Source organism: Siphateles boraxobius, unplaced genomic scaffold (assembly GCF_051911475.1).
Source record: "Siphateles boraxobius isolate OS27281-9 unplaced genomic scaffold, OSU_SipBor_1 6, whole genome shotgun sequence".
NCBI lineage: Eukaryota > Metazoa > Chordata > Actinopteri > Cypriniformes > Leuciscidae > Siphateles > Siphateles boraxobius.
The window spans coordinates 3,425,059-3,496,482 of record NW_027509186.1 but is presented as its reverse complement, the minus strand read 5'-3'; the positions used below and the strand labels follow the sequence as shown (position 1 = coordinate 3,496,482).

General features: G+C 43.1%; 1 protein-coding gene, 1 long non-coding RNA gene and 13 other non-coding genes across 15 annotated transcripts; 2 read left to right on the top strand and 13 right to left on the bottom strand.

Annotated features, from left to right (window-relative positions):
- Positions 1-28,200: 28,200 nt before the first annotated feature.
- On the top strand, positions 28,201-28,303 carry LOC143716806 (U6 spliceosomal RNA). The gene has a single exon (XR_013196261.1). It is a non-coding gene; the product is annotated as a U6 spliceosomal RNA (small nuclear RNA).
- Positions 28,304-30,786: 2,483 nt separating this feature from the next.
- Positions 30,787-30,868, bottom strand: trnas-aga (transfer RNA serine (anticodon AGA)). The gene has a single exon. It is a non-coding gene; the product is annotated as a tRNA-Ser (tRNA).
- A 688-nt stretch (positions 30,869-31,556) lies between these two features.
- On the bottom strand, positions 31,557-31,638 carry trnas-aga (transfer RNA serine (anticodon AGA)). The gene has a single exon. It is a non-coding gene; the product is annotated as a tRNA-Ser (tRNA).
- Positions 31,639-31,758: 120 nt separating this feature from the next.
- trnak-uuu (transfer RNA lysine (anticodon UUU)) lies at positions 31,759-31,831 on the bottom strand. Its single transcript has one exon. It is a non-coding gene; the product is annotated as a tRNA-Lys (tRNA).
- A 1,164-nt stretch (positions 31,832-32,995) lies between these two features.
- trnak-uuu (transfer RNA lysine (anticodon UUU)) lies at positions 32,996-33,068 on the bottom strand. The gene has a single exon. It is a non-coding gene; the product is annotated as a tRNA-Lys (tRNA).
- A 640-nt stretch (positions 33,069-33,708) lies between these two features.
- On the bottom strand, positions 33,709-33,780 carry trnah-gug (transfer RNA histidin (anticodon GUG)). Its single transcript has one exon. It is a non-coding gene; the product is annotated as a tRNA-His (tRNA).
- A 190-nt stretch (positions 33,781-33,970) lies between these two features.
- Positions 33,971-34,052, bottom strand: trnas-aga (transfer RNA serine (anticodon AGA)). Its single transcript has one exon. It is a non-coding gene; the product is annotated as a tRNA-Ser (tRNA).
- Positions 34,053-34,172: 120 nt separating this feature from the next.
- trnak-uuu (transfer RNA lysine (anticodon UUU)) lies at positions 34,173-34,245 on the bottom strand. Its single transcript has one exon. It is a non-coding gene; the product is annotated as a tRNA-Lys (tRNA).
- A 5,615-nt stretch (positions 34,246-39,860) lies between these two features.
- On the bottom strand, positions 39,861-39,942 carry trnas-aga (transfer RNA serine (anticodon AGA)). Its single transcript has one exon. It is a non-coding gene; the product is annotated as a tRNA-Ser (tRNA).
- A 122-nt stretch (positions 39,943-40,064) lies between these two features.
- On the bottom strand, positions 40,065-40,137 carry trnak-uuu (transfer RNA lysine (anticodon UUU)). Its single transcript has one exon. It is a non-coding gene; the product is annotated as a tRNA-Lys (tRNA).
- A 638-nt stretch (positions 40,138-40,775) lies between these two features.
- On the bottom strand, positions 40,776-40,857 carry trnas-aga (transfer RNA serine (anticodon AGA)). Its single transcript has one exon. It is a non-coding gene; the product is annotated as a tRNA-Ser (tRNA).
- A 120-nt stretch (positions 40,858-40,977) lies between these two features.
- Positions 40,978-41,050, bottom strand: trnak-uuu (transfer RNA lysine (anticodon UUU)). The gene has a single exon. It is a non-coding gene; the product is annotated as a tRNA-Lys (tRNA).
- Positions 41,051-45,816: 4,766 nt separating this feature from the next.
- On the bottom strand, positions 45,817-50,658 carry LOC143715516 (uncharacterized). Its single transcript, XM_077207328.1, has 5 exons — positions 50,415-50,658; positions 49,617-49,762; positions 47,068-47,212; positions 46,652-46,726; positions 45,817-46,094 (listed from the first exon to the last, which is right to left on the bottom strand). The coding sequence occupies exons 1-5, from the start codon at positions 50,620-50,622 to the stop codon at positions 45,991-45,993; spliced, it is 678 nt and encodes a 225-aa protein (XP_077063443.1). The 5' UTR covers positions 50,623-50,658; the 3' UTR covers positions 45,817-45,990.
- A 9,890-nt stretch (positions 50,659-60,548) lies between these two features.
- LOC143715655 (uncharacterized) lies at positions 60,549-65,367 on the top strand. The gene is made up of 3 exons (XR_013195849.1): positions 60,549-60,617; positions 65,110-65,187; positions 65,276-65,367. It is a non-coding gene; the product is annotated as an uncharacterized LOC143715655 (long non-coding RNA).
- A 5,329-nt stretch (positions 65,368-70,696) lies between these two features.
- On the bottom strand, positions 70,697-70,803 carry LOC143716802 (U6 spliceosomal RNA). Its single transcript, XR_013196257.1, has one exon. It is a non-coding gene; the product is annotated as a U6 spliceosomal RNA (small nuclear RNA).
- Between the last annotated feature and the right edge of the window lie 621 nt (positions 70,804-71,424).

Below are 71,424 nucleotides of genomic sequence, written 5' to 3'. Positions count from 1 at the left end.
AGAGAGAGAGAGAGACAAACACACAGAGAGAGAGACAGACAGACAGACACACACACATACACACAGAGAGAGAGAGAGAGAGAGAGAGAGAGAGTGAGAGAGAGAGAGCGAGAGAGAGAGCGAGAGAGAGAGAGAGAGAGAGAGAGAGAGAGGGAGAGAGAGAGAGAGAGAGAGAGAGACAGACAGACAAACAAACAAACACACACACACACACACACACACACACACACACAGCGACAGACAGACGGACACACACGGGTTAATATTTGGGTGTACTCCCCTCATTACTGTCATTACGTTAGTTAACTCACTCTCATTACTGCAAAAAGATAAAACTGAATACAGCGCGCTATTTCCTTCATGCAAATGTAGCAGGTGTGCTTTAAGTATTTATTTTGTGATTCCACTTGTCATGACCATTTTTGGGTCTTCCTTATTCTTTCCGTCCGCCATGCTGATTTTGGGGGGTGACGCACTTTGTTTCTCCCCAGTCTGCATGAGCATTCAAAGTGCGCGTCGTGTATTGCTGACGCACGCTGCTCTAAGTGCTGCACGAGTCCTCATAATCTGTTTGTTACTCCAGATCAAATAAAAGAGGATTGATGGGACGGATTGCTGCCTTCAAGAATGATTTTTAGTCGACACACAACGCAGATAACACACCGCTACAACTGGTGCCGTGATCGTTGCTTCACTCTTCGTGGGACCCAGGCCGTTGCACGCGAGTGAAGGAGTTGCCGGGGTGATAGGCGAATGAGCGCGCCGCTGCAACGTGACTGAGTAGATGAGAGGTTCGCCATTTGCATATGAGATGTGAATTGAAAGATCTCCGATTACAGGAAACTTCCGAAGTGTTAAAGGGACTGAAATATTTTGATAATTGAAGTTAATAATATTGTGAAAAAAAAAAAAAAAAAAAAAAAAAAAGAAGATATTTACTGAAAAAAAGAAACAAATCAGAAGTGGTATTTTAATTTGAATGTCAGATACTGATATGGAGAGTTTTAATGGTCAGATGAACATGGGAAGAGGGAGGGGTGTACTGAGGTTCATCCAAGCACATCAGACAGGTGGGGCTGATCAAGTTAGTCCACTTTCCTCAACCCCTATACAAACAAGACATGCTAATGTGCCGACTACCGCGGTGTCTCAGTCTTGTGCTGTTTCTGATGATTCTGTGCAATTCTCTGACTTAAATTCTGTCCCAGTGACTCTGATAACTGACATAGTGAAACAGATAGGCAGCAGCATTGGCCAGAACATCATTACCTGTCTTGAATCTGGGGGTTTTAGCCAAAACAGGCAAAGTGATTCAACTATTACTATGAGTGATTTGTCAAAAGTCAGCTTAGTTGTTAAGCAAGATGTTAACGAGCCCCCATTCTTCAGAGGTGATGGGGAAGAGAAAATTTGTGTTGACGAGTGGGTGGAGACAGTAAAAGTGTGCTTGAGGAAACGTGAAGTGCCCTTGAAAGACCAAGCCGATGAAGTACTGACAAAGTTAAAAGGAAAAGCGCGTGATGTAGTGAAGGTTGGACTGAGAAGTAACCCACTGATTGACCTCAGTGATGGTCCAAAGCCAATTTTTGACCTGCTCAAACAACACTGCAGTGATACTGTGTATTCGTGCATGCCTTTGGCAGATTTCTACGCCACTTTGCCTTTGAAAAATGAAAGACCATTTGATTACTGGATTAGGCTGCACAATGCTATTGACATTGCTGGGGAAGGACTGAAGAGACAAAAAAAAACTCTTGATGACCCTTTGCGTGAGGTCACTGTAATGTTTATTCGGAACTGCCCTGATACAGAGCTGGCTCTAATATTTAAGTGTAAGCCACTGGATGAATGGACTGCAGCGGATGTGCAGATTAGACTGGATGAGTATCAGAGGGAGAAGAAACTCCTACAACGCAAGGCTAATGTACATGTGAGTGGCATTGCGTGTCATGCCCAGTCAACAGACATTTTGTGTGCTCAAGGTATGGAGAAAAATGCAGCAGTAGCGCCACCTCAAGATACTGAGCGCTGTACTCAGGATCAATCTTTGAGTCACATGATCAGGCTTTTGGAACGAGTTTTGGATCAGGGTTCTTGCCAGCAGGCAACAAGAGTGAACAGACCTCAACATAAAGTACGGAGTGGTGTAACCAAACAAAATGTTGCATACGAAGTATGTGGAGATGCAGGTCATGATACTTTTTCACACTGTCGAATTAACCGCTTGTGCTTTAACTGTCATGCCCCTGGCCACAGAGCATCAGCTTGTTCTGCCGGGACCGACCCTAAACCAAAAGTTCAACAGAGCGGTCCCGACTCTGGTCAGTTGGGAAACTAGATGGCCCACATGAGGAGGGGACTAGTGGTGGGCCATGCATAATGTCCCCTGGTATTGAGGATATCGATTTGGCATCTGTATATTCCGAGTTTTGCAGTACTGTTGACGACAAGACAAAAGTGATTTTTCAAAACGTTCAGAGACTTAACACAAATGATGATCTGTTCTTTACTGATGTTTTGGTTCAGGATGTTGTTTTGCTTCGAGCCATGCTTGACAGTGGGTCTATGGCCTGCACTATGAGTACACAAGCTCTGTCCAAACTCATAGAAGCAAAAGTTCTTACCTCAAATGACATATCGCCGACACTGCTCACACTGATTGGCTGTGGTGGTCAGAAAACGAGCCCACTGGGAGTGTGTGACGTACAAATGAAAGTATTTGACTGCTCCTTCTCTGTACCTGCTTTGATTGTTGAGGGGCAAAATGCTGACCTAATTTTGGGGAGTAATGTCATAAAACATATTATTCATGACATGAAAATATCAAGTGATTTCTGGGGGAGGGTATCTGACTCACAGGGCAAAGATTCTGATACCAAAGATTTGTTTCAACTTTTGTGCAATGTTGAGTCATGGAAAGGGACGGAGCCAACTAATAAAGTTGGAACTGTAAAGCTGAAACACGCTGTCACTCTGGAGCCCATGAAAGAACATATAGTGTGGGGAAAGTTAGTTAGTGACAAGATCCTATCGGCAGGCAGTACGGTTGTTGTGGAGCCCAGCACAGCGCGCACTGCACCGAGAAATGTGTTGGTGGGTAGGATAGTTGTGTCCTTATGGGGGGATGGCAGTACGCCAGTTAAAGTTATCAACCCATCGAACAAACCTGTCTGTCTAAAACGCAACTGCAAGCTGGCTGATGTGTACACCTGCATGGCTCTTGAGGACTTTGATGTTGATTGTCTTGGCATGTCTTATCAACCGATGAAAGATTTGAAGTGTAATGAATTGGAGACTGAGAGCCAGACAAAATGCAGTAATAAGAAGTTTGAGACTGGGAGTCAACACTGTGAGCCACATGGTCTGGCTGGCCCAACGCTGTCTAGCCTGGGACTCAATGATGTCGATATAAGTTCAAATTCTTTGTCACCTTACTGGAGAGCGAGGTTGGCTGAACTGTTGATCAAGTATGAGTCGATATTTTCGCTTCATGGACTGGACTGTGGTAGGGCCAAAGGCTTTGTTCATAGAATCTGTCTAAGTGATACTAAACCTTTCAGGCTTCCTTACAGAAGGTTGTCACCGTCTCACTATGAGAAGCTGCGAGAGGCCTTGGACGACATGGAGGAGCGTGATATAATCAGAAAGTCAATGAGTGATTATGCATCGCCTTTGGTGTTAGTCTGGAAAAGGAATGGTGATCTGAGACTGTGTACAGACTTTCGCTGGCTGAATGCGCGTACCGTTAAAGATGCACATCCTCTTCCGCATCAAGCGGATGCACTAGCGGCTCTAGGTGGTAACGCGTTCTTTTCCACAATGGACTTAACATCTGGCTATTATAATGTGGAAGTGCACGAGAGTGACAGAAAATTCACAGCATTCACTACTCCATTTGGTCTTTATGAATATAACAGGCTTCCGCAGGGCCTATGCAATAGTCCTGCGACATTCATGAGGATGATGATGAACATATTTGGTGATCAGAACTTCATGAGCATGTTGTGCTATCTCGATGACATCCTCGTGTTTGCTCCTGATGAACAGCTTGCTTCGGAACGACTAGAGATGGTGTTCCACAGACTTCAAACTCACAATCTGAAGCTGTCTCAGAAGAAGTGTCATTTCATGAAGCCTTCCGTTAAGTTTCTTGGTCACATTGTGAGTAGTGAAGGCGTGACTACAGATCCTGAAAAGGTCAAAGCTATTGTTGACATCACAGAACTGGATCTTATGGAAGATGGCACTGACATTCCATCACAAACAAAAATAAGGTCATTCCTGGGTATGGTAGTTTTCTACCAGCAATATATCGAAGGCTGTTCTCGCATTGGTAGACCCCTCTTTGCATTGACATCAGGCTTGAGAAAACCGAGGCACACCAAAGGACGGAAACGTGTAATGGCAGGCAGAAAACTTACCTCTTCTGACTGGACCCAGGAATGTCGAGATGCGTTTAGTTCGCTGAAACAAGGTTTACTCAACAGAGTTACTTTGGCTCACCCGGATTTTAGTAGACCTTTCTTGCTGTCTGTCGATGCATCCGGTAATGGGCTTGGTGCAGTCCTTTCTCAGGTGGTGGCGGGTGGGGATGTTGCTCGTCCCATAGCCTTTGCTAGCAAGTCACTTAGTTATGCTCAATCAAAATATCCAGCACACAGGCTAGAGTTTTTTGCTCTCAAATGGGCAGTCTGTGACAAATTTAGTCACTGGCTCAAGGGTCAGCAGTTCTCCGTGTGGACAGACAACAACCCACTGACCTACATTCTTACTAAACCCAAGTTGGATGCTTGCGAGCAAAGATGGGTCGCAAAGCTCGCACCGTATAATTTCAACATCAAATACATTCCTGGGCCTAAGAATGTAGTTGCAGACGCCCTCAGCCGTGAACCGTTTGTGCGACCCAGTGTGTTCCACCGACTTACCAGAGTGCCCTACGGTGCTCTCTTGGAGGAGTCTCGGGCTGTGAATGCAGAGAATATCCAAGATGTGTTCCGCTGGTCGTGTCATCCTTTTGAGAAGCAAGTACAAGACAAGCCCTGTTCAGATATTGAATTGAATAATGCTGCTTTATCAAGGCAGTCTGGTATTTCTCAGGAGGAAATTTCTGCAATTCTGCACTGCGGTAAACGACAGGAAAATCATGTTCAGCCGTATGCTTACCTGCTTCCACAGCTACTTGAGGCAATTATTCCATCTCGGTTGTCTGACGATCCGGTACTGTCAAAACAGGAGCTGACAGATTTACAACATGCTGATCCTGACCTGAACAGAGTGCTTTTCTTTGTGGAGCGCAAACGTAGGCCGTCTAGGAGAGAGAGGAACAAGGAATCACCTTGTGTTCTTCGGTTTTTGAGAAACTGGAACAAACTGTCAATAAGAACAGGTTTATTATATCGAGTCTCCAAAGATGTCATCACAAGGAAGAAGACTTTTCAGTTTATTGTGCCTGCTGCTCTCCGTGATGTAGTCCTCAAGGGAGTTCATGATGAAGCTGGACACCAGGGGCAACACAGAACTCTCTACCTAACCAGACGTCGGTTCTACTGGCAAGGGTTGGAAAGGGATGTAAAAGAGTATGTGAGATGCTGCAGAAGATGCGTTGTCAGCAAGTCGCCAGAGCCAGAGGCCAGAGCTCCGCTTGAAAGTGTCAGGACATCAAGACCACTTGAGCTGGTTTGTGTGGATTTTTGGTCAGCTGAAGACTCGTCTAATAAGTCTCTGGATGTATTAGTCTTGACAGACCATTTTACGAAGCTAGCACAGGCTTACCTTTGTCCTAATCAATCCGCGAAGGTAGTTGCGAAGCAGCTATGGGACAACTTTTTCTGTATCTATGGCTTTCCTGAACGAATACATTCAGATCAGGGAGCCAGTTTTGAAAGCAGCTTGATTTCTGAAATGCTTCAGCTTGCTGGTGTTCAGAAATCCCATACGACTCCTTACCACCCAATGGGAAACGGGACTGTTGAGAGATTCAACCGAACATTGGGGAACATGATTCGTGCCTTACCACCTAAAGCGAAGCATAGATGGCCTCAAATGTTGAAGTCTCTCACTTTTTGCTATAATGCAACAATACATGAGACAACCAGTTTCCCTCCTTTCCAGTTGATGTTTGGTAGAACTCCCAGGTTGCCCGTCGACATGATGTTTGATTCTGTGCTGCTTGATGACCAGGTGGTCGACTATAACCAGTATGTGCAGTCTTTCCGGAACGATCTTGCACAAGCGATGAAAGTGGCCCAATGTTCAGCTTCAAAACAACAGCAGAGGCAAGCAAATCTCTACAACAAAAAGCAGAAAGGTGCTCCAGTGAACATCGGCGATAGAGTGCTGCTGGCCAATAAGGGCGAGCGTGGCAAGAGGAAATCTGCTGATAGATGGGAGAGTCACATCTACATAGTGACAGGAATGAACGATGAGGTCCACACATTCCGTATCAGAAATTGTGTGACTGGAACTGAGAAAGTTGTTCATAGAAATGTCATCATGCCAGTTAACTTCCTACCTCTGCAGAACGATATTTCAGAAAATGATTCTTCCTGGAGTGTTGCCTCGAGTGAGTCAAGTCTGTCTGTGAGCGAAAATGCAGAGTTGAGATTGCCCGTCAATGAATCCGATGAGAGAACTGTGGCGTGGGTGTCGGAACTCCCAGTTTCCGAAGTTGATCTTTCTGAGGGCCATTCTGTCCAGTTTATTGCAGATGACCGCTCTGCTGCCCTGTCTGCACCTCATTCTACAAGCCTCAATGGTCAGAGGGAATGCAGATCTTTGACATGCGAACCTGATGTTGATAGGAGCATTAATCAGACTGATGCGGATGTATATGCTGATAATGTAGCCACTGACCATTTACGGCATTGTTCCAGAGCGCCTTCAACTCAGGGTGGGTCATTAACTGTTAAAACCAGATGTGGGAGGGTGGTTAAACCAGTCATTAGACTGATCCAGAATATGCACCAGAAGGTTATGTCTGGGTTGTAGTTTTTTTGTTTTTTTCTCTTTTGTTTGTAGAGGTATCATATATGAGGATGATTAAATACTGTGGTTAAAATGTGCATATCTGTGTTTGTAGTACCTTTACGAGGTGTAGGGACTAAAAGTAGATACGATTTTATGTAATGCTGTGCAAAAATGACCACTAGATGTATGTAATATGTAACAGGCATGTTATTCCTTTGAGTGTTAGGAGGCTTTGCAACCCTCTTACTTTTCTAATTCTGAAAAGAATAGTCTTATGACTGGCATTTAGTGTGTCACTTGATTTACAGTATTTTCTCTTGGTACTGTGAAACAGATTTTGTTTATCATACTGTCCTCTATTATGTGGTTATATGTACCTGTTTTGTTTTGGGTGACCTTGTAGCATTTTGACATGTTATGTTTGTGTTCCTTTGTTTTGTCATGTACAAGTGGAAGTCAGCAGGGGGGAATGTAGCAGGTGTGCTTTAAGTATTTATTTTGTGATTCTACTTGTCATGACCATTTTTGGGTCTTCCTTATTCTTTCCGTCCGCCATGCTGATTTTGGGGGGTGACGCACTTTGTTTCTCCCCAGTCTGCATGAGCATTCAAAGTGCGCGTCGTGTATTGCTGACGCACGCTGCTCTAAGTGCTGCACGAGTCCTCATAATCTGTTTGTTACTCCAGATCAAATAAAAGAGGATTGATGGGACGGATTGCTGCCTTCAAGAATGATTTTTAGTCGACACACAACGCAGATAACACACCGCTACACAAATTTCATATCCGTTTTCAACTGCTTTGTTTGTTTACATCGGTAGAATGACTGTAACATTAAGTCTCTCACAGTGAAACTCCTACCTGCTTCGCGCGCGTCTGGAGTAAACGCGTTTACTCTCGTTCACTTCTGCAGGACTTCAGTCAGAGTTTCAGCGACTGAAGAGAAAAACATTCACAATGTACTTTGGATTTTCGCTTACGGCGCTCGAGCGTGACCAAAAAGTACGACCGCGCGAGACTCAATAGCATTCGTGCCGAGGTCATTATGGGATAGTTAGAATAAAACCCTTTCAAATGGTTAATGCAGGAATCCTGCAAGACAGAATGAAAATCCTACAGAACAGGATATTGCTGAGCAGGGGCGTTGCTAGGGTCTTGATACATTGGGGGCTTAGCCCAGTCCGCACCACCCACCCCCGCTTTTGGTAACTACTACTTCTACTCAGAGGCACATAATAATAAGCAATAATATCATCAATGGAGGGTCTGGGGGACCTCCCCCAGGGAACGTTGGGCATTAAACACTTCATTTCCTGCATTCAGGTGCATTTTTTGTAGCATTTTAAATGATAGGTAAAAAGATAGAATGCTTTATTTGTAGAACTGTAACAGCTATTCACAGAAACACAAATAAATAATACATGAATATGAAATAATATTTTAAAAAAATGAATATAAAACTATATATATATATATATATATATATATATATATATATATATATATATACTGTGTATATAGATATTTATCTATCTATATTTATATATATCTATACACACACACATGACTCCAACAGTCTGCTTGTATAAGTCTGGAAAAGGAACTATAGCAGGCATGAAAACGGGCCAGGGGTGAAAAAGGTGAGAAGGATATTACCCCTCTAGGGGGGTTCGGGGGCACGCTCCCCCGTAAGAAAAATTAAAATATTCCATATTTTAAACCATCAATCTGATGCATTTTGAGATGCATTTTTGCCAACCTGGGGAGAGCTGGAGAAACTTAACTTCAGCCATGAGTCAAAAATATTATGGCCTCTGTAGCGTTAGCTAATAATTTTCCACTGGAGCTTTAGCTAGCTGGCTAACGTTGCGTTCTCTCCTGCTGTGTTCAACGACTCGATTCATCAAGCTAAGCCTATGTGAACAAAGCTCCTGGGTAACTTAGATATAGCCTACCAGAAATTATTAGGGATGTCCCGATACCATTTTTTCTGAACCGATCCAATCCGATACCAAAAATTTTGAGTATCGACCGATACCGATCGGATACCAGCGCAGTTTTTTTTTTAAATCAAGTAGAATTTCTATAACTCTGTGTGTTGAACTGATAATCACTCTTTTGTGTTAAACACCATCCACTTAATACAGACAACTTCATTATAAATAAAAACAACAAATCAAAAAAATATGATCATTACCTTTGACAAAAATTATATTATAAACTAGATTAGTGGATAACTCAGTAAAATTTAGTCTAGAAAAAACAATAATTGTATAAAATATGAACATTTAGTGAAAAACATTATTTAGTGGGGAACAAAGAGACAATAAGTGTAGCACTAAATCTGGTAAAACGTTACACATTGCTCTTTGTATTGTTGTAAAATACATTCATGAAAAACAAGATAAAAATCAGAAAGATCAATTATTATATATAGTCTACTATAAAATTAAGACATTATTTAAATGTATAGCACAGCTGTTTAATGAGGCAGCAACATATGATAGATAGGACAGAACAGAACAAAAAAGGCTATTAATAATCTTTCATTGCCCAAAAGTATGATATGATTATGAAAGACTCCAATACAGTGCGGCACACAGCGTTTATGCGCATCCCGCAACCAACAACCGCTGCGTCACGAACCACCGCAAACATCCAATAGAAAAATTCAACTGCAGTAGCCACCGTTCAACCTGAAGAGGGCAGCACTCAGACGTTTCTACACCATATATGGTAGAATTAAAACACTTTAAACCAAAATGTCAAAAAATGTACTGGAATCAATGAACAGCATTTATGAAGCTCCATTCTTACAGATCATTAACTTTAAAAAGTTGTTTTAGTGTTTAGTTACCCTTTAACCAATGGCTTTTTCAGGCTCTCTCTCTCTCTCTCTCCTCTGGTGCGCACTGCACTCTAAGTGCAAGCATATTATTGTAACCACAGTAACTTTGATCTGCTTGAACACATTTTAATCGTCTTTAATACATGATTCCGAAGGATAGATTAAAAGACCTGTTCATTTTTTTAAATAAATACAAATTTATTAAAAAAAAAAAAAAAAAAATTATCAATAAATTAATTTTTTTGAGATCCGGGGCTATAAAAAAAACATCCGGGACTGAAGCCCCGAATGCCCATGTCTAAGACGCGCCTGTTGCTGAGTCCTGTAGGTTTGTCCACATACTGTCCTGTAGGATTGATAACATCCTACAGAAATTATAAGCCCTGCAAGATTCAGAATGTAGATTGATTTATTGATTGGTTGGTTGATTAAATAAATAAACTAATCACAAACTTAAGGATATACAACATTTATTACCTAACTACACTAACTTACTAGCTAGCTATCATATATCCCAGCTAACACAGTTACGTTGTGAAGACGTAACAGGACCGGCCCATATTCGTCTCAATGTCTCAATGACCTAACTGGTATGTTCTGAGGAGGTAACATCAAAGGACCGTTTTAGTCGTAACAACGACCAAAATACCACGTAAAAACAACAACAAAAAACACTGCATACATTTAATCAGCATTTATTCAGTGTTACCTGTACTATTGTGTGTATGCACCGCATGCATCAATGTGTCACACACATGTGTGCCTCAAGAATCAATCAACTAGAAAACATTTATATCATTTAATAATCAGCAGTTAGTTAATGACATTCTCCACCTCAAGATAATAAATAATTAACATATAATTTTTAACATATATATATATATATATATATATATATATCATTTAATAATCATTATAACTATCATATGTTGCTGCCTATATATATATATATATATATATATATATATATATATATATATATATATTAAAAGTTAACAAGTTATTGAGAAGTGAAAATTTGGCATATACATTGATTTTAATTAATTTGATCTTACTTTAAGGAAAAAAATATGAAAATTTCAACAATAAAAAAATCAAAAAGTCTTATTTGTTTTCCAAAAGTAGGAGTGTTTCATCATCTTCATCATGTTGCTGCACACCTTTTCTCTGGTCTTGCTGCTGCAAAATGAAAAGTAGCCTATTTCAGTTTTATACAATTAATTGCACATAATTTTTTCATTTGACTTTTACGTTTGTTGAAATTAAATGTTAGATTCAGCTGGTCAATATAATTTATTTAAAATATGATGGTTTCATTGTATTAATCATGTAAGATAACTATAAATATACTATAAATCCAGTAATTGTATTTACTAAATGGTTAAAATGCAGGAAACAAATAAATTAGGATTAGTGGATTACAAAATCGGATATAGGGATTACGTGAGAACCAGTTCTCTTCACACTTCATGACAGTAGGTGGCGACATGCACCTATTGATGTTGGTTCGCAACCCGCCATTACACCAAATGAAGAAGGACGGTTGTTCGGCAGTTGTTGAACGATATAAGAAAAAACTCCAGCTGCGCTCTATGTGAGTAACCATGAATTATATTTTTCATTTTAATATTTTATTTGTTGTTAGGATTGTCATATGTCAACTATATGTAAATTATGACGAGGTGAGATGCGCTAATCATGTTAGCTTATAGCACGAGATCCAAACTTTTGTTTTACCTAAATTACCGTTAATTAGATTCGAATGAGCGGAATTGGAATAATTAAAATTCAAACCTACCCCAAGCCTAACTGACCTAAACGACAGACTGTCAGATGTTCTTTGTTTGTGCAACTTTAAGTAAATCAAACCAGTGACTAAACGGTCAACTTCACATTGTTTCTACTTCTAGTAAAAGAAAAGTACTAAGTGAACTGAACATGTAATCTCCCTTTTTTTTTAAATTATGTAATTAGAATATAATAACTATTTTACAGAAAACTGCACCAAAGGAGCTTACATTCTGACAGCTTGCTGGAGCTTAAGTGTGTCTGCCACAATGTCCTCCACTGTTGCTTGCTGGATTCTAGGATTGGACATCATCACTGCCTCTGTAATATTAAATTCCTTAACTATGCAGCAATGGTTAAAAAAGTACTGGTAATACAGGTTTTTTGTGTCACTAACATATAGGACTTACTCTTCCCTTTCTTCCCCTTCAGACTAAACTCCTTCCACACACTGTAGGAGGCCAGTGCCCGCATCACCCGCCGGGTTTTTCCCCAGGGTTTGGACCTCCAACAAGACTTAAATGGTGTGTCTACAAGATGGAATACATTTTCAAAATGGTAATAACTTTTGTTATTTAACTTAATACTAACACTTTTTTGGCATTTCACGGATAGTTCACTATTAGCACACTATTCCGAAATGTCTCCTCTTCATTTTTTCTTTGAGAGAGAGAGGAGTTCCTCCATAGTGCCACACACATCAAGGCTCATCTCCTCCACTCGCTGACTAGTCCCATCACCCAGGGCACGAGCACAGTTCATACAGGGCTGCTGTTGAGCTCCTCATCGCCTTCATCTCACTCTCAATGCTGATGATTCTCTGAGTGAGTAACTCAGAAGTTGATCTGGGAGAATCAAGATTGATTCATTCAAATAAAGGTAAAAACTAAATTTCAAATTATGTTTTGCATTTACCATTCTTCTGGATGTCTCTAGGAGGCGCTGGTCTTAATGATGCATCAAGAATGGTATAATCTTCAGGTCTTGCTGGTGTTAGTGTGGTTTGTTTGTTGGGTTTAAATGCTCGGGGAAATGGCAGCTGAGGTTCCACTGTAAATTAGAAGGTAATTACTAAAAAATAGGAACAAACGAAAAACGATGAAATGTACTGGTATTGGTATCAATCAACTAATGAAATTTTGGTATTCTGAAAACCCCCAAACACTTTTTAATATGAAATTGTGCACAAGTGGTAAAGTAAAATAATTAAAACTAAGAAAGGCCTACCAGTTGATGTACAGTTCACCCGGCTCTTCTTGTTGGGGTGAGGTACTGAAGAAGTATCTTTTAAAAAAATGAATAAAAATGATTTTAGAATTACTTTAATTGTTTACTTGTAAACTTATTTCACATGCTCAGGTTCATACCTTCATCAGAGCTGCTGAGACACACTGGTCGTTTTTTTCTCTTGGGAACGTCATCAGAGCTCTCCACAGAAGACTGCACAGCTGCTCTTTTGGACCACTTCTTTGCAGTTTCATAGTCACCTGAAGTAAAAATACAGTGAGTATAATGTAGCATTCCTTAACAGAGTTGCACTAACATTTTGTTTGAATGATCCTTTAAAGTAAAATGAAATACCTGTTTTTGCAAACACTCTGACCCTGTGCCTGGTCCATTTTTTTTTATTCAATTCAATTCAAATTTATTTGTATAGCGCTTTTCACAATACACATTGTCTCAAAGCAGCTTTACATAAAGTACATTTCGGAAATGTACATAGAAAAATACAGTTAGTTAATCATGTATTAATTTATGGCATAACATATCGCCGGCTTTGAGTCGTCTCTTCACAGGCGTCGAGTCGTCTCTTCACAGGCGTCGAGTCGTCTCTTCACAGGCGTTGGGGCATCTAAAGTCTCCGTGAGAGGCTGGATACAAACTGGAGCTGACGAACGCTATTTACCTCGGGACTAGCGTCCCGAGATAACAGCAGAAAGGCAGATGGGAAATAATTAGCATAGCTGATGTTCATAATGTTAATGCATTCGAACTGATTCAGCAGTAGTATTAAAGGTTAAGCATTAAGTGAATGCTTGGTTAAAGAGATGCGTCTTTAATCTAGTTTTAAACTGGGACAGCGAGTCTGAGTCTCATACAATATCAGGAAGGCTATTCCAGAGTTTAGGAGCTAAATGCGAGAACGCCCTCCCTCCTTTAGTGGACTTAGATATCCTAGGAATGACCAGAAGCCTCGAATTTAGTGATCTTAAAGAGCGCGATGGATTGTATGGCGATAGAAGGTCTGTTAAATACACAGGAGCTAAACCATTTAGGGCTTTATAGGTCAGTAGGAATACTTTGTAATTGATACGTAACTTAATAGGTAACCAGTGTAGAGATGATAAAATAGGTGTTATATGATCATATTTTCTTGATCTAGTAAGAACTCTAGCGGCTGCATTTTGCACTAACTGTAGCTTGTTTATTGAGGATGCAGGACAACCAGCTTATAAAGCATTACAGTAATCTAGTCTCGAGGTCATGAATGCATGAACTAACTTTTCTGCATCAGAAACAGACAGCATGTTACGTAGCTTAGCAATGTTTCTAAGGTGGAAAAGGCTGTTCTTGTAATATATGAAATATGATTTTCGAAAGTCAAGTTGCGGTCTAGTATAACACCCAGGTCTTTTACTGTAGTGGATAAAGTAACAGGACATCCTTCTAAATTAAAGTTGTATTGTAAGGGATTTTGTGGGTAGTTTTTTGGACCAATAAGTAGTACCTCTGTACCGTTTTATCTGAATTTAATAGCAGGAAATTACACGTCATCCAGCATTTTATATCATTTAGACACTCTGTCAATTTAGATAAGTTAGTGTTTTCATCTGGTCGTGATGAGATATATAATTGAGTGTCATCAGCATAACAGTGGAAATTAATTCCATGTTTTCTTATAATATTACCAAGTGGCAGCATATATATTGAGAATAGCAGAGGGCCTAACACCGATCCTTGCGGCACTCCATAGTCTACTGACGTTATCTTTGATTTTTCCCCATTTAAACAGACAAAATGGTAACGGTCTGATAAGTACGATCTAAACCCGCTTAATGCCTGTCCCTGAACACCAGTGTAGTTTTGTAGTCGATCCAAGAGTATTTTATGATCGATAGTGTCGAACGCAGCGCTAAGATCGAGTAGAACTAGTATTGAGATACAGCCTTGGTCAGAAGCTAAAAGTAAATCATTTGTAATTTTAACTAGCGCAGTTTCTTTGCTATGATGCGGTCTGAATCCCGACTGGAATTTTTCATAGATATCATTTTCTTGTAAGAAAGAGCATATTATGCCTATTTCATGTGTATACATAAAAGTAACATGCTGTGTATTATTTGTTTCACCTTTTATTCAAATCTGTTGTGTTAAACATTATATTGTATTTATATTGTGTCACCTTATTAAAATGTATGTTAAATAATATATTGTATTCACATTGTTTCCCCTTTCTATATTGTTTCACCCTTTTCTTCATAGGTATATTGTATTTATATTGTTTCACTTTTTTCTGCATATATATTACAATTTTTTATGTTAAACATTATATTACATTTATATTATGTCAATAATTTTATTTCGATGTATAAATAAAAGTTACATGCCGTGTATTATTCGTTTCACCTTTTTCTTCAGTAAAAAAAATATCAATTAAATATCTGTTGTTGTTGTTGTTGTTGTTGTTGTTGATGATGATGTATAGATGCAGAAAACACCAAACACAGCAGCAGTAGACAGTGTGCAATAGATTATTTATTTCAAACTACAATACAATAAAACATGATGATGATGATGATGATGATTTTGATGATGATGATGATAGTAATAATAATAATAAAAATAGAGTGACCACATTATTGAACATACCCACATGTCCAAAAGGCCTATATAACTTGTCAACGCATAAAATCAGAAGAGCACAAATGCATGACAATGTGTTATACAGGTGTGAATGTGTTATACAGGTGTAAATGGGACAGACAATGTTTTCTTTTCTTTTTCTTAAGCCATATGATAGGCAGCAGACACACACAGTATAGGCCCGTATAACTTGTCAGTGTAAAGAATCAGAATAGTACAAAGGCATGGCAATGTTGTACAGGTGTGAATGGGATACACAATGTTTTTTTTTTGCGGTAGAAAAGTTGTGGCAGGTGTGGACCGGTGTTTGTAGGAAGCCTCCACACCGCGGCAAGGTCCTGGTCCTTGTGGAGGGTAAAGTCAATGTCTTTAAAAAACAAACAAACACTGAAACAACTATATACACCTGCCCTAGCCAGAATGCGAAATCAGTCCGGGGCTCGACCCTGGTCCTTCATCTCCCTCAGCCAGTCCTCCACACTCTTACCCGCCGCGGCGGCAGAGCAAAAATGTACATTGCCGTAGCGGGTGTGTCCGGTCTCCCTCCGCTTTGGCTGGCCGCATCTCCTGCACTTTTGTTCTTGTGGCACGCCGGCCCGGGCAGCGACGACTGCTCCTGCCGCTGCCCTCTGCTCAGCCCTCTTCCTCCTCAGCCATTCAGTTTTGTAAGCAGAGCGAGGCTGAGGAGGGGGAGCAGGAGGTGGTGCAGGCAGCCGAGGGCCGGCGTGATGTGCGGCGGCCAGCGGCAGAGAGAGGACGTGTGGGGCTGGCGTTGTCCGAGGGAGCGTTGGGATGGGGAGCACCCTCACACTCTGCTGGGGCAGTGAGAGGTCCAGAAAGAGAGGCTGTGTTGCCGGAAAAGGTCCTGTTGCAGCTGCAGCAGCCGGTGGTATGGCCAGGACAACAGCTGAGGGGGCAGGCGGTAAAGGCGCCAGTGGGCGCACTGGCGCTGGCAGAACAGGCACCGGTGCTGCCACAGCCGGTGCTGCTGCCAGAGGTCCCGCCGCCCTTGGCGCTGCCGTCCTCGCCTGTCCTGTTGCTGCTGCCAGAGAACGATCCACCGCTGTTGCTGGGCACGGCGCCGAACCCGCTGCCGCTGCCGCTGGTGGTCGTCCCTCTGCTGCAACGCCTGAAGCCAGCACAGTCCTCTCCTTCTCCCGCTGCATCCTGGTGAACCTGAAAACGGATTTCAACGTAGTGTTTTAGTTACATATACAATTTTGAGAGCATGCCATTCAAGCATGTCATTACCATAACATCAAAAGCATCAAACATACCACAGCGAGAGGGTCCTGGCGTTCAGCTCAAAGAGCTGTATGGGCGCCCGAGCCATCAGCCTCTGGTGGCCCAGCACAAGGTCCCGGATGTGCTGGTACCGAAGCAGTATGCTGTCCCACCGCGACCTCCGGGCACCGCGCGCACGGCTGCCCGAGGGGATCAAGCGGCAGAGCTGGGTGCATACTGCCTCTACCAGCCGGCTTGCGCTGGGACTGCTGGCAGGTCCAGAGGTCTCTCCGACCAGGCAGCTGTGGACAATGGACAAAAACAATGACAGATATGAGCATGATAATGGGCAACATTGCATAAAGCAGCTTGTTTGTACAACAGGGAAATGTATGATGGAAGCGTAGCCTTACCGTCTCAAGCTTTCCACACCAGGTATACTGGTGCGGCTTGGCTTGGCTGCCATGAAGCGCCCCTGAGCTGGCCTGTCCCTGTAGCGGGGAGGGTAAACTACTCGGGCCCTGTCGTACGGTGACAGGGCCTCGTAGAGCCTGATAAGCTCGTCTACCCTCCCCTCGGACAAGGCCGGGTCGTGACGCAACCCCACCAAGGCCGTGGCCAACTGGACCACGGCCAGGTACCCCGGCTGGTCATCCGGTCCTCTGTAGTCCTGCAGACACACAAGAAGAGATGGAAAACAATAAGTCAGTTGGATGGAACAGAGCGAGCGCAGTTTTTGGTGATGCGAGATGCACTGCAGTCGCAGACCACAAAGAGGTGGCGTGCTTACCTCAGCAGCCTGCTGAGGCTCTGGCGAGGACCGGCCGGGGGAGTGGGGTGCGGGCTCGGGGGCACCGGTCGGACTGGATGGCTCGGGCGCGGGTGCGTCAGCCGGTCGCCCTGACCGCGGGTCCGTCTGAGGAGCTGGGAACTCGCCAGGCACGTGCAGGGTGAGGTCCTCCACCTCCTGCGGGCCGTCGGCGAGCTCATCATCCTCGACGAGTTGGGGAACGTCCCCCCCCGCGTCCGGAATGTCAGGGTCCAAGCTGACGTCCTGCAGCACTCTGCCCGTCTGGGAGTACAGGTACTCGATGCTGATGAGTTCCCCTGAAGTACAACAACACAAATCGCATCAGTCAGTCTGGTACAAATATCATTCAGTGTGGACACGTGTAAGCGCGGTGGCTATTGTGTTCTTACCCGTGTACTCCCTGGGCTTGGTGTAATCGTTGACCATACTCGTGCCAAGCACCCTTTGGCTGAGCTGGTCAAGGGAGTGCTGCAGGGGGCCATTGTAGGAGCGGAGCAGCGGCCGTCCCTCCTGTGCCATGGACGCCGCCCTGTCGGCGTTCCACCGCGTCAACCCCTCCAGGAGAAATGCCTGGAAGTGCCAGGGATTGGCACTTTCTCCTGAGGAGGAACACAGATCTGTTTAGCAGTTTATTCAGTGAACACAATGTGAATGACAGCGAGTCGATGACAGTGAAAGATTGACATGACAGTGAAGCATGTGAAACATACCTGGAATCCCCATGGTATCTCGTCCGTTGGCACCGCCGAAGGTTTCCAGGAGGTCACCGATCAGCCGCTCCGTCTCCGCCGCTCCACGCGTGCGGCGACGGCAATGGAGAGCCATATTCTTGCGGCTGACGTGCCTCCACACTCCGGCGTCGGACGAGAGAATCATCCCCTGCGCCTCAAGCATCCTCTTCTTCGCCTTGAGCAACCGGGCTGCGTCCTCTGGGTCCCACAGGAAGATGCACGAAGACAGCTGCTCCAGGAAGGGTTTATACAGCTGGTGGCTCTCGGTGGTGACACCTGTTATGGAAAAATGCATGTTATATCAAGTTATGGAACCATGATGTCTCTTACTGTGATGCTGTTTGTTTAATTATTGTTTTTGCCACAACGCACCTGACGCGAACCGCCGCATCAGGTGCCAGATGTCCAGCCGGACCACCAGCTTGTCCCACTTCCCGAACATGTCAGCTGTCTTGGATCCCCCGTGGGACGAACAACAGTCCCGGTCGACGTAGAGGAGCTGAGGCGGCTCCACCCCAGCGTCCCGATACCGCCGCATTAACCCCGCAGCCATGGGCAACAGGCCGGCACCCTCGGCGTCCGTGAGCACGGACATGAGCACCTGTCCGTGCTCGTTGCCGACGTTCGTTGCCCACGCTGCGGTCTGGGCGGCAGCACCGGCGAGCTTCCGGGTCACCTGTTTGAAAGAATAAAGCATCTCAGTAAGGCTGCACGCACATAGCAAGAGCGTGATACTCCGCACCACATTTATATACATATATATTTATAAATACATAGCACCACATTTACCTTCTTGGTCGAATCCATCTTCAAAACCGTTCCAAAGACGGAGGTGACCCGGGCCTTCACGTCCTCCAGGGCGGGAGAGGATGTCGTGGCAGTACACCATTAACAGCCACGCGTACTGGGGCACGGGTGGCGGTTTTGGTGGTGGGGTGCACATGCGCACGACACCTCGCGACGTGAAGGGCTCCATGACGCTGAGGTAGTGTATGGACCGCCGCATCCAGGCCTCTGTGTGTGCCTCACAGAGTTTTTTGTACAGCTGCGTGGCGCTGTTCCCCCCAGTACGCTCACGCAGCTGAATGATTACCCGCCGGTCGCAGGCAAGCCTACAGAGAGGAGCACATCATGTGTTACAGAAGAGCCACACACAGACACACTGTGACAGTGTTCAGACAGGTACTTACTTGTAGGTGAGGATTGCCGGCAAGAGGGCGCCACACACAGACACACTGTGACAGTGTTCAGACAGCTACTTACTTGTAGGTGAGGATTGCCGGGAAGAGGGCGCCACAAACAGACATACTGTGACAGTGTTCAGACAGCTACTTACTTGTAGGTGAGGATTGCCGGGAAGAGGGCGCGATGCCCCTCTCCCAGCTGACCCACGACCTCCTGCGACCAGGCAGCTACCTTCCTCTTACACTGACGGCACTCCGGGTACTCGGTGGCCATCAAGTACCAGCCGTCGATGTCCAGGACCCTCCGCATGGTCCTGTAGAGCCCACACTTGGTGAGGGCCCTATTACAGCATGTCGGCCGGACGCCCCACAGACGCAAGGGCGTCCAGAGGAACAGCCGACACGCGAAGAAGGCAGCTGGTGAGGCGGGTGGCTGAGTGTAACTCGGCCGGGGCTGAGGGGGGTCCCACCACAGCTTGAGGTCTGTGGTGAGTTTGGTCCTCCCCTCGCTGTCTGTCTTGAACAGCTCCCGGGCCGATCCACTCCTGCTCTTCCACGGTGAGAGCTGTCCGCCAGCTCTCAGGCAACCGGGACTGTGAGGGAAAAAAACAACACAAACAAACACACCTTAAGGAGGCTGAGAGGAGGTGCTACATGCAGTTTGACAGTCAACTTCACTGAGTTGTGCCGTCCATGAGTACGGGCACGGTGTGTGTGTGTGTGTTTGTGTGTCTGTGTTTGTACCTCAGCCGAAGCAGGAGTGGGCGTTGCGGGCTGCTCCACTTTCCTCTCCTTCCTCTTCCTCTTCGCCGGCGCTGGTGCCAGGGTGGCCTCCCCAGATGGCGTCTCCTCCACGGAGACGCGACGGGGCTCCTCCCTGGTCAACGCCGGAGCCCGAGCCGGAACCGCGAGCGTAGGTGGAGCAGACGCAACTCGAGGTGGTGGCGGTGGGGGAGGGATGGAGGACAATGCCGGAGGAGGTGGAGATGGAGGCCTCACCATCAGCGGGAGAGTCTGAAGGACCTGTACGTGAGCTTCAGACACATTCATACACAACAAAATGGCATCAGCACAATGATAGTCATGGGGCAACACACAGGCAGGCAAGACTAAGTGAGTCTGAGTGTTAATGACGTGCAGCATGCCAGTGATTAGATGACGTACAGCATGCCAGTGATAGGGCAGATGGTTTAGTGCTACAAGGTGAATGTCAAGAGATGCAGCAGGGCCAAGGGAAGTAGACATGTGAAGGTGGTTAAGCAAATCTACATTGCCACTACGTTCTACACATCTACCACCGACAAAGACGGCTACATTACCTGCCAAACCTACCTTTGGTCTTCAAGCATCAGCTGTAGAGACCAGTAAATGAAACTATTACAGTTAATACAAAAATACCGCCAGAAGAATATATATTGAGGGGCAAATGTTACAGTGCGACACGTCCAGTGTGGTGCCAGTTACCCGTTTCTAAGTCAGTGGCCATCTGGACCAGTTCCTCGTCCGTCACCTCTGTGGGGTGGGGGGGGCGGCGGCGGAACCGAGGGGCGCTGGTCTCTGACGGATGTAGACACCGCTGTGGGGTGGGAGGGCAATGGTTAGTCAATCCTGTACACTGAACCTCTGTTGTGTTAAAGAGAAAGAAAGAGATCTACCTGGAACTGCAGGCCGTGCTGGTGTGGTCATCAGCTTCCTGACCTTGGCCTGCAGCTCACCTGGGGCCATTGGACGCCTTCCCTGTAGGGCTGAGAACATGGGAGCGATCGGCTTGCGAGGCGGCAGCGTTGTGGAGGCAGCGGCCTTGCTGGGGCCACTGCTGGTGGTGGTGGGGGTGCTGCTGCTGCTGCTGGTGGGAGGTGGCGGGGTAGCAGTCACCTCTGCCGACCGCTCCATGTCTCGGTCCAGGATGTACTTCCTGGCGGCCTCCATCGAGGTCCCAGGCTGCGGTGTCTTCCGCCGTAGCCACTTGACAAAGCTGCAAGACAGTGATCAAAGATTAGCCTGAGGGTTACGGTCTGGAACAAGGCGCCGACTACGTGTCCGTGACCCCAGCCCCCCTCTTCAATGACGGTGCCCGCTAGTGAACTGCTGATTCCCGCGAGTCTACCCTCTGGTGGCCCGCGTGTTTCAGTTGAAGCTACAGAGGAAGATGCCATGTCTGTTGCAGCATCACTAGGTGGGCTTGAGTCTTCTGGAAGTGAGGGCTCGTCACAGCTGCCACCTTCTGGTGTGCATATGGCTGTGCCTGAGTCTGATCCGGAGATGACGGCCATGCTTTCCTGGGACGATTGGTTTTGGGTAAGGCCGCCGACCCTCGTCCGTGGCAAACCCCAATACCTCTCTTCCCGGACGTGCATGATGAGATCTCGAAGTCCTAGAAGACCCCCTTGTCTTCTCAGGACCGCTCGTTTATCTCATCCGCCTTTCCTCCCCTCGATGGGGCCGCTGCCCTTGGGTACACTGGGGTTCCCCCGGCTGAACGCTCTGTTGCGATGCTATGTGTCCTCAGAGTGCTTCTTCTCGGCGCAATCCTAAGCACCCGCCCGTGGCCTGTAGTTTTTCGTCTACGCTTGTGGCGAGATCCTATAGCGCCACGGGACTGGCAGCCGCCTCACTGCATGCCATGGTCATTCTGCTGGTCCACCTGACCCAGATGCTCATGGACCTGCACGAGGGCGGGACTGACCCAGGGCTCTTCACTGAGCTGCGCGCCGCCACTGACCTTGCTCTCTGAGCGACGAAAGTGGCCGTACGCTCCCTGGGTCAGGTGATGCTCACCAGTCTGTGGCTGAACCTGTCTGATGTGCTGGATGTCGCGCGGACCCGTCTGTCCGACATTCCCATATCCCAGGTCGGCCTCTTCGGCGGTGCGGTTGAGGGCTTGCCCAACAGCTCTCAGCCGCCCATGAGCAGAGTGAGGTTGATTCTGTCCCGACGGCCCCGCCGTCCGCTCAGATCCCTCGTCTGCCCACCGCCGAAGGCGCCCTCCCGCGGCTCCCACCCCGCCCGTTCACGGGCCGGCTCTGGGGGCCGCGGGCGGACGCCACAGCCCTCTCCAGCCCCGCCCCCCGCTACACGCCGGGTTAAGCGGCGCTCGTGAGACGGGCACCTCGGCGATGGAGCAGACTGAGGTTGATTCTGTCCCGACGGCCCCGCCGTCCGCTCAGATCCCTCGGTCTGCCCACTGCCGAGGGCGCCCCCCCGCGGCTCCCACCCCGCCCGTTCACCCGGGTCGGCTCTGGAGGCCGCGGCTGGACGCCACAGTCCTCTCCAGCCCCGCACCCCGCTACACGCCGGGTTAAGCGGCGCTCTTGAGTTGGGCTCCTCAGAGATGGGACTCAGTTCTTTCCAGGAGTTGGTAGCAGGACCACTCCTTTCCCCGGGGAGGGCCGGGGAAGAATCCTTATTCTCCAAAGAGCTGATTCTCCCGTCTCTGAGCACAGAGTTCTCGGACGTCACAGAGCGCCGCCCACAAGCTGGCTCTCCTCGTCCCCCTCTGTCCCAGAGGTGGTTGACATGGCGTGCCGTCCACGGACCGCTTCGCCCCTGTCCCCCTCTGTCGCCAGACCCCTGGCAGAGCAGGCCCCCGCGGGACGACCAGCCTGGTCCTCCCCTGGCCCCTCTGCCAGGGCGCGGTTGCTAACTGTGCCCCCACATCGGGCCGCTATGCCGTCCACGTCTGGGCCAGTTACTCCGCTTCGCTGCCCCTCCGGGGGGACGCCTGTGGTCGCATGATCCCGCTGGTTCAGTTCCTGGGAGCCTGGTTAGAGCTTCCCCGTCTGGCCCGCTGGGTCGTGCGGACCATCAGGCTCGGCTATGCGATTCAGTTCGCACGGTCTCCTCCCCACTTGGGGAGTCCGCTCCACTTTTGTCGGTGGCTATGCCCCCATCAGGAGAGCAGAGATTGCCACCCTGCTGGCGAAGGGCGCAATCGAGACTGTCCCTCCAGCCGAGATGAGGTCCAGCCGGCTTCTCAGCCCCTACTTCATTGTCCCCAATAAAACCGGTGGGTTACGGCCAATCCTGGACTTGCGCGTGCTGAACCGCTCCCTTCACAGGATGCCGTTCAAGATGCTCAAACGCGTTTTCGAATGCATACGGCCCAGGATTGGTTTGCAGCGATCGACCTGAAGGATGCCTACTTCATGTCTCTATTCTCCTTGACACAGACCATTCCTTCGGTTTTCTTTCAGGGGCAGGCATCCAGTACGCGGTTTTCCCTTTCGGGCTAGCCCTGTCTCCTCGCATCTTCACGAAGGTCGTCGAGGCTGCCCTTGTTCCCCTTCGGGAACACGGGGTTCGCATCCTGAGTTATATCGACGACTGGCTGATCATAGCTCACTCTCGAGTTCAGGTTGCGAACACAGGGACCTAGTGCTTCGGCACCTAGCTCGTCTGGGCCTTCGGGTCAACTGGGAGAAGAGCAAACTTTGCCCCGTGCAGAGGATCTCTTTTCTCGGTATGGATATCGACTCGGTCGCCATGTCCGCGCAGCTTACGAGCTAGCGCGCGCGCAGTCACTGCTGACTTGCCTGAGACAGTTCGAGGGCAAGAGTGCGGTTCCACTGAAACTTTTTCAGAGGCTCCTGGGCATATGGCTTCTGCAGCCGCGGCAACGCCGCTCGGATTGCTTCATATGAGACCGCTTCAGCTTTGGCTTCGCGACCGAGTCCCGAGGTGGGCATGGCAACACGGCACCCTCCGAGTAACAGTTACTCCGACCTGCCGTCAGACCTTCACCCCGTGGTCGAACCTCAGTTTTCTACGGGCCGGAGTGCCCCTGGAACGAGCTTCGCGGCATGTTGTTGTAACGACAGATGCCTCCTCCACGGGCTGGGGTGCCATGTGCAATGGACGTGCTGCCGCGGGCTCCTGGACAGGACCCCGCCGCCTCTGGCACATCAATTCCCTCGAGTTGCTGGCCGTACGTCTTGCTCTGCGCCGCTTCCGGGCCGTGCTCAAGAACCAACACGTACTAGTCCGTTCAGACAATACCGCCACTGTAGCGTACATCAACCATCAAGGTGGTCTACGCTCCCGCCGTATGTCGCAACTCGCCCGCCACCTCCTCATATGGAGTCAGAAGCATCTGAGGTCGCTTCATGCCATTTACATCCCCGGAGCCCTGAACTGTGCAGCCGACGAGCTCTCACGGCTTCAGCCCCTCCCGGGAGATTGGCGACTCCATCCCCAGTCGGTTCAGCTGATTTGGGACCAGTTCGGGGACGCACAGATAGATCTGTTTGCCTCTCACGACTCGACCCATTGCGCCCTGTACTATTCCCTGACCGAGGGCACGCTCGGCACGGATGCACTGGCGCACAGCTGGCCGCGGGGCCGCAAATATGCGTTTCCCCCAGTGAGCCTTCTTGCGCAGACCCTGCGCAAGGTCAGGGAGGACGAGGAGCAGGTCATTCTGGTCGCGCCATACTGGCCCGCCCGGACCTGGTTCTCCGAACTAGTACTCCTCGCGACAGCACCTCCCTGGCCGATTCCCCTGAGGAAGGACCTCCTTTCTCAGGGACGGGGCACCCTATGGCACCCTCGTCCCGATCTTTGGAACCTCCACGTGTGGCTCCTGGACGGGACGAAGCAGGTTTGAGTACCCTTCCACCTACGGTGGCGGCTACCATCACTTCCGCTAGAGCGTCGTCCACGAGACACGTCTACGCGTTGAAGTGGAACCTCTTCGTCAACTGGTGCTCTTCTCTTCAAGAAGACCCCCGGAGATGTTCGATTAGTGTCGTGCTTTCCTTCCTTCAAGATAGGCTGGAGCGAAGGCTGTCTCCCTCCACCCTGAAAGTCTATGTTGCCGCCATTGCCGCACACCATGACCCAGTCGAAGGTAAGTCTGTTGGAAGGCACGACCTGATCATCAGGTTCCTGAGAGGAGCGAGGAGACTGAATCCTCCTCGTCCTCCTCTCGTTCCCTCTTGGGACCTCTCAGTGGTTCTAACTGCCCTGCGGAGTGCTCCCTTTGAGCCTTTGCAATCAGTGGAGCTTAAGTTCCTGTCTATGAAGACAGCGCTCCTGGTTGCATTGGCCTCCATCAAGAGGGTGGGGGACTTGCATGCATTCTCCGTTGACGAAGCGTGCCTGGAGTTTGGGCCGGCTTACTCTCACGTGATCCTGAGACCCCGGCCTGGATATGTGCCCAAGGTTCCTACCACTCCCTTCCGGGACCAGGTGGTGAACCTGCAAGCGCTGCCCCCGGAGGAGGCAGACCCAGCCTTGGCACTGCTCTGTCCAGTACGCGCCCTCCGCGCCTATGTAGACAGGACGCAGTGTTTCAGGACCTCAGACCAGCTCTTTGTCTGTTATGGTGGGAAGCTGAAGGGAAAGGCTCTCTCCAAGCAAAGGTTGTCTCACTGGATAGTGGACGCCATTGCCTTGGCATACCAGCAGCAAGGTCGACCGTGCCCCCTTGGTGTGACCGCCCACTCCACCCGGAGTGTGGCATCCTCTTGGGCTCTAGCGCATGGCGCCTCGCTAACAGACATCTGCAGAGCTGCAGGCTGGGCGACACCTAACACATTCGCCAGATTCTACAATCTCCGAGTGGAGCCAGTGTCCTCTCATGTACTCGCTTCAACCAGCTAGTACTGGACCCGCTCAGGTGTCTTCGCTTGCTCGCTATTCCACTCCACGGACTGGATACGTGCGATATTCTCCTCAGGTGAGCTTCCCCGAAAAGCCCTGAGTTCCTCCAGCACTCCTGACGTTGGCGCCAGTGTCTATTGCCTGTGCGTCGGCTAGGTGCCTCCCGTGTGCATGGTCCCTCCTCTGAGCGACCCCCACATGTGTATTTCCACTGTAAGCCTCTCTGAGCGTGTGTCTTTCGCTTGGCAAGCCACCTTGCCACCCCTGGGGTTGAAATATTCCACCTGCGGCTGGACACCCCAGCGTTCTCCATATGTCTCCTTCGGGTCATATGTGTATTCTCTAAGTCCCCCCCCTCTGGGTTGGCAGTAATTGCATATTTCCCCTAAACTTTGGGATATGCTCCCCAGTGTACCTTGGTATTCCTGTGCTAAATAGGAGTCCTTCGTCCGTGCCAGTCTCACGACAGGGATCTCAGATTTACGCAGGGCACTGGAAGACAGCTGAGAAGGTGGCGTGATTAGACTGGTAACCCCATTCGTCGTCATCCGACGTAACTCGGAGTGACAACGAAAGGGAACGTCTCGGTTACGTATGTAACCCTCGTTCCCTGAGTAGGGAACGGAGACGTTACGTCTGCCTGCCACTTTCCGCTGTACCGCGGGGATCGCCTGAGCTCAGTCTTGGCTCCTCAGCGAAGAAACATATCTGCCTGTTGTGGGGCGGAGTTACGCCATGCAAATTCCGCAGACCCATGGCATTTCCTTGCCATTGGCTCGTTTTGTAATACTCGAAGTCGATAGGTGTTCTAAGCGAAACCCCATTCGTCGTCATCCGACGTAACGTCTCCGTTCCCTACTCAGGGAACGAGGGTTACATACGTAACCGAGACGTTTTCCTGCCAACTCTTTTTTTTAATGCTTGTACTCTGGGGCCATCGACGAGTGTGTCCACTCCCTTTCTTCAGCAGATGCCGTAGAGGAACAGGGTTTGACCACAAAGGCAATATCTCCAATGTCTATAGCGCACTCTCAGTTTTCCTGCCAACTCTTTTTTTTTATGCTTGTACTCTGAGGCCATCGACAAGTTTGTCCACTCCCTTTCTTCAGCAGATGCCTTTGGGGAACAGGGTTTGAACACAAAGGCAATATCTTTTCCCTTCAAGGTTGAGTCACAGAACACCACTGAAACAGAACAATACATTCAAACAGAGCAAACTTGAGCTAAAATAGACTTCTACTTATGATGTTTTCACATTTTTATCATACAGTGACCAGCGGTGCTGTAAACACCTAAAGAGTTACATATGCCAAGTAGGAATACGTGTAAATGTGGAAAAACATACACGTGGTGTGATTGAACTTCAAGACCCTAGGCACAGTTGTCTATAAATGCAGCAATCATGAGAACAGCTAAATGAAAATACACAACAGCAACCCATCAAAGTTTACAACTCTTGATTAGTTTGAATGCATGAAAGCCCAGTGAATGAATTACAAAGTGTGTGAATATGTATCCTCTGGAAGGCAGGCTACACTAATAAACAAGGTTTTTTTAAAGTGGTGAAATGGCTCGCTGGGCTCTACCACCTTGGTGAGGACTTGCTGGGCCCCCAGGTCTGAATATGCCTCAAATTATCTGTGCCTTTTTGCTTGTTAAGGCAGCGCCTATGCTGAAAGGAGACCGATTTAGAGAAAAAATCAAAGAATAAATCAAATAAAAAAATCTGTGAAGTCCTTCAAGGTTTTGTTTCCAACCTGTGTCAGAGGGCCTCTACCTCAAAGTCTCCAGAGGATTAATTCCTCCTGCTGTGTTTCGTGTCCAGTTACATCGAGTGCATGCAACGGTGGCGCAAACGGCTATGCACTTTCCGTTTTTCTGCCAACTCGATTTTTCTCGAAAACCTGGAGGACACAGCCCATTCAGAGCTTGTATTTTGGTACCATCCATAAGTCTGCCCACCCCATTCTTTCAGTAGATGCTCTCTTACATCATGGTGGAATTGGCCATTTATGAACCCTAAAGCTTTAAGATGTCCTATTCCTAAACTGATTGAGCTTTTGCATCAATCATTGTGTCAAGCAAAGGTATGCAGAGGCGAGATGGCTCGCTGGGCCATACCACCTTGGTGATAGCTCGCTGGAACCCGAGGTGTAAATATGCATTGAGCTGGGCACCAAACCTTTACTTGCTAAGGCAGCACATATACTAAGATTGGATCGATACAGAGAAGATTAGCATGGCCCCTGCGAAAGGATGACACGCAAATCCGTGAAGCGCTCCATATTTTTGCAGCTGTGATCAAAGCCTGCATCACTGGACTTGATTCATCCCCTCCTGCCACTCTTTGTTTTCATTCTTGTTCTCTTGTGTCAAGAACTGGTGCATCTCCAATGTCTATAGCGCACTCTCAGTTTTCCTGCCAACTCTTTTTTTTAATGCTTGTACTCTGGGGCCATCGACGAGTGTGTCCACTCCCTTTCTTCAGCAGATGCCGTTGAGGAACAGGGTTTGACCACAAAGGCAATATCTCCAACCATATACACGCACCATATTCTCTCTGAAGCAAGATTCTTCCGAAATAAATAGGAGCGTTTCGTTTTCAGTCTTTTCTCTAAGGGTTCGAACCTGAGAGCTTGTGCTTTCAAAGAAGGTCCCAGTTTCAATTCACTCGAACATCCAGAGCACATCAAGGGCACGCGCTGTGCACAAAAAGACAAGTCTGAAGGACGGGGTGAGGAGAGGTGGTGACATGGAGCTCAATTTCAATGGCACCCAGAAAATCTTGCCGTGACCCGGATTCCAACCAGGGTTGCTGCGGCCACAACGCAGAGTACTAACCACTATACGATCACAGCGAGCTACCGGTCTACCCGACGTGTCCCTGAATACAAAGGGGCGTTGTCATCTTTAGCTTGCAGACAAAACTGTTTCTTACCAACATAAGTCTTTTCAAGGGTAATCATGTAACAGTGACTTTTTTTCCTTTTTATGGGGCGGTTTCCCGGACAGACATTAAGCCTAGTGCTAGACTAAAATGGCCCTTTAAACCAGTTTAACAGAAATCTGCTTTCTCTGTCATGGCTTTAAATAGTCCTAGATTTAGTTTAGTCCAGAGTTTAATAAACTGATTTCCTGGAGGAAGATTAGAGTTACCCCAAGACTAAATTGAGTCTTAAATTAAACCTACCAGGAGGCAGGTTTAACTTCAGATTAACAATGTGTTTCAAAGAAGACACATGTATTACTAGTATATATATACAGTTGTGGTCAGAATTAATGGCACCCCTGGTAAATATGATCAAAAATTTTCTTTTGATCTTCCATTTAAAACAAATTGCAAAAATCTAACCTTTCATTGAAGTAAAATAATTGAAAGTGGGGGGGAAATCGCATTATGAAATAAATGTTTTTCTCCAAAGCACGTTGGCCACAATTATTGGCACCCCTAGAATTTTTTTACGAGTGAAATATTTCTGAAGTATATTTCCATTAATATTTACCATTTTTTTAGCACACCAGGGTGACTAGGAACATAAAAATGTCTTCTTGACTTTTCAAGAATGACTTCTTGTTTCACAGGAGTTTAAATATGAGGAAACACAAAGGCCAAATTCCCTCAATCATCCACCACAATGAGTGAAACCAAAGAATATAGTTCTGATGTGCATTAAAAGATTGTTGAGCATCACAAAATGGAAAGTGGCTTTAAGAAAATAGCTAAAGAATTGAAAATCCCCATTTTGACCATCAGGGCAATAATTATGAAGTTCCAATCAACTAAAGATGTTACGAATCTTTCAAGTGACAAGTTTCGCACGCTCTCCCTTTTGCACCATATATCTCGTTAAATGTGGAGCAAAACTGACTTGTGCATCTGTAGAGGCAGTGGGCGGAGCCTACATGAATATTCATGAGTTTCCCGGGCATGCGCGTGGAACTGCTCGTTTTAGTTCACTCAGAGGTTCCCTCCTCGTTTCTCAGCAGGTTTAATGGGTTATATATATATATTATAAGGTAAATATAGTTTCAGCGCGAACTTAAACTACAATTGTGTATCGTTTCGTAATGTTCATAATGTTTTTATTAATTTGCACATTTTGTGCATTCGTCAATGACTGAATGATTGCAGGCATTCACTTCGTGTAGGCCTATATAAAGTATTTAGATTCTTGTGTGAGTTTGGGAGATCTCACCACGAGTGGGAGGGAGTGGGGGTCGAGGGAAAGCACGAGAGTGAGTTCAAATGGTTCAATTTCAAAAGAAATGCCTGGAAGTCTGTTTGTAATTAATTGTATATATATATAATTAATTACAAACAGACTTCCAGGCATTTCTTTTCTTTTCTTCCATAGCTGATGTGTGCTGTTCCATATCTGATGTTTATTTAGCTTGCTTAAAAATAATTTTATCTTGTTTAGTAAAAAAATGTTTCTGATGCCATTTTTTCCTTGTATTTGCTTCTCAGTTCCATGCAATTTTTAGCTTTTCTTGGTTCATTCCATGTTTTATAGGCTACCTCTGTCATGCTAATTCAGATTAGTACAGTTGGTTTTAAATTAATCTGGTTTATTTTAGTTCAGGGCTCCATAGTCCAGGTGTAACTAATCTGTACTTAATCTGTGTTACAGAAAGCCATTTTTTAAGACACGATTAACTATTCTAGATTAAGGCCTACTCCAGGCTTAATTTAAACCCTGTCCGGGAAACCGCCCCATAAAGTTTAAGCTAGGCCTCCAGAAGGTTACAAACTAAAGCTGGCGCATTCTGTCAACGTAGTCAGCAGCATTCGAACCTACGCGGGGAGACCCCAATGGATTTCTAGTCCATCGCCTTAACCACTCGGCCACGACTACAAGCTGGCTGAAAGGGGCACGTCGTTTGTGGATTGGTGGCTTGCAGCGTTGCTGCCCGAGGCCAGTGTAGATCAGCAAGAACTCAACAACAAAACGTTGTGTCAAAGGCGCAGTTGTTTGTAGCAAATAGCAAGCCCGCGGCACTCTAGGTAACAGCCAGCGAGTGTACTGACACCTAGCGATTAGAAAATATACACGCACCATATTCTCTCTGAAGCAAGATTCTTCCGAAATAAATAGGAGCGTTTCGTTTCCAGTCTTTTCTCTAAGGGTTCGAACCTGAGAACTCGTGCTTTCAAAGAAGGTCCCAGTTTCAATTCACTCGAAGATCCAGAGCACATCAAGGGCACGCGACGTGCACAAACAGAGAAGTCCTAAGGACGGGGTGAGGAGAGGTGGTGACATGGAGCTCAATTTCAATGGCACCCAGAAAATATTGCCGTGACCCGGATTCGCTGCGGCCACAACGCAGAGTACTAACCACTATACGATCACGGCGAGCTACAGGACTACCCGACGTGTCCCTGAATACAAAGGGGCCTTGTCATATTTAGCTTGCAGACAAAACTGTTTCTTACCAACATGACTCTTTTCAAGGGTAATCCTGTAACAGTGACTTTTTTTCCTTTTATAAAGTTTAAGCTAGGCCTCCAGAAGGTTACAAACTAAAGCAGGCGCATGCTGTCAACGTAGTCGGCAGGATTCGAACCTGCGCGGGGAGACCCCAATGGATTTCTAGTCCATCGCCTTAACCACTCGGCCACGACTACAAGCTGGCTGAAAGGGGCATGTCGTTTGCCTTGGTGCCTTGTAGCGTCGCTGCCCGAGGCCAGTGTAGATCAGCATGAACTCAACAACAAAACGTACCGCTCCATAAAAACAGGCTCGTTCGCCCGAACAGGGACTTGAACCCTGGACCCTCAGATTAAAAGTCTGATGCTCTACCGACTGAGCTATCCGGGCTCTTGCTGGGCAGGCGTGCGTGCTGCGTCGGAACGCACAGCAAAATGAATCGTATTGGCGCAGAAAAAAGAGTGTCCTCCAATGCATTGCGTTTCCTTCTTCGAAGATTCAGAACGTCCCAATTGCTTTGAATGGGGAACGTTTTGTGAACAGGGAACAGAGTTAATGGACTGGCAACAATCTCCATAGAACATGAATTGGCACAGAGAATCGAAATAGAGGATGCAGTTAAGACCTTTGCTGCGATGAAGGCCTGCCGTGCGCGTTTCTGAAATGTAAGTTAAGCTTCATTTGCTCTTTAGTCGTTATTTAAGATGGTGAACCTACTGATGATATAATGTGCTTGCGGACATTTCATTTGTGTCTGTATACGCACATAAGAAAGTGGTGTAAAGAGATTTGCAACAGTAATTTGAGGAGGTGAAATGTGATTATTTGGAAAATTCCTGTCATGACTGCTTAAAGAAAAATGCCAGCAGGCATTTGCCTCCTGCATAAACTTTAAAATTGATGACATTTTGGGCACACGAGCGTTGCGCACTATTTGCGTTATATGTAGGCCTATGGCTTATTGGTCTTTGTGTGTTGTTGCTGGTTTTGCATTATATGTATATGGCATATTGGTCTTTGTGTGTTGTTGCTGGTTTTGCGTTATATGTATATGGCATATTGGTCTTTGTGTGTTGTTGCTGGTTTTGCGTTATATGTAGGCTATATGGCATATTGGTATTTGTGTGTTGTTGCTGGTACGTTGCAAATAGAGGGGCAACCCAATTGTTTTTCGCCTAGTGCGGCAGAAGTGCACTCATTCGAAGTGCAAAAAAAGCTGTAAAGCACAGGAGGGAGCTTCACAGGGGGTATGGCTTATCTAAATGAGATATATATGAGCCCTATTGTCACTCCCAGCAGCAGAGACAGGTGAGAACTGCACAATCTTTAGAGGTCGTTTTCTCATCTTTGAGCTTTTTTAAGTGCCTACCTTCAAATGGCGACAACTTCTCCAAATATGATCAGATTTCCACATGTTACATGTTACACATGTTTCAGCTGGCTGAAAGGGGCATGTCGTTTGGCTTGGTGCCTTGTAGCGTCGCTGCCCGAGGCCAGTGTAGATCAGCAAGAACTCAACAACAAAACGTACCGCTCCACAAAAAGAGGCTCATTCACCCGAACAGGGACTTGAACCCTGGATCCTCAGATTAAAAGTCTGATGCTCTACCGACTGAGCTATCCGGGCTCTTGCTCGAGAAGCGTGCGTGCTGCGTAGGAACGCACAGCAAAATGAATCGTATTGGCGCAGAAAAAAGAGTGTCCTCCAATGCGTTGCGTTTCCTTCTTCGAAGATTCAGAATGGCCGTCAAAACGTCTGCTATGTCAAAATATATTTGCTAATTAGTGGGAATGCAGCCTAGTAGACTGATGATAATAGTAATTAAAGGAAAATAATGTTAGGAAAAAGAACAAAAACTCACTGCTACTTGTCTGGAAAGCCTCTTCACACGCTTCAATGCTGTTGACTTGCCGCGCTCTTATCGTTATTGTAAACTTGTGTCAAAGGCGCAGTTGTTTGTAGCAAATAGCAAGCCCGCGGCACTCTAGGTAACAGTCAGCGAGTGTACTGACACCTAGCGATTAGAAAATATACACGCACCATATTCTCTCTGAAGCAAGATTCTTCCGAAATAAATAGGAGCGTTTCGTTTTCAGTCTTTTCTCAAAGGGTTCGAACCTGAGAGCTCGTGCTTTCAAAGAATGTCCCAGTTTCAATTCACTCGAACATCCAGAGCACATCAAGGGCACGCGCCGTGCACAAAAAGAGAAGTCTGAAGGACGGGGTGGTGACATGGAGCTCAATTTCAATGGCACCCAGAAAACCTTGCCGTGACCCGGATTCGAACCGGGGTTGCTGCGGCCACAACGCAGAGTACTAACCACTATACGATCACGGCGAGCTACAGGACTACCCGACGTGTCCCTGAATACAAAGGGGCCTTGTCATCTTTAGCTTGCAGACAAAACTGTTTCTTACCAACATGACTCTTTTCAAGGGTAATCCTGTAACAGTGACTTTTTTTCCTTTTATAAAGTTTAAGCTAGGCCTCCAGAAGGTTACAAACTAAAGCAGGCGCATGCTGTTAACGTAGTCGGCACGATTCGAACCTGCGCGGGGAGACCCCAATGGATTTCTAGTCCATCGCCTTAACCACTCGGCCACGACTAGAAGCTGTCTGAAAGGGGCATGTCGTTTGGCTTGGTGCCTTGCAGCGTCGCTGCCCAAGGCCAGGGTAGATCAGCAAGAGCTCAACAACAAAACGTACCGCTCCACAAAAAGAGGCTCATTCACCCGAACAGGGACTTGAACCCTGGACCCTCAGATTAAAAGTCTGATGCTCTACCGACTGAGCTATCCGGGCTCTTGCTCGAGAAGCGAGCGTGCTGCGTGGGAACGCACAGCAAAATGAATCGTATTGGCGCAGAAAAAAGAGTGTCCTCCAATGCATTGCGTTTCCTTCTTCGAAGATTCAGAACGTCCCAATTGCTTTGAATGGGGAACGTTTTGTGAACAGGGAACAGAGTTAATGGACTGGCAACAATCTCCATAGAACATGAATTGGCACAGAGAATCGAAATAGAGGATGCAGTTAATACCTTTGCTGCGATGAAGGCCTGCCGTGCGCGTTTCTGAAATGTAAGTTAAGCTTCATTTGCTCTTTAGTCGTTATTTAAGATGGTGAACCTACTGATGATATAATGTGCTTGCGGACATTTCATTTGTGTGTGTATGTGCACATAAGAAAGTGGTGTAAAGAGATTTGCAACAGTAATTTGAGGAGGTGAAATGTGATTATTTGGAAAATTCCTGTCATGACTGCTTAAAGAAAAATGCCAGCAGGCATTTGCCTCCTGCATAAACTTTAAAATTGTTGACATTTTGGGCTCACGAGCGTTGCGCACTATTTGCGTTATATGTAGGCCTATGGTCTTTGTGTGTTGTTGCTGGTTTTGCATTATATGTATATGGCATATTGGTCTTTGTGTGTTGTTGCTGGTTTTGCGTTATATGTATATGGCATATTGGTCTTTGTGTGTTGTTGCTGGTTTTGCGTTATATGTAGGCTATATGGCATATTGGTATTTGTGTGTTGTTGCTGGTACGTTGCAAATAGAGGGGCAGCACAATTGTTTTTCGCCTAGTGCGGCAGAAGTGCACTCATTCGAAGTGCAAAAAAAGCTGTAAAGCACAGGGGGGAGCTTCACAGGGGGTATGGCTTATCTAAATGAGATGTATATGAGCCCTATTGTCACTCCCAGCAGCAGAGATAGGTGAGAACTGCACAATCTTTAGAGGTCGTTTTCTCATCTTTGAGCTTTTTTAAGTGCCTACCTTCAAATGGCCACAACTTCTCCAAATATAATCAGATTTCCACATGTTACATGTTGCACATGTTTCAGCTGGCTGAAAGGGGCATGTCGTTTGGCTTGGTGCTGTTGTGGCTTTTTTTATCATCAAACAAACATCATCACTGAGTAAGAGACACTCTGAGTCCAAATTGATAGTTTATAAAGTATTTATTCTCTTGCAAGAGAGATCCTCGTCACCAATACACATTTGTGAGTCAGTGAGGAGAGATAAGGAGAAGCAGTGTCTGTCTTTTTTATATCTCATGTTCTCCAAGGCCTTATTTCTGCCCTCCCCTCAGGGAGAGAGGTATACTTTGTATTCTCTCTTCCTCCCTGGCCCTGAGAGGTAAATGCCCCCTTAACCCTTTAGGCTATAAAGTACAAACGCACTCAAGATGACCCCTTGACCATCTGCTTTTCCTTACCTCCACTGACCACCAACCACAGTAAATTATCACACAAGCCCCCCTCTCACTACAAGTGAGAAAACAGATGAGACCATAATTAGGAATCACTGAAAGAAGGGTAATAGATGGAAAATTCCATAACAACTCCTCTCTGTTTATCATACTATGATAACTGATTAATCAAACATTGCAATAATAGTAATAATAAATGCAAATTCAAGTCACATTGTGTGTGTTACAAGTGACACACCTTTTGCAAAAATTTTCAGCAAAGGCTGTAAATCCTTTAGTATACCATAAATCTTTCATCTGCATTACCATACTCCCCTTGGACACGTGGTCTAACCCATGTGTCAACTTAGCGTAATGCTGAAAGAAGTGTTTGGGTAAACAAGGAATGCCATCACTCATCCATACACCCCCCTGGAGGCTGCAGCCAGACGACCTCCATTTCTGTTTTTCTGCTCCTGTGGAAAAAGTCTGCATGCTTTCTAAACAAGGAGAAATGTCAGGGTTAGGCACAGATACCAAAGTACACGTCGTTTCTTTTGTCTCCTGCGCTGCCGCGGCCTTCGCTGCCGCGTCGGCTCTCGCGTTTCCTGTGGAAATAAAGCTTTTATCGTTAGAGTGCGCTTCGCATTTACAGACTGCAACCTTGTCTGGCAAAAGAATGGCCTCCAAAAGCTTAGAGACCAGTGAAGCGTTCAATATCGGATGTCCATCCGACTTCAAAAAATTCCTGTGCTTCCAAATTGCTCCGAAATCATGTGTAATCCCGAAAGCATAACGCGAGTCTGTGTAAATCGTCACACATTTGTCTGCCATTAATTTACACGCTTATGTCAGTGCAACCAATTCAGCTGCCTGAGCTGAATAAGTTGATGGCAATTTGCCAGATTTTACAACTTCAAATTCAGTGGTCACCGCAAAACCAACCTTATTCAGGCCTGTTTGTGGATCTTTGGATGCCGATCCATCCACAAAGAGGACATTATCACAATTCTCCAAAGGTGTGTCCAACAGGTCTGGACGTGGAGTACACACCTGCTCCAAAACAGAAAGACAACAGTGATGTTCCTCCCCATCATCTTCTGTTGGCAGATGTGTGGCAGGATTCAAAGTTGTGCATCTTTTCACAGTTATGTTCGGCATATCGAGCAAAATTGTATGGTATCTCAACCATCTGGCTGAAGATAAGTGTGATGTTTTCTGTTCTTGCAAAATCATGGTAACTGCGTGTGGGACCATCATAGTCAAATCAGAATACCCCACAAATTCTCTTGAAGCCAGCACAGCCAGCTCAGCAGCTGCCACAGCCCTCAGGCAGAGTGGCAGACCTGCTGCAACTGCATCAAGTTTCATTGAAAAATATGCTACTGGTCTTAGTCTGTCACCATGGATTTGCAAGAGCACTGAACTCATAAAGCCGTATTTTTCATCTACCATCTGTATAAATGGTTTGTCAACTGCTGGAAGGCCCAACGCTGGAGCCTGAGCCAATTGCATTTTCAAAGTTTCAAAAGCTTCCTGTGCTTCTGCTGGCCAATCAATCTTGTCACATGATCTCAGCCCTTTCCCTGCTGTCAGGGCTCTCAAGGGCTTTTCCAACAGTGCATAATTTGGAATACACGTTCGACAATATGCACACATTCCCAAAAATGACAACAATTGTTTCTTTGTTACTGATCTTGGTACATCTTTGATCGCTTTAACTCGTTTTTCAGAGAGAGCTTTACTGTTTGGTGTGATCGTGTGACCCAAAAAAGTTATTTTCTGCTTCACAAACTGCAGCTTAGCCAGACTGACCTTGTGCCCCTCCCTTTCCAAATGCTTCAGGAGAGACACACTGTCAGCCACACACACAGCCTCATCTCGTGCACAAATCAACAGATCGTCCACATATTGTAACAGCGCTGTTCCGTTCGACAAAATTAACGGTTCGAGGCTTCGTTTGAGAGCCTCATTATAAATAGTTGGGGACTCAGAAAAACCTTGGCACAAACGGGTGAAAGTATACGGTTTGTTGTCAAAATCAAACGCAAACCAGAACTGACTTTCTTTTGCCACTGGGACGCTAAAAAATCAACCACAGTGAAGTATGTTGCATCTTGCGGAATCTGTGACAAAATCGTGTACGGGTTCGGGACCCGTGGCGCTCTCGCGATAACAGCTTCATTAACTGAAATTAAATCCTGCACAAAACGCCACTGAACCATGTCATTCTGATTAGCTGTTGCCTTTTTTACTGGGAAAATGGGTGTTCGTACTGGAGAATCATGACACGGGATGATGACTTTCTCTTTCAGGAGAGATTCAAAAACTGGCCGGATCCCTCGCAATGCCTCCTTTTTCAGGGGACATTGCGGTTGACACGGCCTGTAATCAGACTTTGGGGTGATTACCACTGGTTCACAATTTTTAATCAATCCAACATCATACTTGTGTTTCGCCCACAATGCTGAAGGTATTTCTGCCAGGATAGGATGAATATCTGTGGCAGAAATAGCTCCGTGATCATACTTCTCCATTACACTCTGAACAATAGCAGTCACAGCTCTGTGTACATCAACCTCAAAATCACATGGCAGCATGAATGCCCCTACACTGTCACTCTTCTGCACCCCGTCTCCCTTTTCAGCCCAATCTGTGCCCTTGGTTACTGATAAGTGAGGCGCCGACATTCCTGTTATCAAATACAACTTCATTTGTTTTTCTGACAGGCAAGCTGAAAGCGCACACACATTCTCATTCCAGAACATTTTATCAAACTTCATTTTCTCATCTTCTGTCTCGTTAAACCACTCTTCCTCAAACTGAGGTTCACGCTCAAAGACAACATGTGACGTGCAATGCAATTTGTCAGGCATCATATTTTCTGTGTTATCTGATACTGTTCGATCTTTTGCCATGTTCAAAATCATTTTTGCCCAATCAGAATCTTTTACCTGCCACTCGTATGCCCATTGTGGCTCAAATTTTGCACAACACATATGCTGTTCTTCCTCAATAACAATACCCATCGGGCCCGCAGTGAGTTTCAAATTTAATTCACACATTAAATCTCTTGCCAACAATGGAGCCGGACAGGTTTCAGAGCACAAAAACTCATGTTTCAATGCTTTGCCCCCCTCCGTCTCGCATTGTAACGGCACAGTGAAATTTTCTGAAATTTCATGCCCTGACGCTGACGTGCTTTCCAACACCACATCGTTAAATCTTGGTTTGCATGGCAAGTCATATGGCCTTATTGTGGACCGGGCTACACCCGAGTCCACGAGAAACTCTATCATTGTACCGTCAACTAACAGTGGATATCTCGGTAGTCTTAAAAATCCTGAACCTTTATACATTCTCAGACATTCAGCAGAAACAGCGTTATTCAAATTTTCATCACTCACACATTAAGGTTTGCTAGCATTTTCTTCGTTGCAAGAAGCATTATGTACATCAGTGTATGTGTGCGTGTTGTGTGTGTGTGTTAAAAAATTTTCACTTCCCTTTCTCGCAGTCGGTTGAATGCCTGTCGCTCGCCCTCCCCTCTCCTGTTCTCCGTTCCTCTGTAGTCAATCCGCCTTCCGCGCCTCCGGACAATCCTTCGCCCAGTGTCCATCGCCCTTGCATACTCTGCACTTCGTGCATCTGACAAAGTCATGTTCGTTGCTTTCGCACAGTCCACATTTCCACTTTCCCTGATACACTTTCTTCTTCTTGTTGGCCCAGTTCTGCCGCGCTGGTGGTGCGCTCGTGCTAGCTTTGATCTGTGATAAATAGGAGCGTTTCGTTTTCAGTCTTTTCTCTAAGGGTTCGAACCTGAGAGCTCGTGCTTTCAAAGAAGGTCCCAGTTTCAATTCACTCGAACATCCAGAGCACATCAAGGGCACGCGCCGTGCACAAAAAGAGAAGTCTGAAGGACGGGGTGGTGACATGGAGCTCAATTTCAATGGCACCCAGAAAATCTTGCCGTGACCCGGATTCGAACCGGGGTTGCTGCGGCCACAACGCAGAGTACTAACCACTATACAATCGCGGCGAGCTACCGGTCTACCTGACGTGTCCCTGAATACAAAGGGGCCTTGTCATCTTTAGCTTGCAGACAAAACTGTTTCTTACCAACATGACTCTATTCAAGGGTAATACTGTAACAGTGACTTTTTTTCCTTTTATAAAGTTTAAGCTAGGCCTCCAGAAGGTTACAAACTAAAGCAGGCTCATGCTGTCAACGTAGTCGGCAGGATTCGAACCTGTGCGGGGAGACCCCAATGGATTTCTAGTCCATCGCCTTAACCACTCGGCCACGACTACAGGCTGGCTGAAAGGGGCACGTCGTTTGTGGATTGGTGCCTTGCAGCGTCGCTGCCCGAGGCCAGTGTAGATCAGCAAGAACTCAACAACAAAACGTACCGCTCCACAAAATGAGGCTTGTTCGCCTGAACAGGGACTTGAACCCTGGACCCTCAGATTAAAAGTCTGATGCTCTACCGACTGAGCTATCCGGGCTCTTGCTCGAGAAGCGAGCGTGCTGCGTGGGAACGCACAGCAAAATGAATCGTATTGGCGCAGAAAAAAGAGTGTCCTCCAATGCGTTGCGTTTCCTTCTTCGAAGATTCAGAATGGCCGTCAAAACGTCTGCTATGTCAAAATATATTTGCTAATTAGTGGGAATGCAGCCTAGTAGACTGATGATAATAGTAATTAAAGGAAAATAATGCTAGGAAAAAGAACAAAAACTCACTGCTACTTGTCTGGAAAGCCTCTTCACACGCTTCAATGCTGTTGACTTGCCGCGCTCCTATCGTTATTGTAAACTTGTGTCAAAGGCGCAGTTGTTTGTAGCAAATAGCAAGCCCGCGGCACTCTAGGTAACAGCCAGCGAGTGTACTGACACCTAGCGATTAGAAAATATACACGCACCATATTCTCTCTGAAGCAAGATTCTTCCGAAATAAATAGGAGCGTTTCGTTTTCAGGCCCCTGAATACAAAGGGGCCTTGTCATCTTTAGCTTGCAGACAAAACTGTTTCTTACCAACATGACTCTTTTCAAGGGTAATCCTGTAACAGTGACTTTTTTTCCTTTTATAAAGTTTAAGCTAGGCCTCCAGAAGGTTACAAACTAAAGCAGGCGCATGCTGTTAACGTAGTCGGCACGATTCGAACCTGCGCGGGGAGACCCCAATGGATTTCTAGTCCATCGCCTTAACCACTCGGCCACGACTAGAAGCTGTCTGAAAGGGGCATGTCGTTTGGCTTGGTGCCTTGCAGCGTCGCTGCCCAAGGCCAGGGTAGATCAGCATGAACTCAACAACAAAACGTACCGCTCCACAAAAAGAGGCTCGTTCGCCCGAACAGGGACTTGAACCCTGGACCCTCAGATTAAAAGTCTGATGCTCTACCGACTGAGCTATCCGGGCTCTTGCTGGGGAAGTGTGCGTGCTGCGTGGGAACCCACAGCAAAATGAATCGTATTGGCGCAGAAAAAAGAGTGTCCTCCAATGCATTGCGTTTCCTTCTTCGAAGATTCAGAACGTCCCAATTGCTTTGAATGGGGAACGTTTTGTGAACAGGGAACAGAGTTAATGGACTGGCAACAATCTCCATAGAACATGAATTGGCACAGAGAATCGAAATAGAGGATGCCGTTAATACCTTTGCTGCGATGAAGGCCTGCCGTGCGCGTTTCTGAAATGTAAGTTAAGCTTCATTTGCTCTTTAGTCGTTATTTAAGATGGTGAACCTGCTGATGATATAATGTGCTTGCGGACATTTCATTTGTGTGTGTATACGCACATAAGAAAGTGGTGTAAAGAGATTTGCAACAGTAATTTGAGGAGGTGAAATGTGATTATTTGGAAAATTCCTGTCATGACTGCTTAAAGAAAAATGCCAGCATGCATTTGCCTCCTGCGTAAACTTTAAAATTGTTGACATTTTGGGCACACGAGCGTTGCACACTATTTGCGTTACATGTAGGCCTATGGCTTATTGTTCTTTGTGTGTTGTTGCTGGTTTTGCATTATATGTATATGGCATATTGGTCTTTGTGTGTTGTTGCTGGTTTTGCATTATATGTATATGGCATATTGGTCTTTGTGTGTTGTTGCTGGTTTTGCGTTATATGTAGGCTATATGGCATATTGGTATTTGTGTGTTGTTGCTGGTACGTTGCAAATAGAGGGGCAGCAAAATTGTTTTTCGCCTAGTGCGGCAGAAGTGCACTCATTCGAAGTGCAAAAAAAGCTGTAAAGCACAGGGGGGAGCTTCACAGGGGGTATGGCTTATCTAAATGAGATGTATATGAGCCCTATTGTCACTCCCAGCAGCAGAGACAGGTGAGAACTGCACAATCTTTAGAGGTCGTTTTCTCATCTTTGAGCTTTTTTAAGTGCCTACCTTCAAATGGCCACAACTTCTCCAAATATGATCAGATTTCCATATGTTACATGTTACACATGTTTCAGCTGGCTGAAAGGGGCATGTCGTTTGGCTTGGTGCCTTGTAGCGTCGCTGCCCGAGGCCAGTGTAGATCAGCAAGAACTCAACAACAAAACGTACCGCTCCACAAAAAGAGGCTGTGGTGGCAATTTTAATGATATTCATTGATCTTTAGTAAAATATAGATGATTCAAATAATGTCACATGTGTGTCTCTCACTTGTAGTGAGAGAAGATTCTGTTTATGTACCTGGGGAGGCAGAAGGGGGAGACACTCCAGAGAACAGACGAACAAGGACCTCTGACCTAGATGTCAGAAGGCCATTTGGTGCAGGGGAGCTTAGTGGGCCAACTAGTGACGTCTATGGAAAACTACTGGGAGGAAGGCTCTGGGGGGAAGAAGGCCTTGAAACTAAGATAAAAGCTAGTTCAGTCTGTCTGGGGGTGTGTCACTCTTCTGCACAGGGTAACAACTGTGTATTAGACTGCTCCTATTCTTGCAAGAATAAATACTTCTATTTTATATAATTTGACTCTGAGTGTCTCTTACGCAGTGATGTTTGTTTAAGATGAATTTTTGCCACAACAATTTTGGTGTCAGAGTGGGATTCCTTGGAAGTGCCTTCTGGACCTGAGAGCGGACGGTGTTTGGCCACCTGGACTGAGCAGTTCCAGCTCTACCTCGTAAATTTCAGAGAGAGGGGCCGACCGCTATCAGGGCCAGGAGAAACTCCACTGGAATCAATTGAAAGAACCCGGTGGCAACAGAAGCATCTCTGGTAAGAGACAGTTCAATTTATTTTCTTTTGGGTAAGTTAATTAAATTCAGTTTAATTGGGGAGAAGAGTGAAATTGAACCATATTGGCTGAAGGCTGTTTCTGTGGTACGTAATCTGAGATTAATTGAGATCTATATAGATCAAGAAATTTCAAACAGATACGAGGGAAAATGATCTGAGATTAATTGAGGTCTGTAACAGAACAAGAAATTTCAAGCAGATAAATAATCTGGGATTAAGTGAGAACTGTAACAGATCAAGAGATTTCAAACAGATAGGTACCCTGAAAATTAGTTGTTCCACGACGGAGCAAATTGTTTTTAGGTACTGAGGCTAATTAGGGGGAACCAGAACAGTTTTTGGTAAACCTTAATTAGGAGGGCACTAATAGTGCAACCCGACCGATTTGGGTTAAAAGAAAGAATCGGGTCTGTTGGGGACGCCTAAACAGATTAGAGAAAACGCGCGTTGAAGAGAAATCCACAGGGAACAGAAAACAGCCAGTATGGGAAAATCTCAGAGTAAGCATGCCAAATTTGATACACCGGTTTTCTGTAGAACTAGGATGAAATAGAGGGAACTGTAAGTGAGACTTGGTGGAAGAGGGAAGTGAAAAAACAAATCTGATGTGTGTGTGGGGATTGTGCAAACAATCATGTACTGGTTAGATAATGAAGGAACTGGCATGTTTGAGAAAAGAAAGGAGAAGATAATGAAGGAACTGGCATGTTTGAGAAAAGAAAGGAGAGGATAATGAAGGAACTGGCATGTAGGGAAAAGAAAGGAGAAATATAGTAGAAAACTATATGTGATGAAAATAGACATGGTCTGACAGAATTTATGGAAGTCAAATTAACTGTTTAAATGATATGAAAAGTTTTAGAATAAAATAAGGCATTGTATGATTGACAGGGATTAACATGATATGAAGAATGTTTTAGGCAGAATGGGGAACAATTCTAGATTTTGATAAAATAATGATTGAAATGATGATATATCTGCTTTATTTTATTAATGTTAAGAAAATAAGGGTATTGAAGCAAGTAGCTATAATGGTTGTCTGTGTAATTTACGGACTGAGTAATATAATCTGTTTTGGAGAAACAGTAGAGATAAGACTGAGACAATAATGATAATATTAAGTTGAATCTGCAGACTGACCATGTGATGGAAGGGAAAAGGCTTCAAACCAGTTGTAATGAAAATAATGATGTACAAATTGTTACACTTTATGAAGAGTAACTGAACAGTCCGGGAAAATAAATAAATAAATAAATAGTGAGGCAGAAGAGAGCAAATGCTGTAAACAGCTCTGCTCTGAAGATCTCATTTTGAAGAGATTTGCAGATGATGTTTTGTAAAAGATAAGCTGGGATAACAGCAACAGTACTTGTAATTAGTGTTGTTGATGATAATACCAAATTAGTAAGGTAAAGACAGAAAACAAATTCGAATATTTTGAGCATTCTCTGTGCTGCTCATGAAATTATGTTCTGCCAATAATAATGATGAAGAGTATGAGTTGGCTATTGTGATTGAATCCGCCATTGGTGGATGGTCAAAGGAATACAGAGAACTGCTTATCAGTGGGTCTGTTTACATTCCTGAATGGGACACACACTGCTTCAAGGGTGTGCAGTTAAGTTGAAGCCCTTTGGAAACTCACAGTGATCAAACTGCAAGGTGTCTGATGCTGTAGTTGAGGCTGACACACGAACCAACCAGATGACAGAGAGTGTCTTGATTGTGGTCAGCAGGACCATTTAACACGTGACACATTTCTGATAATAATGTGGGGTTGAAAATAGATCAGTGTTTAAATGACGACAGTGACAATTTTTGGTCTGAGAAATAAGAGAAAAAAAAACAAGGTCAAAAGATTGAAGTCTTAAAGTGAATCCTTTTGTGACTCCAACAAATGTGAGTTGCAAAATATGTAAAGGTAATATAGAGAGACAGATCTCAAAGATGATTTATAATAACTGCACAAGATGCAGAGAAGCCTTGTCAAAATTAGTGTGAATCCTAATTGGAGATTGATAAACTCCAAGAGAAAACTTAAGTCAAATATTAAACTATGGTTGAGAACTTGACAATTAAAATTGAGATTGAGAAATGTGAAACGTTATTGAGAACTAGAATAATTATTTTTATGTAAGAACAAATAAGCAGAAGCAGTAGGCTACTGAATTAACAGTTGCTAAATGTAAAATGTGTTGAAAGGCATCTGATTAAACAAACAGCTTGAAAAGTTGACCATGAAAGAACTAGAAGCTGATGTTTTCCCATACGGAAATGTAATATATGTACATATATGAAATATGCATATATTAAATATATGCACATAGACAGTGAAAACATATATGTACATATATATCTGCCCATATATAAAACGTATTCGAAAATGGAACAATTTCATATATTGACATATAAAACTAGCCCATATATTTTATGTATGTATAATAGTATCTATATATATATGTCACATATATAATTATCAATATACATGACATATATTTCTTTGTATGTATGTTCAATATACAAACTACACATATATGCATAGCATATTGCTTACATATATGTGACATATATATATGCCCCTCATATGTTTTTATATAGTCTTAGTATATATTTTTCATATAATTTGAAATATATATATATAATATATTTTTGATACATGTATGTGGAATATATAAATGGCATATATAAAAACATTGTGTGAGCACATATATTTTGAATATATGTTATGTTCTTATATTATCTATATTAATTGCAAAATATTTTAATGCATGATGTAAACTAAACAAATGTAAAAAAAAATTGCTTTCATTAACTTCATACATTATTTTTAAATATAGGTTATGGACGTGTGCTTGTACTTACACACTTGTAATGAACATGACATGCCTAGCCTTAAATGTTAAATGGTGCAGTTAGCAAAAAATAAGTAATACAGTAAAACAGCTCAAACATTACAATTTTATTCAAAAACAGTTTTAATTCAAAAATAAAAATTAAGCTGTGCAAAATTTGAAAACTTCTGAACACTCAACACACAACTTTATCAATATTTCTCCAAAACATAAAACAAGACAAGAACAAGAATATCCACCAACAGGTACGATACAGACTGTTATTTATTTAAGTTTGGGTCTTCTTGGATGTCCGCAGCTCAGTGACCTTCTGATTGATAGCCACCCCTAGTTGGCCCCTGGTGGTTCCAGGAAATTTCTGGATCACTGCATCTGTATAAAAGACAATGAAAAGCATTTTAGTTTTATAACATTTATCTAAAGACAGGCAAATTATAATCACCTCAAACACTAAATTAACACAGGACATACAGGTGAAACGCGAAAAATTTTAAAATCATGCAAAACTTAATGTATTTCAGTAATTCAAATTAAAAGGTGAAACTAATATATTTAGTATATATAACTATATACATATGCATGATTATATCTTCAGAGGGACGACATTTCTGTATTTAAAATCCTTTTTTTTTATTGATTTCATGTAATATTCTAATTTTCTGAGATTTTGAATTTGGGGTTTTCATAAGCTGTGAGCCATAATCATCAAAATTATAACTTTTGCACAATATTTTAATTTTTATAAGTTTCACCTGCACATTGTTTGGTAGATAACAAACTTAATGTTCCTGAAATTCAAGCATTATTCAGAACCCAGTGTAAGTGTCATCACACTGAAACACCAAGCTGAAACTGATCAATTCTGATGGTTATACTGACACATTTGGTTTTAAACAATTCAAGCCCAATTCACCAAGTAATATACATACTCATTATTGCATCAATTTTTATTCTGTCCAATGGCTCTTTTGATTCCCCAGGGCTTGCATTTTTGGACTTGCCACCTAAGAAAGAGCAACATAATAGAGATTAGAACGAAATCTGAATTAACTCCACTCCTATCTAACTACTCAACCATACATCACATTTTTCATTCTGCTTCAGTAAAATGGGGATAATGTAAATAGTCAAATTTTATATTTATAAAGCATCATATTTCAATGTAAATGTGAATGAGTGTACATATGTCTGTAAATATGCAAGAATTACTATAATAGAGCAGTTTTTTTTTTGTTTACTTTAACCCCTTACCCAAAGACTTCAGATATGATGTTCAATCTACAGAATTATCAAAAAATTATAATAATTATACAGACACTTGAAGACACTATGTCCCATTAACTACCTCTGAGATTGCTCTTAAGAAGTGTATCAATATCAAAAATTCCAAGGAGAAGCATCCGTGCCATGGTAGTGGGGCTGTTTGCATGGCTAGCTGACCACAATACATTTTTTGGTACATAAACTCCTGAGCCCGGGTGAATTTCAATCTGTGGGGAGAGGACAAACATGCATTAATATTAGTGTTATATTACAAAATAAAACATTGCTTTAACAAAAAAGTTTTTAGGGGGCCTGATTAAATGTAGCTTTGCATCGCATACTTTCTATAACATTATTGATTATCGAGTGTAAAGAGTTTTATCTCTAAAAACAGTTAACTTATAACGCTAGTATATGGGGCATATAATAAGTAAATCGCTAGTTAATACCACTAACTAGGCTCAAAATAGCCCCACACTAACACAGTAGTATAGTGAAGCTGGTCGAGGCTGTTTCCCAAAGATGGCTCCGCGATGGTACTGTCTTTATAAAGTATATTATTATTAAACTGTCTATACACTTACAAAGTTCTCAGTGCTTCGGTTTGTATGTAGAGACCCTCATTAAGCTACTGTGTTAGTGTGGGGCTATTTTGAGCCTTGTTAGTGGTATTAACTAGTGATTTACTTTTACTTATTATATGCCTCCATATACTAGCGTTTTAAGCTAAACAGTTTTTAGAGATACAACTCTTTACATTTGATTATCATGAAAACAGATCCCAGAGAACAGTCGACTCGGTACCAATGTGTTATTACACCCCAGGTTCATTTTGTGCCGGAGTTCTCCTTTAACAAGGGCAGAGTACGTACTACAGTTCGGGGCAATGTCAAGCTGTATAATTATTCAAAATCATTATTACTTATAACTTTGCAAATGAATAACTACATTTGGAAATTAAATACTTGTATTAATGCTGTACAAATACAGAAAGTCTTTTTTATACAAGTATGTAAGCTTTACCATAAATAAAAACAGGCAGAGCAACATAAACAACTCTGACAGACTGCTTGTACTTGGGTGTAAAAAATGACTAATCCTGTCAAGATCTAGGGAACATTTGAGTATTAGGTACTCCTAACTTTGAATGATTCATTTTCAGTAATTAATTTCTAAATGTAGTGATTCATTTGCAAAGTTATAAGTAGTGCTGGGCAAAAAAAGATTTTTCGATTAATCGTTTTTTAAAATGTGGTCGATCCAAAATCGATTCTCAACGGCCATGAATCGATTTTTTTCATATTCAGTGCTCGCGGTGCTGCGTCTTCTCTCTCTGCACAAGGGAGCGCTGCAGGCGTCGAAACACACTCGCTTTTAGGAGTGGGGACATGACGGAATATTCACTTGCACAATCGGGCCAGCATTGCATCGTAACTAACATTTATAATTTTCACGTCTTTTTAAGCTTTACCAGTTTAAACATTCAATCAATGTTAAACTATCCCGTGCTCGCGCCCTCTCAGAGATGCTTTTCACTGCGTGCACATAATACAGTAGATAGTACATAGTACTACAGCCTAAATCCGCCTCACAAACAGCTCGCCAGTAACAGAAGTTATTTTTGGTGGATGATATCGCTTTAACAGTTAAAAACACGCAAAATGATGTCAAAACTCTGGTCTTGGTGAGTAACCTCGTAAAGATTATCATAAAGATACCGTCGGTTATGTCTTAAATAAACATAAAACGCGTGTGACAGACAGCATAATGAAACTAATGGATTTGTGCACTATAGTTCTTAAAGTGAACGCAGCCATTAGTGTCTTTCATTAATTTTGTTGTCATAACAACATAATATAGCATTAATTGTACGCAATCATAATTAATAGCCTATGTATTAAATTCAGTAAGGAGTAAAAGACTATCCTGGGTTATTTTACATTGGATTACTTTATTCAGTTTCTGTAGTATTTCTGATCAAAAAACTTTTTTATTTTTATGTCTATTTATTTGTGTCTTTATTCTATTGTATTTATTTGTAATATTTTCAAAGTAATTCAAATATTGAAATCAAGCGTCCATGTGCATAAACTCTTAACAAAAAAAATACCTCATTGTAAAAACAAACATTTAGATGAGATCAATTTAATAGAAAATTCTCTAATTTGTCCAATTTTCAGCATCAATTTTGCATCTTGTATCAAATCCTGTCTATTTATTGTATGCATTTAGTGTATACCGGTAGTGTACCTAAAATAAAAAGAGTTTTATATACAGGTTTGTGGCTCTTAATTTCTTTGTATTAATTAACCATTAGTAAACTTATGTCCACTGTTCTTTTAAAAAAAATAAATATAGGATTTGTATTTGCCTACATCTATATTCATTATAGTCAAATCGAGAATCGAAATCGAAAATGGAATCGAATCGAATTGAGAGCTTGCGAATCGAAATTGAACATCTGAATCGATACCCAGCCCTAGTTATGAGTACAACTTTATAGTGGGCAGACACTTTTTTTACATTTGCAATGCAGATGCTAGTTTTGGGTCTCAGTAAAAAAAAAAAAAAAAAAAAATATATATATATATATATATATATATATATATATATATATATATATCTTGTTACCTTTTTGGGGCTAGATGGTCCATCTTTACTGGTTTCCTCTTGAAGAAACTTAGGGTTTGGCTTAAATTTTCGTTTTTTCAGAGGTTTTGAAGTGGACTGGTGTTGTGTCCTCTGGTGTTGCACTTTTTCTAAGGTGGACTGTCTCTCTGTGGGGAAAAAGGGGGAATACAAATTGTAGAATCTAAAACAAAAGATACAAGGGCTATGGCAATAACAACAACATAGGCTGACCCACATGTAGAAACCCACAATTTTTTCATAATGGGACAGTGTTAAAAATATTAGCACACATTCTGACAGGGATTTAATATCCTGCAAGTTTATATTGGCATCCATTTGAAATATATTTAACTTTACTTAATTATTATAGTTTTAGTTCTATACTCTAAAGACAAATATTGTATTTTTTCCCCACTAAATGTGTCTGACAGCTGAAATCTTACTTTTTTAAGATATCATTCTCACATAAAAAACATTTAAAGATATTAAAATGATACACTGTAATAATTACGACGTTAGCTCTTAACGTTAAACATGAACATTAAAATGCATGCTCACAATAAAGTAGTAGGCTATTAATAGTAACGTACATGATGTAAGTTATTAAAAAATAAATAACTTACTACTAATAAAAAAACCTACATTTAAACACGGTGAATCTGCTCAATTATGTACTAGCTTCGTCGTTCGATCTGTAACTTAGCTTATAGCTCATTAAGTTCAGTGGTCACTTAAATTATGTATTATCTGTGCAATAGCAATGTGTGCATTATAATAAAAGGTCAGAAATTAACTTACCTGCAACTTTATGCACCGTTGCCTCGTACAAAGGCCATCCGCATTTAGGTTTTTTTTTCAGTCCACCTCTCCACTCAATTAAATATACAGAACTTTCATCAAGTCCGTCTAAGAAATCGTTTAAGTTGAATTTTTGTATATGTGACGTTGGAACAATGCTCCAACTTTCCGTTTCTGTTTCATCTTTCCATTCAACAAGGGCGAACATTCTTCAGCCGTTGGTCTATATCCTCCTGATTCCTGAATGCGCTTTGGCGGTCTTTTGACTGCGTTTGAATTTTGGCGCGGGTAATATAGGGCATTAGGCAATGACGTAACGTATTGGGGTGAAACGTATGCTAAATGCATGGCCTGAAATACATGCTGAAAAGTGTTTCTACTATTCTGTTTTTGTTTTTATTTTTTGTTTTTTCAAAAATCAGCTAAGCATATTCATTATGTAAGTCTTGGTTTAGGCCACAGTAATGTAAAATAACAAAACTAAAACTAAAAAATATTTGAACCCTAACGTTATGCAATAAGTAATTTGATGAAAATTATTTAAAGTTAGGTTAGGTCTTTTTTCATTGCATATGTTTACAACAAATTATGTGTAAGCAATCCAATGTGAAGCACATAACAAATACTTTACAATGCATTACAATAGATTAAAAATCATTATTGCACAGACTGCTATTACATAAACCCTCTGTTTACAGCATTATCTACATACATGTAATATATTATGTGTGTGTTTCTGCAAGGTGAATGTGATTTCACCAAGTAGCTATCACCCGGGTAAGGTACTTAACATCAGTTTTATTTATCATTACCCTCTGATTTTAGGGAAAAGTTATGGGGTTAGGTTTAGGGTAAGGGATTGGGTAAAGACTACATTTTGGGACAGGGATGCTGACATGTCTTACTTGGCAAAATCACAGTGACCGTTTGGGCATACGTGTATGTATGTGTGTACATGTGTAATATGAGGTAAGCTGGATTGATGTAGCTATATGGCTTCTGCAGCCTGTCCACAGCTCTGAGGGGAAAGCTGTTCCGTAACCTATTAGTCTGTGTTTCTGGGGTCTACCTGAGCAGAGGGTGCAAAGGGGTTTCCAGGATGTGAGTGCTGGATGTTTGTGGTCCATGTGAGAAGACGTCTGAATAGATGTCACACAGATTTGACAGGGGTGCCGTCAATACTTTCATCTTCAGACCCCTCTATTTTGTCTGGAGCAGTGCAGCCAGAATACCACACAGCAATAAGTTTTGACGTTTTTTGTATTGTGCAGCGGAATAGAAGCTGATCAGCAGTCTGGGGTTGTGTCTGGATAGTAATTGTAGACATTTTGAAAGTACTGTATTACAAAAAAGAAAGTGATTTGTAAAGGTCCACTGCATAGTTTTACTTCCAGATATTATGGGGTTGTAAACCATAAACCTCTATATGACTCAAAGACTTATTTACATGTCAAGTTAGAAGTAGCCTATGTCATGCAGTAGAGAGAGAGAGAGAGAGAGAGAGAGAGAGAGAGAGAGAGAGAGAGAGAGATATGCAATGTTATCTAAAAGCCAAACGAACAATGTAATGCAATGTAAACATGTATTAAACCTAAGGTTTGAGGCTAATGTTTTCCCCAAAATTAAAAGGTTGCAAATATAATCATACCAATACAATGCTTTTCCTAATAATGTAATTTCAACACAATGCTCCTTGTACTTTAGTTATATGTATTTGTACTTATATGTAGCCTACTTAAGTATTTGTATATGCTGAAATGTATTATTGTACTGTCGTATTTTATTTCTTTGGTATAAGAATAAATCTTGAAAAAAAAACAATCTAGTCTGGATGGGCGTCAAATATTAATGCTAATTTAAAACAAACAACAAAACACTTCTGGCGTATGGGTTGTTATTCCAGGGGCTGGTTGCATAAACATAGCCCTTATGTTGACTTGAAACATTTATGAACAGTCTTAAAGAAAAAAATTTGATGACTAAATTGTAATTAAGTGAATTAGAACTTCGAGTCAATTCGAGTTCTCGCGTTGTTACGCAACCCCAGAGGCGCGCAAACCAATCGACTTATGTCAAGAAAGTATCACGAGAGTCAGTCTGCAATCGCGGTACTTTGATTTCCCGCAGCGCTTGAGCGTTACTGTTACGTACTGGCAGGAAGGAAGCAGAGAGTGAATCCAATCGCAAGCACTTTATTTAACAAACTAGTAATCTCGAGAGAACTCAGAACAGGAACACGAAGACGAAGACAGGAATAGCAAACATAACAACATCAAGAACTCACAAGGACTGAACTAAAACACAGGGTTTAAATACAAGGGAACACAAGCTAAACAAGATAACGAGGGGGCGTGGTTAAACTGAAACACCTGGGAAGACTAATCAACATAACGGGGAACAGCTGAACATGGGACAAGACACATGGCAGGATCACATGACAAACAGGGAATCACATGACAGACAAGAACAAGGAACAAGACACAAAACCCACACCGTGACATAGCCCCTCCCCTATGGGCGGCTCCCGACGCCCATAAAAAACAAAAAACAATAGTTCAGGAGGGTGGTGAAGCGGAGGCGGTCTTGGGGGAGGGACGGAGGGCCAGGTCCGTGCAGGGTAATAGGACCAGGGCATTGCAATGGCCGACCTGGGTCGAGAAGCGTGGGCAACCAGGGCGGAGCAGGAACTGCAGACGACCAGGGCGGGGCAGGCAGCGCAGGCGACCAGGGCGGAGCAGGCAGCGCAGGCGACCAGGGTGGAGCAGGCCCTTCGGGCGGCCAGGGCGGTGAAGACCCTTCGGGCGGCCAGGGCGGTGAAGACCCCTCGGGCGGCCAGGGCGGTGAAGACCCCTCGGGCGGCCACGGCGGTGAAGACCCCTCGGGCGGCCACGGCGGTGAAGACCCCTCGGGCGGCCACGGCGGTGACTCAGGCGCAGGAACAGCAGACACCGGCTCAGGAACAGCAGACACACACCCTGGCTCGGGCTCAGGAACAACAGACACACACACTGGCTCGGGCTCAGGAACAGACAACACACACACTGGCTCGGGTTCAGGAACAGACAACACACACACTGGCTCGGGAACAAACAACACACACACACTGGCTCGGGAACAAACAACACACACACTGGCTCGGGAACAGACAACACACACAATGGCTCGGGAACAGGAACAGACTCTGGCTCGGAGGCGGCCATCTTGTCCGTAGACACTGGTTCAGAAGCGGCCATCTTGTCCGTAGACACTGGCTCGGAGGTATTGAGGTGAACAGTCTCTGGATCGGCAGACGTGACTTGAACAGTCTCTGGATCGGCAGACGTGACTTGAACAGTCTCTGGATCGGCAGACGTGACTTGAACAGTCTCTGGATCGGCAGACGTGACTTGAACAGTCTCTGGATCGGCAGACGTGACTTGAACAGTCTCTGGATCGGCAGACGTGACTTGAACAGTCTCTGGATCGGCAGACGTGACTTGAACAGTCTCTGGATCGGCAGACGTGACTTGAACAGTCTCTGGATCGGCAGACGTGACTTGAACAGTCTCTGGATCGGCAGACGTGACTTGAACAGTCTCTGGATCGGCAGACGTGACTTGAACAGTCTCTGGATCGGCAGACGTGACTTGAACAGTCTCTGGATCGGCAGACGTGACTTGAACAGTCTCTGGATCGGCAGACGTGACTTGAACAGTCTCTGGATCGGCAGACGTGACTTGAACAGTCTCTGGATCGGCAGACGTGACTTGAACAGTCTCTGGATCGGCAGACGTGACCAGCGGCGAGGACTCTGGGCTGACAGGAAGTACAGGAAGGACTTCCAGGCATTGCGGGACGCGGGAAGTCCTCTTCCTCCTCCGTCTCCGAGAGCGAGAGGGCGCTGGGCTGGACGGGACCAGCGGTGAGGGTTCTGGGCTGGACGGGACCAGCGACGAAGAGGACTGAGCGCTGGGCGGGACCAGCGGCGAAGAAGACTGAGCGCTGGGCAGGACCAGCGGCGAAGAGGGTCTTGAGCTGGGCAGGACCAGCGGCGAAGAGGGTCTTGAGCTGGGCAGGACCAGCGGCGAAGAGGACTGAACGCTGGGCAGGACCAGCGGCGAAGAGGGCCTCGGCTCTGGCTGGACGTGGCTGACGTGAAGCTCTGGCTGGACGTGGCTGACGTGAAGCTCTGGCTGGACGTGGCTGACGTGAAGCTCTGGCTGGACGTGGCTGACGTGAAGCTCTGGCTGGACGTGGCTGACGTGAAGCTCTGGCTGGACGTGGCTGACGTGAAGCTCTGGCTGGACGTGGCTAGTCTCTGGAAGCTCTGCTGAGACGTGGCGAGGCTCTGGAAGCTCTGCTGAGGCGAGGCGAGGCTCTACAGGGCTGACGTGAAGCGAAGACTCGGTAGGCGGGACGGTCTGGACGAACCGAGTCCCAAGCAGGATAGCCTTCTTGGCAACCCGTGCTGACTTCAGCGCGGGATCGACCACGCTGGACACCAAACCCGGACGGCTATAGATCGATCTGGTGGGTGGCTTGATAATGGGAGTGATGTAAAGACCAGACTGAAGGGATACTGCAGGTTGACGGAGTTTCTTCTCCTTCATGTCCACAGCAAACAAAGAAATGCTCAAGGAAAGGGCCAGGTCGATATACCGTTCTAGCGTCCAATCGGTATAGTCATCTGGCATCATAAGAGCGATGTCCTCGTCTAGTCCACTCCGGAACAGCTCTATCAGCTGGGCGTCGTCTAGGGATGCTAAATGGCAGCAAACCCAGAAATCCTTCACATACCTTACTATGGGCTGGCCATCTTGTGACATAGACGACAGGTATCTCCTTAGGGCCTGGTTGCTTTTGGCTGCTGGACTCATTTTTGGTGAGTTCTTCTGTTACGTACTGGCAGGAAGGAAGCAGAGAGTGAATCCAATCGCAAGCACTTTATTTAACAAACTAGTAATCTCGAGAGAACTCAGAACAGGAACACGAAGACGAAGACAGGAATAGCAAACATAACAACATCAAGAACTCACAAGGACTGAACTAAAACACAGGGTTTAAATACAAGGGAACACAAGCTAAACAAGATAACGAGGGGGCGTGGTTAAACTGAAACACCTGGGAAGACTAATCAACATAACGGGGAACAGCTGAACATGGGACAAGACACATGGCAGGATCACATGACAAACAGGGAATCACATGACAGACAAGAACAAGGAACAAGACACAAAACCCACACCGTGACAGTTACAGTTCAAACAGGTGTGTTGTTCTGCCATGATTACTCGATGAATTTGAACCCGAGCTTCCAAAGACCATCTACGTCGGTTCGCGCAGTCACCTTTTGCTACAGTGATATGAGATGAAGTACAAGAAGTATCTCTCGGAGAACAAATGCGTTCCACGAACAACACTGCATCGCTGGAAAAGGTATGTAATGTTAAATTGTATCAAGATTATTACCCAATGCCGATAGCGGAGGGACTTGGGCCTGTGCAAAATGGCTATAGCCTAATATTATTTTATTTATAATCTACATAATATTTAAGAAATGTATCACGATGGAATCATATTGCAAAGTAATATTAATACAAAGTAATATAAAAATGAACAGTTTGAATAATTAGAACAGTGTTAGGCTAAAGCTATGGGGTTTTCTTTCTCTGTAGTTTAATAGTATGGTCATCAGATTAGGAATTTGGGAAAATCACACCTTATTAATTTAAGTGATTTAAATAATTTGAGTGTCAAAATTATTAAGCTTTAAAAGCATCATCCATGTAACCAATACAACACTTTTATTATATGTATATTTTTTTTATGGTCAAACACTTTTCTTCTATAACTCTTGATTTTTGCTTCGTAGACGAACCCGTGGACCTAAAAATGCTGGTGATGTGTTACAGGTAAGGATTAAAGACCACAGATAACGTTGAGGATCAGATTATTAGACTGTGCTGCATTCTGGCACACATTATTTTGGCACCATCTTGTTTTTCAAGACCGCTTTTGAAGTCGTCTTAAAGGGGTAGTTCACTTTTAAAAAAAACTTTAAATTTACTCATCCCCATGTTGATGTCCATGTCTTTCTTTCTTCAGTCGAAAAAGAAATTACGTTTTTTGATGAAATCATTCCAGTATTTTCTCCATATAATGCACTTCAATGGGGTCCAAACGGTTCTAGGTCCAAATGACAGTTTCAGTGCAGCTTCAAAGGGCTTTAAACGATACCAGACGATGACTAATCTAGTGAAACCATCGCTCATTTAAAAAATAAATAAATAAAGTTTAAGTTTTATAAGCAAATGCTCGCCTTGCTCTTTTCTGTGAAGCACGTTCGTGACGTCACGTAATATGCAATAACGCACATTACAGAACAGAGCAAGCCGAGCATTTGTGCTTATAAAACTTAAACTCTATTTATTTATCTTTTAAATGACCGATGGTTTAGCTAGATAAAACCCTTATTCATCGTCTGGTGTCGTTTACCCATTGAAGTCCATTATGTTATATAATATATTGGGAATATTCAATTTAATTTAATCAATCAATAATTCTATTGATCAGCATTACCAAAAGTGGACGTCGTTATTATTTAATAATGAGAAGCTGCTTTGATACAATCTGTATTGTGAAAGCGCTATACAAATATACTTGACTTGGCTTGACTATATGGAGAAAAATCCTGGAACATTTTCATCAAAACCTTAATTTCTTAATTATGACATGGGGGTGAGTAAATTATCAGCAAAAGGTTTATTTATTTATTTATTTTTTTTAAAGTGAACTAATCCTTCAACCAAATCTTGCTATGTATTTAATTACAATACCACACTTAAATTTGCTTAATGAACACTGCATAATGAAATTATTAAATAGGAGTTTAAAAACTGTGTATGAAAATATGGGTTTTCTATTAGCTTGTTAATTAAGATAAAAATACAAAGCAGTCGGACATATGCAAAACCCAAATACCTATCTCCTCCATCTATATAATTTGCATTTAACTGTTGCAGTTGTCCTAAACAAGCATGCCCAAAAACACCGTGTTGTATTCGTTTTTTGTGTGTTTTATACCATTGTCAAATTAATTCATGTAAACAGCAAGACACAAAAAAATACTTAAGATGGGTTTTCCCAGGTTCACATTTATACACTTGTTCATGTTGTTGTAGTTATTAACTTTGACACTGTTAAATTAAACTCTCCCTTCATTAATGACTTCACACTTGAATAGAGTAACTCACTGCACATACTTGAATGGAAACGCTTCACAGGTATCAATAGGCTATTGTTTTAACTCCTATGTCTAGTTGTTTGAATTCTATTTCCAAACTTTAGATTCTTTTTGAATGCTCTATTGCCACAATAAGCTTTTTAACATTTAAACGTCAATTACTCTGATGGTTGTCCAAATTTCGATTTTTCTCTTTGGAATTTATGGTAAATCATTTTTGTTGTATGTCTTGGGTATTACTTTAGTCACAATGTTATTTTTATTTGCCTTTCAGCAAGACCCAGCTTTGTTCAACATGCGTATCAAGCACATGAGCGATACTTCGCAGGTATGGAGAATTTTAATTACAGATTAGTCTCTTATGTGTTGTAGGTTATACTTCTGTCGTTATTCATAAATGTTACAAAGTATTGCTTGAAGTAAAGTGATTATTTATCCCGCTAAAAAAATGCAATACATTTTCAATAAAACAAAATATGTATATTGCAACACAGCAGAATCAGACTTCAGAAGACCAGAATCCAGTTGTGACCATCAGCCCTGTAAAGACATCCAGTCAGGTGAGGAAAAATAATGAAAACAATTGTTACAAAAAAAATTATGTCCAATGACCTTGATCCTGGATTAAGTGCTTTCTACTGTTGGCTGTATAGGGGGGGAGTGGGGCATTTTGGGTAATTACATTAAAGATATTTGAGTTTGATTTATAAAGCAGTAAGCCTAGTGAAGTCATGGTTTACAGTGAAAATATAACAGCTAAGATGTGTTAGGCATGATGCGAAGAAGAGTAAAACACCCTTAGCTGTTATAAAATTACTGTAAACTTGCTTAAAGGGATAGTTCACTTTGAAATTAATTTTTGATATGTTTTAGCTTACCTCAAGGGCATCCAAGATGCAGGTGTCTTTGTTTCCACAGTATTTTCAATTTTGATATTTTTAGGTCAAACCGTTCTTGTCTGTCAGTCATATAATGCAGGTCTACGGTCACCACCTCAAAGAGCATGCACAGAGAAGTCCAAATTAAACATGATTTAATGACTCGTTAATGTAAGTACACATTGATGGCCTAAGACACGAAACGAGTGGTTTGTGTGAGAAAACGAACAGTATTTATATATCGTTTTACCTCGTGTAACCACAGCCATGTCTAACTGATCTGAAGGCACGGGCGCTTCGGTCTGCGCATGCGCCGGAAGTGATCGCTTGCGTGTGTATGTCACTCATTGTTTACACAGAGATTTCGGAAGTTTTACCTTTCACTAAACATATTTAGATATACAGAAAAGACGATTTTGAAATTTAATATACATAGCAAGATTTCATGAAATGCAACGCAAATAAAATGACAGGAATGATATTATTAAAAAATATTAGTGCTTTGCCAAACAAAGTAGTTCCTCAGAAACAACAAAGTGGTTGCCAAGCAACTCATGCAGTAGAGCAGTGATGCTTGTGCAATGCAGTCAGTAGTGGGTTACAGGGTGTTTTATTACTGCTTAGAACATGCCTCAACCAATCTAAATCAAGAACCAGAACTGACCATTTTATAAACAGATTTTTACACAGGCAACATACAAATCTGTTACAATTTAACATTTAAAGCTTGTTTCCAGAACCTACTATTCTCATTCAATTACACTAAAGGTGACCGGAGTACAAACATTACTGTACAACTTACCCCGTGGGTGGGATTAATTGTAAAAGACAAAACATACAGACATTAACTGAAGATGGTTATTGAGCATCTGTCTATAATAGATATATTAGATACCCAATCATTTATCCATCCATCCCTATCTCATCTACATGTCACCATCCTTCTAGTGTGGTTGGATACATCTACAGAGAAAGTGCAGCACAGTTATGACAAAAAAAAATCATAATTGTCAAATAGTTCCCTTGATATTGTACTTAACTTATTTTGATTAATGGAATTTCTATGGTTTTAGTTTGTTATACACTTGAAGGCTTGGTTGTAACACGGTTACTGTAACTAACTCAGCTGGAGGAAAATGTTTTTCAAGCCCACATAATAGGAGTTTCTGATGTTTCAAAGTGATGTTATGTTTTAGACAACAAATCAACGATTAAGATAATATAAGGTTGGTTTAGGTGACTTACACAACTCAGAATTCATTTAAAAAACTTTAATTTCCCAAAAGACCCATTTTCCACTATCTCCTCAAATGCAACAAAAACTTTCCATACATTTAGAGGAGACAGTCTACTGACATTGAGCTAAAAATAACCCCCTTCCCACAGCTACATAATATCTTTACAACCTGTAAATTATATGTAACGTTTTTTTTTATTCTTTTAAATATTTTTTTTCCAAGTTTTAGCAGATGTTGATGAAAAACCAGATGATCTGGATGCACCTGATGAGTCCTTGCAGGCAAGGAAAATGCATATACATGCACTGTCAGAACAAATGATCAACATATGGACCCTTTAGTCACAACACCCTTTAGTCACCCTTTTTATCAACACTGTGTTATAGACAACACATTTAATGTTACTTTAAACTCAACTTGTGTTGCCCTATTATTAATTTGAATGCACAATTAACACAATGTGTCACACAATGTGTTAAAATGGCGTAAAACAAAAAATGTGTTGATTAACATATACTTTTTGAGAATGTTGATGCTGCATTGTGAAGGAAGTTGATCTAGCCTGTCAATGTGAAGTGATGTGTTCTTTGCCAAAACCCACAAATCATCAGTTATATTATCAAAACAATTATATGAACTGTAGTATTTTTTCATTTTTACAGCACTCCAGTTGTTTTTCTTCTCACAATATAACCCTCTTCCCACAGCTACATAATATCTAATCTTAAATTTTCTTATAACCTGATCTGTAAAGGTTTATTCATTCTTATAGAATACATCTAAAAGAAAATATTTTTCTTTTCAGGTTTTTACAGAAGTTGATGACAGACAAGATGATCTGGATGCACCTGATGGATCCTTGAAAGTAAGGAGAATTTGTACAGAATATACATGCAGTACATGTTTGTGTATGCATGAGTATACATAAAAAAAGTTGATTTTCAAATTAACTTATGTCAGGGGTCCAGACTGCGACCAAATGATCGCATTTTGCCACCATTCCTGCTGATGCGACCAAGTTTTTGATAAGGTTGCGCTAGCATGACCACAGCTTTTCCCACTATCAACAAACGAAATTAAAGCGGATCGAAGCTGCGTTAGTCATTTGTGCTTCATGGACAAATTATCTATCCGGCCAATAATAGACTGCGCAGCGTCACAAGCTACTTGAGTCGTGAGCCGTAGGCATGTGCCGGTATCAAATTTTCATGCTGCGATTAATTGATTGAGCTTTTATCACGGTATACGGTATTATCACGATATTTTAATTGCACAAGAGAAACAGACGGATTGGGGGTATCTAAAAAAAACTTGCATCACAATGTGTAATTGTGATTGTCAAAACATTAATTTTATTTTTTAGTGTCAACATGTTATAATGTTTACATGGTTACTGAGGCTACTGTTTGTATTATTGCTTAACACAATTTTCATGATTTCAATTAAATTCTTGGATTTAATTTCAATCTTGATTCAATATTGACTCATTTGGATAAATATTAGGTAGGCTACAGTAGATAGCCTGCATTTAATTTTTTCTCAAGAAAAAATATATCTCACATAATGCTGTAAACATACAGAGAGAAATTAAATATAATGCATACAATATAAATATAATAATAATATAAATATAAAAATGTAATATGCCATAATTTTCATTATAATAACAATTATATAATGACAAGTAAACATATATTAAAATATGTAATATAGTGCACATATTTAGCAAAATACTCCTCTCTATAGCTATTTTCTTATAGTCAACTAACATTAAATGGCTTTCCTGAGGTAAATGTAACGCTCTGTGACATAATTGTTCTCCTGCAGTGTTATTGACCTCTTTCCGTGGTTGAAAAACACTGATTGATCGAAAGTACGCATACCTTTCGGTGGGTTGTACTGTATCTTTAATAAAAAGTAACAGATGATCGGTTTACTTGATCTGAGGCGCGCGATCTGTCACCTCATTTACAAGCACCAAAACAGTATTTATTGTCTGAATTTCGTTATAAAACCTGAGAGCTGATATTTTTTTCATATCAAAAGTAACCTGCTCTGTCTAGTCTGTCGGTGTCAGTGTCCTCTTTGCTCCGCGATTTTTCTCTGCGTGAGAAAATGGATGTGTGGCGCGAGACCGTGTGAAAGTGTCAATTGCGTGAGTCTCAAGCTGCTGAATGCGTGAGAGTTGGCAGCCATGCGGGGGATAAATAGTCGTCAGCGTTCCTCCTTCCGCCGTGCTTCTTCTCCATGTGAGGATTGTTTACATTAGACTAGAGTGCACACTGCATTCACACAGTGCTTATACATGTGATGTGGGGATTGTTTACATCAAAGTGCGCACGTGTTTTGCGCACCATATACGCATTGTTTTTTTAAGCGGTTGATGGAAAATAAGCTGATGCGCGTTCTAAAAATCTAAATTCGGATCTATTATTTTTCACGGTATTTCGAAGTCCCCGCGATAACAATATCGTGCATATTCATTACCGCGATTTATCGCATTACCGAATACCGGCACATGTCTAGTGAGCCGGTTTCAATCACGCGACACCGTTACAACACAGTGCTATGAGATTCAGTGAAGAAATACATTGAATTTGCCACAGAATTAATAATATCGCTGCTAGTGAGGAGCATTCAGATTTGGTGCAGAGTTCTCTGTTATAAAATGTACATATCAAATCAAACAGCGCTGACGTGCAAACCAGGAGAAACGTGAACCATGAATGAAGAAGCTATAAAGGGATTTAAGCAAAACATTATTTGTTCACCCTTCAAGGACAGCCCCCATTTATAAAACTAAAAGTTTCAAGATGTAGGAAAACTAACTCACTTAAATAAAAAAAACAGTAAATTACAGTTGTAACAGTGGCTACAGAGGAGCGCTTTAGTATTTCCACTCCCTAATTTACATTTTCAATCGTTTTGATTTGAATTAATATTAAGACGTTATGAATGATAATAAAGTTAATTGTATCTAAACTCAAGCTCGGTAATTTATCGTCAGCCCCCAGTGCTACCAAATACTTTCTGTAAAACTGGGTGGCTCTGGTGCTGCTGCCCTCAAGTGTTAGTCTGGAGCCCTGGGAACTTAAAATATAACTGCGCATTGTAATGTATGTTAAAGGAGTAGTTCACTTTTAAAAACAATTGTTGATAATTTATTCACCCCCATGTCATCCAAGATGTCCATGTCTTTCTTTCTTCAGTCGAAAAGAAATTAAGGTTTTTGATGAAAACATTCCAGCATTTTGTCTCCATGTAATGGACTTCATTTGGAACCAAACGGTTCAAGGTCCAAAAGACAGTTCAAGGTCCAAAAGACAGTTTCAGTGCAAACTGCAAACTGTTCAAAGGGCTTTAAACGATTCCAGACGATGAATAAGGGTCTTATCAAGCGAAACGGTCGCTCATTTAAAAACAAAATAACAAAGTTTAAGTTTTATAAGCTCAAATGCTCGCCTTGCTCTGTTAGGATTAGGGTTAGGGTGTGATGCGCGTTCGTGACTCTCCTATTCGAACTCGTTCATCAAAATGAACAAATCTTTTCCCGAGTCAACTCGTTCGTTGAATGAACCAAATGACACGAAAAAAGATTCGTTCATTTTGATAAACGAGTTCGAACAGGAGAGCAACGAACGCGCATCACAGAACAGAGCAAGGCAGGCATTTGAGCTTATAAAACTTTTTTTTTTTTTAATGAGCAATCGATTCGCTTGATAAGACCCTTATTCATCTTCTGAAATCGTTTAAAGCCCTTTGAACAGTTTGCAGTTTGCCCTGAACCTGTCTTTTGGACCTTGAACCGTTTGGTTCCCATTGTCCATTATATGGAGAAAATCCTGGAATGTTTTCATCAAAAAACTTAATTTCTTTTCGACTGAAGAAAGAATGACATGGATATCTTGGATGACATGGGGGTGAGTAAACTATCAGCAGAAGTTTTTTTTAAAAGTGAACTACTCCTTTGTATATTTATTTAATATTTAAAAATGAAAAACTGTGTTGATGGTTGATTTAAGGTGTGTCCCTAAATTTTCTGCTTGTGTTCCTAAACTTTTTTGGTAAGGGCTACAGTGCTCTTAATAAGTTAGTCTGGAGCCAGGGGCGGAGTGGGACCCAAAAATCTACCGGGAAATTTCGTAGACATTTCCGCGACACACCGGCCCTCGTCGCCGGCAGGAATTTAATATAGCATTCACAGTTTTACTGATTTAAAAGGAACTTTTTTTGTACTATGCTGGAGTAAAGTTCATAAATGGACGTTCTTTCCAATAGAAATTTGTAAAACTATGTTGGGTGGACCTCTGTGCCTCCAGGGGGGTTCGGGGGCATGCTCCCCCGCAAGAAAATGTTGTACATTTTAAGGTTAAATGCATCAATCTCGTGCTCTCTGAGAGATCAAAATTAAGAGCTTCAACCCATGCACTGCTCGTTGAACAAAGAAAAAGCATTGATTTGTACCAGGACAATAAAGAGGGCTCGTACATCTTTTTAGTTATGAGAGTCTCAGTCTGCATTACATTATCAATGGTGTTTTAGGATGCCAAACAATTATTATAATAATGTAATAATGATTTATATAATTATTCCTATGACGTAAAATCCATTTAGCCTATAAATGTACTATATAAATGAAAATGAGTATTTCAAAAGTATATTTTAGCCTACATTACACTATAATATAGGAAAATTAAAATACTTTTGTCCTAATTTCTTCACTTGCAAGAAATAAACCCTTGAGCTTTTATTTAGGAGAAAACCCCAGATGACCATGATGATCGCGTGAGCAAAGTAATCACGCAGCACAAACAGGATGCTATTCTGAAAGTCTTGTGTCTTGTGTTTTATAAAGGCACAAAGCCATATCATGGTTTCAATTTTAGTTTGTTGGCAAAATATAACGCTAGAGACCTTAATGTTAGGTTATACATTTTACATCTTTACATATGTGTTGGGAAAAGGGAGAAGAGAGAGTTCGGCAAAAGGCCGATTCGAACTCGCGTCGAGTGCATCAAATGCTGCTTTCAAGCACCTCAAACTCTACGACCTACGCCACTGTAGCTATTGCGTAACGGGCGTCTTTTTGGGCACTTATTGCAAATATATGCTCCGCTAGAAAATGTAAATGTTTTCTTCCCCTCGCTTGGGCCCAAGGTGTGCATGGCGAACTTGCAATAAATACATTTTATCAGACCGGCCCTCGCGGCCTCGAAACACTACCGGACCACCGGGAAAACTCCCGACTCTCCCGATTGCCACTCCGCTACTGTCTGGAGCCCTGCCTTATGTGTAGTATCATGGCCTGACGACTTGTATTTATGTTTGAGAATTGATTTGTTGACTTTAACTTTCAGCAACAAGTTGCAAAAGAGTCAACTACCCCTCATGGTTCAAGCATCCTACACAATAAAGTGGAAGGAAATAATGTGCAGGTAAGGATACGGTGCCATACAAACATTAAATTTTCTGTTATGCTTTCAGGTTTTAACTGATGTTTTTAAATGAATCCCTTTTGTATAGGTACTCTTCCATGAGAAACAGAAAATGGCTGACTACCAAGAAGAATCAAGTGATGCCAGTGATGACATTCAACATGGTGAAGACATTACAGAGAGTGAAATTATGGAGAAAACACCTAGCAATGAAAGCCATGTATCTCCTTTATGGACAGTGTCAGAATACAGTGAGAAAGCACTACATGAACAAAAAAGAAAAGACCATGAGTTGCTCCTCCTAGCTCTTAAATTAAAACATGGTTTGACTGATGAAGCACTAGAAGACACGCTTCAAGTCATAAATGCTATCACCGGTAAACACTCAGTGTCAACTACTAAACATCTCTTCTACAAAAACATAACTGATTATAAGGACTATATTATTATCAAGCATTTCTGTTCAGATTGTATGGTCTTAATGGAAACAAAAGATGAAAAAGTAGGTTGCAGAATTTGCGGCAAACAAGTTGATGCAAAGGAGCATGTGAAATCAGGAAACTTTTTTATTGTTCTCCCTCTAGAAGCACAACTACGAAATATTATTGAACAACACAAGTTTTCGCAATTGACCGTCAATAACAAGGATGACGTAAATGGTCACTTGATTGATGTATGTGATGGTCTGCTCTATAAAAAGACCTTTAAAACCTTCACACCTCTAAATGATTGCCCCAGCTTTTCAATCACCTTTAGTTGTGATGGTGTACCTTTATTCAAATCCTCTTCACAGTCCATATGGCCCCTGTTGTGCACTTTAAATGAACTACCTCCCGAACTGAGATCTGACCATATCATGTTAACAGCATTGTGGTTTGGACCTAAAAAGCCCCCGATGAACATCTATCTCGACCCATTTGTGAATGAGTGCACTGATCTACATGAGCGTGGCTTTGATTGGGTTACATCTGATGGTGTACGTGGTACCAGCAAAGTATATGCTTTAATACTTGTAAGCGATTCTGTTGCCCGTCCACTCCTACAGAACTTTAAGCAGTTCAATGGGGAGTTTGGATGTTCTTTTTGTCTTCAGAAGGGAACACTTGTCGAACGTGGTCGGGGAAGGGCCAGGGTTTACCCATTTGAGGAAAACATAGAACTTAGATGTCAAAGTCAGACTTTGGAGCTAGTAACGAGGGCTGTTGAGACAGGCACACCTTCAGCAGGTGTGAAAGGACCTTCGGTGTTGTCCCTTTTACCTGGATTTGATATAATTGAGGGATGTGTCCCTGATTACATGCACAGTGTCCTCCTTGGAGTTACAAGATCTATCACTTCGCTATGGTGTAACTCTGAAAACCACCAATCTCCTTGGTACTTAGGCAGGTCCATACCACAAATTGACAAACTACTGTTAAAAATAAAGCCCCCAAGTAATGTCTCCAGAACACCTCGATCCATAAAAGAAAGACATTACTGGAAAGCCCATGAATGGCTGATGTGGCTACTTTACTACAGTATCTCCATTCTTAAGGGAATTCTACCTGAGAGATACCTTAATCATTGGCTGAAATTTGCGAGTGGCATAGCTTTGCTGCTAAACAAATCGATTTCCCCTCAGCAGCTTTTAGAAGCACAGGACCTTCTTCATCAGTTTGTATCTGAGATGGAGCCCCTTTATGGTATAGGCAATGTCAGCTACAATGTTCACCTCTGCCTTCATCTTTCTAGAAGTGTCCAGAATTGGGGGCCATTATGGACCCATTCTGCCTTTCAATTTGAGGCCTATAACATGGAGTTGATCGAAATGGTGAAAAGCACCCAGTCTGTGCCCATCCAAATATGTAAACTTTTCTGGATGAAAAAAGCACTTCCACTGTATGCCAGTCAAACACTGAAAAATCCTTCCTCAGAGTGTAGTGCTGTTCTTGGTCAGTTATTGAGGGGAAAACACGAGCGAAAGCATGCAGTGAGGTGTTTGGGAGTTACAGCTTTTGGACCACCCAAGAAAAAAATTATGGCACATGATGACTACATTGCTTTGCATAGTGTTGGTGATCGGGTAGAGAAGCAGGTTGTAGAATATTATAATCGAGTGTTTGTCGATGGTGCGATTGTTCATTCCCAGGCATACCACCGTTCAAAGAAGAGGAATTCAAGTGTAGTTCGTTTAAAAACTGACAACACATTCTTCTCGGTTAAAACGTTCATAGTGACAGATGTAGGAAATGGCAGAACTTGTTATGCTATTGGTCGCTTTTTTGACGAGGGGAAGCACAGCTTTTCTGCTTGTGTTCAAAATCCTCTACACTTTCATCCAGTCAATAAGGTGCTGTCTCACCTAACTGCTGTACATGCCTCAGCAATTGAACACAAATGTGTGTACATGCCTTTAGAACAGCACCAATGTGATTACATTATGACTTTTCTGAACTATTATGAAGTAACAGTTTAATTTTTTTTTTATTATGTCAGGCATCAGTGACATCACTTTTTGCAGCTCTGCCAAGCTTTGTTGAAAGAACCAAAAGTTTATTTTCTTTGAATGCTAGTGGAGAACCCAGGTTTACATAGCTGCATAAATTAGAGTAATTCAATTAGGGACCCTAGATTATTTGAAAACAAAACACAACTGTATATTATTCTGTATGCATTTGCATATGTAGTGCATGTATGTACTTTCTTACATATATATATTTATGTATGGCCATTGATGAAAAACAAATAAAATGTATTTTTTCAAATAGAATTTGTGTAGTGTTCTTTTTGTTTTTATGAGCCGATTAAGAAGAGGTAAAATAAATACATTTTATTTATAAAGATTCAAAAATGGGTTAGAAATTGAAATGAAATGTTGATGTGTAGACTTGATAAAAGTGTAGACTTGATAAAAGTTCAAACTTTGCAAATAAGGAAAACAAGGAATGAATAAGAAAACCATAGGCATGTAAAATATATGTATGTTTAAATAGTTTGGCATATATAAATTAAACATTGGTGACATATATGTTCAAAACATACAGTATTATATAAATAATAATCATATACATAATAATAATATATGTCAATATACTCATTTAATATGGCACATTTATATATGTTATAGACCTATATCAACATATATCTAGAGATAGGTATATATGTGATAGCAATATATTGTCATATATTTAGCATATATGACAGCGTCACTTGCGATATAGGGACATATATGTCATATATTACATTTCCGTATGGGTAGAGCTTTAGGGTTCATAAATGGCCAATTCCACCATGATGTATGAGAGCATCTACTGAAAGAATGGGGTGGGCAGACTTATGGATGGTACCAAAATACAAGCTCTGAATGGGCTGTGTCCTCCAGGTTTTCGAGAAAAAATCGAGTTGGCAGAAAAACGGAAAGTGCTTAGCCGTTTGCGCCACCGTTGCATGCACTCGATGTAACTGGACACGAACTGCAGCAGGAGGAATTAATCCTCTGGAGACTTTGAGGTAGAGGCCCTCTGACACACGTCGGAAACAAAGACTTCACAGATTTTTTTATTTGATTTATTCTTTGATTTTTTCTCTAAATCGGTCTCCTTTCAGCATAGGCGCTGCCTTAACAAGCAGAAAGGCTCAGCTAATTTGAGGCATATGCAGACCTGGGGGCCCAGCAAGTCCTCACCAAGGTGGTAGAGCCCAGCGAGCCATTTCACCACTTTAAAAAAACCTTGTTTATTAGTGTAGCCTGCCTTCCAGAGGATACATATTCACACACTTTGTAATTCATTCACTGGGCTATCATGCATTCAAACTAATCAAGAGTTGTAAACTTTGATGGGTTGCTGTTGTGTATTTTCATTTAGCTGTTCTCATGATTGCTGCATTTATAGACAACTGTGCCTAGGGTCTTGAAGTTCAATCACACCACATGTATGTTTTTCCACATTTTTTTCCACTTGGCATATGTAACTCTTTAGGTATTTACAGCACCGCTGGTCACTGTATGATAAAAATGTGAAAACATCATAAGTAGAAGTTTATTTTAGCTCAAGTTTGCTCTGTGTGAATGTATTGTTCTGTTTCAGTGGTGTTCTGTGACTCAACCTTGAAGGGAAAAGATATTGCCTTTGTGGTCAGACCCTGTTCCCCAACGGCATCTGCTGAAGAAAGGGAGTGGACACACTTGTCGATGGCCCCAGAGTACAAGCATAAAAAAAAGAGTTGGCAGGAAAACTTAGAGTGCGCTATAGACATTGGAGATATTGCCTTTGTGGTCAAACCCTGTTCCTCAACGGCATCTGCTGAAGAAAGGGAGTGGACACACTCGTCGATGGCCCCAGAGTACAAGCATAAAAAAAAGAGTTGGCAGGAAAACTGAGAGTGCGCAATCAGTTTAGGAATAGGACATCTTAGAGCTTTAGGGTTCATAAATGGCCAATTCCACCATGATGTATGAGAGCATCTACTGAAAGAATGGGGTGGGCAGACTTATGGATGATACCAAAATACAAGCTCTGAATGGGCTGTGTCCTCCAGGTTTTCGAGAAAAAATCGAGTTGGCAGAAAAACGGAAAGTGCTTAGCCGTTTGCGCCACCGTCGCATGCACTCGATGTAACTGGACACGAACTGCAGCAGGAGGAATTAATCCTCTGGAGACTTTGAGGTAGAGGCCCTCTGACACACGTCGGAAACAAAACCTTAAAGGACTTCACAGATTTTTTTATTTGATTTATTCTTTGATTTTTTCTCTAAATCTGTCTCCTTTCAGCATAGGCGCTGCCTTAACAAGCAAAACGGCTCCGATAATTTGAGGCATATGCAGACCTGGGGGCCCAGCAAGTCCTCACCAAGGTGGTAGAGCCCAGCGAGCCATTTCACCACTTTAAAAAAAACTTGTTTATTAGTGTAGCCTGCCTTCCAGAGGATACATATTCACACACTTTGTAATTCATTCACTGGGCTATCATGCATTCAAACTAATCAAGAGTTGTAAACTTTGATGGGTTGCTGTTGTGTATTTTCATTTAGCTGTTCTCATGATTGCTGCATTTATAGACAACTGTGCCTAGGGTCTTGAAGTTCAATCACACCACATGTATGTTTTTCCACATTTACACGTATTCCTACTTGGCATATGTAACTCTTTAGGTATTTACAGCACCGCTGGTCACTGTATGATAAAAATGTGAAAACATCATAACTAGAAGTTTATTTTAGCTCAAGTTTGCTCTGTGTGAATGTATTGTTCTGTTTCAGTGGTGTTCTGTGACTCACCTTGAAGGGAAAAGATATTGCCTTTGTGGTCAAACCCTGTTCCCCAACGGCATCTGCTGAAGAAAGTGAGTGGATACACTTGTCGATGGCCCCAGAGTACAAGCATAAAAAAAAGAATTGGCAGGAAAACTGAGAGTGCGCTATAGACATTGGAGATGCACCAGTTCTTGACACAAGAGAACAAGAATGAAAACAAAGAGTGGCAGGAGGGGATGAATCAAGTCCAGTGAAGCAGGCTTTGATCACAGCTGCAAAAATATGGAGCGCTTCACGGATTTGCGTGTCATCCTTTCGCAGGGGCCATGCTGATCTTCTCTGTATCGATCCAATTTTAGTATATGTGCTGCCTTAGCAAGCACAGGTTTGGTGCCCAGCTCAAGGCATATATACACCTTGGGTTCCAGCGAGCTATCACCAATGTGGTAGGGCCCAGCGAGTCATCTCGCCTCTGCATACCTTTGCTTGACACAATGATTGATGCAAAAGCTCAATGAGTTTAGGAATAGGACATCTTAGAGCTTTAGGGTTCACAAATGGCCAATTCCACCATGATGTATGAGAGCATTTACTGAAAGAATGGGGTGGGCAGACTTATGGATGGTACCAAAATACAAGCTCTGAATGGGCTGTGTCCTCCAGGTTTTCGAGAAAAAATCGAGTTGGCAGAAAAACGGAAAGTGCTTAGCCGTTTGCGCCACCGTTGCATGCACTCGATGTAACTGGACACGAACTGCAGCAGGAGGAATTAATCCTCTGGAGACTTTGAGGTAGAGGCCCTCTGACACACGTCGGAAACAAAAACTTAAAGGACTTCACAGATTTTTTTATTTGATTTATTCTTTGATTTTTTCTCTAAATAGGTCTCCTTTCAGCATAGGCACTGCCTTAACAAGCAAAAAGGCTCAGCTAATTTGAGGCATATGCACACCTGGGGGCCCAGCAAGTCCTCACCAAGGTGGTAGAGCCCAGCGAGCCATTTC

What these genes read in the sequence shown, in the direction of transcription:
- LOC143715516 (XM_077207328.1), bottom strand. Translation starts at nt 50,622, where the DNA reads ATGTTCGCCCTTGTTGAATGGAAAGATGAAACAGAAACGGAAAGTTGG. An exon ending in AACGGTGCATAAAGTTGCAG is followed by an intron (nt 49,763 to 50,414) that starts GTAAGTTAATTT and finishes TTTTCCCCACAG; the next exon opens with AGAGACAGTCCACCTTAGAA. An exon ending in AAAAATTGATGCAATAATGA is followed by an intron (nt 46,095 to 46,651) that starts GTATGTATATTA and finishes TCTTTTATACAG; the next exon opens with ATGCAGTGATCCAGAAATTT.